Raw genomic sequence first — 60,948 nt, 5'->3', positions numbered from 1 at the left:
AGGCTCTGAATGGAATCCCTAGGGAGAAAGACCACAAAATTGCTTTGTCCTAGACAAAGGTACAAAAATGTTCCTACTCACGTGGGACCCACTGTTGAGACACTGTAAGTAAAGAGGTTACTGTCTGCTGGGAACAAAGACTTCTAAAGTGTGCCAGAGAAAAATAGGGCTGAGAACCAAGGCCTTAAGGTCAATTCTCATGCTTTGCCTGGCTAAAGGTGATCAGTATTCTAATAACTGAGGCATTTTTTTAAACCAAGTTTCAGAATATCATTGATTTGATTCTTATAACTGGTGATGGTCTTCAAAACTGGAAGGATTTGAATCAAATATTAAGGACTTCATTTCTGATTTTGTGAGTAATTACCAGGAATTCCTGATTCTATCTCTGGCAAGTCATCTAATAGAGCCCAGGTTTGTGAAAGGGTGTTGGCTTGGTATCATGGACTGAAAGAGCATAAGAAACTCATCCTAGGGGCGCCTGGGTGGCTCAGTCGGTTAAGTGCCTGACTCTTGACTTCGGCTCAGGTCATAATCTCAGGGTTATGATCTCAGGTCTTGAGATCAAGCCCCAAGTCTGGCTCTGCACTTAGCGGGGTGTCTGCTTCTATCCCTCTCCCTCTGCCCCTCCCCCTGCCCAGGCACGCACTCTTTCTCTCTCTAAATAAATAATAAATCTTAAAAAAAAAAGGAAACTCATCCTAATAGTCCCCAGAATACATGGCTTAACATTGACATTAAATAAATAGATGTGGATACCTGATCAAATGATTCAGTGTAGTTTAGCCCTATTCTCCCTTTTAAATATAACATAACTTGCTTTAGATAAGCAAGCATTTTATGACAAGCTGAGTTCAATTAGGCCCTTAGGTTGCTGGGGAAATTCTCCATGAAAAAGGTAATTTTATATAATAGCTGTACTAATGACCTAGAGTCCTATGACCCATTCCATAGCCGAGCAGTTGAAGGACAAATAAGCTGGATGCGTTGATCCCCTTCCAAGGGAAATGGCAAGCCAAATCTAGAGTCTGGTGCCCTAACTTATAGAGCTTTCTCTACCACATCGTTTGTCAGCTAAGTGCTAGAAACTCTTTTGAATGCTTTGCACTCTTATTTCACTTGCTTCTCACAGCATTTCATGATCAAGGAGCACAGGGGTGATTAAACAACTCTTCCAAGGCTACTTGGCTAGAAAATGGAGATGATGGGATTCAAAGCTATGCAGTCTGCTTAAGTCCTGATCCTGGTGGAATGGGAATCATATTCTTCATGAAATCATTTTTTTCGATATTTTTGTCCAACTCAGATGGTCAATGATCTCATTATTATAACAATGAGGCATCGCCATTTAGGATCTGAGAATGGAGGCTCCTGGCATTTTCATACCTAAGTGTTAGCTACCTTGTCTGGAAAATCTTCTCCAGCTTTAAAAGTAATTAGATGAGGACCTCAGGTTCTTCAAATCTTAACAGGGGTTGGAGAAAGTGGGGATATGTGTGCCATATCAGGATAAAATAAGTTTCAGGATTGTTCTGGAGAAGACATGTCCTCACCAGGATCATGTTCCTGTTGTCCCACGGGCGGGAAAGATAATGGCTCTGGGCGAGAACCAGAGCAGTGGTGTGACTGAGTTCATCTTGGCAGGTTTCCCGAATCTCAACAGCACAAAAGCAGAACTGTTTTCTGTCTTCCTTCTTGTCTATCTGCTGACTCTAACAGGCAACGTGCTGATTGTTGGGGTGGTAGGAGCTGATACTCGCCTGCAGACTCCCATGTACTTCTTTCTGGGTAACCTGTCCTGCCTAGAGATCTTGCTCACTTCCGTCATCATTCCCAAGATGCTGAGCAATTTCCTCTCAAGGCAACACACTATTTCCTTTGCTGCCTGTATTACTCAATTCTATTTCTACTTCTTTCTTGGGGCCTCTGAGTTCCTGCTGTTGGCTGTCATGTCTGTGGATCGCTACCCGGCCATCTGTCACCCTCTGCACTACCCCTTGCTCATGAAGGGCACTGTGTGCTCTCGGGTGGTCTTGGCCTGCTGGATGGGGGGACTTTTCCCTGTGCTTGGCCCCACAGTCGCTGTGGCCTTACTTCCTTTCTGTGAACAGGATGCTGTGGTACAGCACTTCTTCCGTGACAGTGGCCCACTGCTCCGCCTGGCATGCACCGACACCAAGAAGTTGGAGAAAACTGACTTTGTACTGGCCTCTCTTGTCATTGTATCCTCACTGATGATTACTGCTGTGTCCTATGGCCACATGGTTCTGGTTGTCCTGCGCATCCCCTCTGTTTCAGGCCGTCAGAAGGCCTTCTCTACCTGTACCTCCCACTTGATAGTGGTGACTCTCTTCTATGGAAGTGCCATTTTTCTCTATGTGCGACCATCACAGAGTGGCTTTGTGGATACTAACTGGGCAGTGACCGTGGTAACAACATTTGTGACACCACTGCTGAATCCATTCATTTATGCCTTAAGCAATGAGCGCATCAAGGAAGCTTTGAAAGATATGTTTAGGAAGGTGGGAGCAGGCTTTTTGGGGGATCTTCTACTTGCTAAGAGTTTCAATAGGAAGACAGTGAAGTGAAAGTGAAGGGAGTGTAATAACCAGTCTTGAGTCCAAGTCTTCTCTCTCTTTCCTATGGTCATCATGGACATCACCAAATGGCCAAATTTTGGAACCACGAAAGAACTTCAAAGTCATCAAGGCTGCCCTTCTCTTTCAAGCAAAATTCCTTGAATCTATATCATCTATAAAGCCATATTATTATTATTGATACATCATAATCAATACTATTATTACATCATAAGATCCTCCAATCTGTGAGATCTTAACCTAAGAGTCCATAGTCACCAAGGAGTCTAAGGATGGGCTTCAGAAAACTTATTGCCTAACTAGAATTTAAATAAAATTTGAAGGTTAAAAAAAAAAGAAAATTTATAAGCCCCATTAGTATGTAAATTTTATGTGTTTGACCTTATATGCATTTGTCTGGGAAGAGGATCCACAGGGTTTTTTTGTGGTTTTTTTTTTTTTTTTTTTAAGATTTTATTTATTTATTTGACAGAAAGAGACACAGCAAGAGAGGGAACACAAGCAGGGGGAGTGGGAGAGGGAGAAACAGGCTTCCCGCCAACCAGGGAGCCCCAGTGTAGGGCTCAATCCCAGGACCCTGGGATCATGACCTGAGACAAAGGCAGACACTTAACAACTGAGCCACCCAAGTGCCCCAAAGATCCACAGTTTTAATCCAATTCTTTGAGAGATCTATTTGTGACCTTTGCCAAAAGTTAAAAACTGATTAAAGTTCTCAGTAGAGTCTTTCAGTTGTTTATGAAAATCAAGAATCTTAAGAAAAATGTCCTTATAATCTTAAAAATAAATAAAAATTTTAAAATGGATTATCTGTGTATTTTTATATACACTTCATCAAAGACATTGCATTTACTGTCAGGTGGAAATGAGGTAAAGCAAATTGAATAAGGGACTTATTCACTTCTCCACAGTAATCCCAGGTGTCTTTGCAAAAGCAGATCCAAGAGAAAATTCACAAATAAGAGCATTTAATGTGGTTTTCTAATTTGTACTGTATTACAAAGATGAATTAAAGACATCAATCATTTTTTCACTGGATTACGTCCCTTTCATTTGTCCACTTTTTACATTCTTATATCTGTTGTGTTCAATTTTGTTTTGTTTTTAGTAAAATTGGAATTGGGACAAGGACCTTTAATATCAAAGAATTACGAATGCCAGCTGTTGTTGTACCAACCAGGAACCAGACTTTGTGGTACGTTTTATGTTCCTCACTGAATTTGAAAGGGAGTGAGGATTCCTATTTGTGGTGCCTTTGGACATCTTGGACAAAAATTCATTTATTTGTTCATTCACTTCTTTCCATTTATTTATTCATTTGTTCAGCAAAGGTCTGTGAAGCATCTTTGTTGGATACTCTGATATATGCTAAGATGAACAAGAAATGGTTCCTCACCTCAAGCAGCCTTGATTTTAGAGAGGAAGACTGAGAGATAAATAATAATTCAAAGGAATAGGGATGACAAGGGGGTTTACAAAACAACATTGGAAATCACATGAAAATTGATTTACCCTCTCTAGTATTTTCTTGTTAGAGAAGTTTTCAGAGGCTATCACCCATTAAATGGGGATTGATCCCATGTTAGAGTCTGTTTGTATACATAGAGACAATGCTTATATATATACAAGTACGGAAAGCACATCAACCTCAAAATACTGCTGCAAAATTGGCAAGCTGAGTATTAGCATGCAGAGAGACGGCCATAAAGCTTCAGCGGGCACTGGAAATAGTAACGCTTTCATCAAATTCTATTAATAATACACACACACACTAAATATTTCAATCCCCAAAATATTTCTGAGTGAAAACTAAAGGAATGGAAGGAATGACCAGTGGTTTGAAAGGGAAAAAGAATTCTTCTGGGGTGACCTAGGAGTGCTGCCCAAAAAGTTAAAAACTCCCTACTTTCACAGAGCCTAAAAATCTGAAGCCAATCCCAGACACTGGCCAAGGAGAAGAATTCATATAACAGTTTATAATATTTTTGGAAAGAACCACTGCCATATTTTGGCAATAAAGCACACTAAACTATCTATTTTCAAAATTATTTATTTGTGGGAAATTACTTGGGACTCAATTCAATAAAAGTTTATCGAGTACCATGTTCTGAGAAATAAGTTGGTAAGGAGAGATACACACGCATGGTCCCTGCTGCCAAGGAACTCACAGACTATATAAATATAGATGTTATAATATATAATAAAATTCTATTAATTCTATTAATTCTATTAATATATAATATATAGTTATATTAATATATAAAATAAAATAAAGATTATATATGTATATATATATATGACTGTAGGTCAAAATATAATAAGACCACTGTAAAATTTAAAAGTGGGTCTGACAAAATGACATTTTTACTAATAGAGCATAAGAGCAAATATTAGGTAATTGAATGTGATTAGGAATGGAAATATCACAATAAAAATTGTACTAGGAAGCAATCTGCAATTTTCTTTTTTCTTTCCTTTTTTTTTTTTTGCAATTTTATTTTTTCAATCTTATTTTACAAGTTCCTGTTCCATAAGGAATTGTTTACTCTTCATCTGAATGTCAGCAGCACTTCACACAACTGATCTCGGACTCTTATTTAAAATAGTTTTGTTCTTTGGTTCCCTGGGACTGCATTTGCCTGGTTTTCTCGCCACATTTCCAGCTACTTTGTTCTGTTTTGCAGGTGTATCCTCTTCAATAAAGCTGTTAAATATTAGCTAATTGTAAAGTTATTCCTAGAATTCACAAATTAAGAGGAAGCTGAAAATAAGAATGCGTTTCAAACACCTAGAACAGAGCCTGGTCCATAGGATGTGCCCAGGAAATATTTGTTGAATGAATTAAAGACTCATGAACAGATGATAGTCACTGCCCTGAGAGAGATGCTAAACTCAAGTAACCAGCAGTTTGAGTGTTAGTACTCATTCCCACATTAGGCTTATTCCAGTGACTATTCGAAGCTGAACCTCTCACATACAGCTAGAACACTTAGAGGGTTATTATCAGTGAAACATCAGATGAGAAAAAAATTTCCCTTGCAGCAATCAACACATTTGTCTGCTTCTAGGAAAAAGTCATCTTTGAGAATTCTTAACTGAAGCTCTGCCTTCATACACAAAATTTGTGTCATCTGGGGTTATCAGAGGGGAGTGGGCTGGGGGGTGGGTGAAATAGGTGATGGGGATTAAGGAGGGCACTTGTGATGAGCAATGGGTGATGTATGGAATTGTTGAATCACTGTATTGTAAATCTGAAACTACTATAACACTATAGGTTAACTGTATTAGAATTAAAATAAAAACTTAATAAAAAATAAGTATTATGAAAAAACTTTACAAATATTTGTCTCATCTGGGAAACTGCAAGCTAATACATTAATATAAGCATTATTCTCAGTTAATAACACCCATGGGCAGAATGAATACAACATCCTCCCTACACTTTCTGCTTTAAATGCTGGTAAAGGCTGTCAACAGCCCCTGAGGAATCAAATCAGCGGTCAGAGCAAGTGACTGCCATGAGGCTTTCTTTTCCAGTTCCTCCACTCACTGGATTCCATTCTCAACTTTTTACACACTGGTGATCACCAGAGCCTGTCCTTAAATTCTTTCTCTGTGAATGCTCTTTCCTGTGCATTCTTCTCCAAACCAACGTTAACCACCACCTTGTGGGTTTTTTTTTTTTTTTTAATTGTAGTTGACGCACAATGTTCCATTAGTTTCAGGTGTACAACATAGTGATTCAATAAGTCTATACTGTGCTCACCGCAAGTGTAGCTCCCACCTGCCACCATGCATACAATTACTGTGGTTTTAATTCTTAAAATTCCTTTCTTTAGTTTGAATCTTTCTCCTGAACCCCAGGACTTTATATCCAGCTTCCTACTGTGCATCTCCCAGTAGCAAACACATCCCCGCGTCAAAGCCCAGGCTACATATATCACATTTCTGGCAGGACCGCTAACGGAGAGGCAGGGCATCCTGGCAGATTCTACCCTCTCTTTTCCCTCTTTCCAATCACCAATCACCAAACCCTTGATTCTTGCCTGGCCACATAACCTTTCCAAGATAGGAACCTCGGAAAGGACAAATATGATCGTGTCAGTCAGAAATCCAGTCAAAGATTCCCCTTGTACAAGCAGTTTCGGAAGATAAGCCAACTTGAAGGCCTATCATTTGAGCAGTTCACAGGTTTGGGCTACTTCTACAAACCGGAAGCAACCACTCTGTAAGGTTTCAGGTAGACACCTCACACTTAGCTGGAAAGCCGGCTGGTTTTCCAGCTAAGCAATCAAAGAGCACTAAGGGGTCTGGTGGATTCTTGTTAAAAATGGCAAGACCACTTGATATCACTACGTTGTATTGAGTCTTGGAAAATACTCAACTGGGCTCTCTTTGCATGGAATGGATGTCTGCGCCTTTGGAGCGCAAGGGTCCCCAGGCTGCAACTTTGCATTATTCGGAAGACTGCCGGGGCACTTGTGACTGTGGGCTAGATGGTGTCCGGAACCAAGAGCGCAGTGGCGCTCCTCACCGGGCGGGGCTCCCAGGCGGGGGCTAGATTCCGCACCGCGAAGCGATCTCTGCTGTGGACCCCAGCCTCAGGAAGAGGATTCTGGCCCGGCATTGTGATCCTAACACACCTCCAGGTACCACTCTGTTCCGTGTGAAATGCCCCTAGCGAGAAGTGCACTAGCTTTTTCCCCCGCGAAATGCCTGGGTAAGAATCGCCGGAGCAAGCTATTCCTGACAAAAGAGCCTGTCAAAGCCAAACTGGGGCACCCCGATCTCATGAAGCCCTTGGCTCGCGGTAGCATCTTCGTTGTCCTTGTACTGGTCCACAGAAGGTCCAACTTGCCTGGAAGCTGATCTCGAAACAGGTCCAGGCTGGGACGGGCCTCAACCTAGGTGGATTTAGGCTTGGATGGTGTTGGCTTTATTTGGCTCTAAAGGGGAGGCGGAGGGAAAAACAAAAAAACAAAAAACCAAAAATAAAAAACACTGGGCTCGTCCGGGATTTGAACCCGGGACCTCTCGCACCCAAAGCGAGAATCATACCACTAGACCAACGAGCCAGCCGTGAAGGTGGGCTTTTCTCTTTTGGAATATTCATTCATCCTATTAGCTGCATCATACTGTTTTTGACTCTGCTCATAAGCCCAGAGGTTTCCTCCAGACCTCAAGAACATCAGTGTGCGCATTCGGAAGAACCTGAGCCACACCGTTCCAGAGGTAGGAATGTTCATGAAGAAGCTCAGGCTGAGCTGCCAGTCTGTCCGTGGACCCTCCCCAGGTGGGGTCTGGCTGCTTACAGGGTTAGGAACAGAACCACCGCAGGCGTCTGGGGGCGTAAGGATATAGGAACAATAAGAACCACCGACGTCAGTAAGAGGCAAACAAAGGTTACCTCCAGGATGAGCGGAAGAACTCGACACGATGGGCCCCATGAAGGTCAAATCCTAGAACCACTGCCTTAGTCCGCTCGGCTGTCTCTCTCTCAACCCTTGCATGTATGCTTTGGCTGTTTCCTTTCAGCCTTACATAATAAACTTTGTGCTTTAGGTCTAGATTTAAGGTACCCTTTATGGGCGGGCAGAAGGTGACCTCGGGGAAGAGTTGCCCGCTTCCCATACCCTCTTTCAAAGAAGGCGGACCTGCCGCTTCTCTATCACCCAGAAGGTGGCGGGTAGAAAGGGAAGGGAGGACGTTGTCCTTACTCTGCAGGGCTTTCTGCTTGGGGAACGAAGTTCTTGGGCTCTGGCTTGTCTGCCTTGGTCACATTGTCTACCCTGTGCCTAACACGTTCCTGGCACAGGGCGTAAACTCAGTAAACAGTTATTGAATCTCCTGAACCAGGCACCAGACTCCTGGGCGGGCTACCAGAGGAGAGAAAAGGAGAAGAGGAGCGCTCCCTTTCTAATCTTCCTACGAGTGGCCACTTTCTATCTGTTCTGGACTTCAGGCTGGGCATTTACAACCAGAGAAGAAGCTGCCTCTCGCACTCCGAGTTGTTAGCAGAGAGCGTTAAAGGACCGAGGAAAGGGTTCGCTCTCTTTTAGCCAGCGTCTGCTTCAGGAAACCTGGAGGGATCTCAGGCCCGGCGCCTCTGTGGCCGAGCCTGATTCCGGGGAAAGGCTTGGGGAGCGGGGGAGGGAGATCTGGATGCCTTCGGGTCCTCACTGCCCCTGCGGCCAAATTCTGAGGGCCCGAGGGGTACGAACTGTGCTTAGAGAAAGCCACCTCCCTTTAAAAAACAAAACAGAAAACAACCCCAAACGTTATCTATAAGAGCTGGAGCAGTTCGTTTTACGAATCCGAGCAGACTGGAGACAGCGAGGCTGCTGCCAGGTCTTCCATTCCGTCTCTTCTGTAAGGCACTCTCACCCTACCCCACTTGACCCCAGGCCTCCCTCCCCTCGAGGCCATGCTGTGCGCGAGCTCAGGGACTTGTCGGGATTGAGGCTGAGGAGCACGTACCAGTGCTCTTGGAGAAGACTTCCATCCTAATTTAGGCCTAGTCAAGAACATGTTTCTTCCTCACTCGCTTGTTTGAAGGTACTTCCTTCAAAACAAATTCCTTTCAAGTTTGAATTGTTTGAATTGTCTGTTAAACTTCAGATGTAAAAGCCAGTTGGCTGCCGTTTTTTTAAAACAAGGGATTCAACCGTAAAAACGAGCCTTGGGTCGGCTCCATAGCTCAGGGGTTAGAGCACTGGTCTTGTAAACCAGGGGTCGCGAGTTCAAATCTCGCTGGAGCCTTAAGTGGGTTGGTTCTTTTCCCACAACGTCATTCTCCGTTTTCGTCCACTTATTGAAACGGACTTGGAGAAAAAAAGTACTGTGTAATCTTTCTGGGAAAATCGGATCCTGGAGATCCAGGACGGAAGATCATAGGACAGAAGATCAGGGAATCTGGGCTCCTGTGATCCCGAGGAAAAAGTGAGGTGTCTGTACCTTTCAGTAAGCGGGAGAGGAGCCAGATTACTCAAGTCTCTGCTAGAAGACACAGTGGGTCGGCAGGAGTCGACACCTCCGTATTTGCGGAACAGGGAACGTAGGCCCATTGGTAGCCATGACCCCGGCGGCGTGCAGTCCTGCGCACCCCCCAAGTGCAGCCAGCCCGGCGCCGGGTTTCTCCTGCGCCTCTGCAGCGACCGGTTCTCGGGTTAATCGGGCCGCGCAGTGCAGACGCTAGGCAGATGCGCCCCCATCGGGCTTCTGCTCTGCTTCCATGCTCACTTTCTCGGACTCAGAGACCGCGTCCGACGCCCCAGGCTACTCCCTGGGATTCGATTTGTTATAGGTAAGACTCTCCGGGGACTCGGTGGGCTTCAATCTTAGTCTGAACCTCAAATGCAAAGAGGCCAGACGTCTCACTAGCTGCTCCTACATCCACAAAAATCTACACTAAGGGAGCGGTGTCGCACCCGTCGATAGCTCAGCTGGTAGAGCGGAGGGCTGTAGAGGGAAGCAGCTGCTGTCGCCCTTAGGTCGCTGGTTCGGCTCCGGAGCGAAGGACGTGCGTCGCATTTTGACGATGTCTCCTACTCAACTTCCGGAAAGTTGTATCCTCCCAACCGGATCACCTGAAACATTTACTATGATTCTATTTTCAGGCAACAAGAGAGCACTTTCCATCGGCCAAGAAACTTAACTTCACTTAATCGTCTTTGTGATCATGCAGTAGATGTGCTTCGGTTTACTCGGTTTACTGGGAAATGTGAACCAATGGCTTTCGTATTAGATTTGCATCTGTTACCTCCTAATCTTTGGGACCAGTTTACGTTGATTAAATATTGGGGTGACATCCCTCAACCTCACCAGATACCTACACTTTTTCATAACTGCGAATAATGTATACTAGAGAAATCAGAGGTTAAGGAGAAACACATTAGAAAGTCTGCCCTTGGAAAGGATAAATACACAATAGAAAATAAGCAATGCAAAAGCCTAAATATGCATATGGAGCTGTTCCTCTATTAATAAGAAAGAAATGCTAATTTAAACGAGAGGATATTGGATATTGTTTCATCACCAAATTAGAAAACGTTGGTTAATATTTAATACTGACCAGGGTGTAGTAAGAATGACATTCTTGTAGAATGTCACTAGTTTCTGGAGGGCACTGAGCATTATAAATCAGGAACCTTAAAAAAGACAGTGTTTGGTCAAGTATTCTATTCTACTTCTATAAGTTTATCATTTATACATGAGAAAAGGAGATATGGCAAAATATAGTTATTTGTGGGTGATTTGTATTCTTCATAGTTTTGGGGTTTTTTCCCAAAACATATCACATGTATACATCACATTAATTAAGAAAAACAGTGTTTTAACCTTACAAAATGAAGTTTAAACATATTCTTTGCCATTGTGGAAGACATTTTGGCAGTTTCTTACAAAACTAAACACACTCTTATCATGCAATCCAGGAATCACGTTCCTAGGTAACTACCTCAATGAGTTGAAAAGTATATCCACACAAAAACCACAATAAACTGTAGTACATTGATACAAATGGAATATTTATTCAGCACTAGGAAGAAATGAGACATCAAGCCATGAAATGATATGGAGAAACTTTAAATGCATATTACTAAGTGCAAAAAGCCAATCTGAAAAGGCTACATACTGTATGATTCCAAATATATGACATTCTGGAAAATGCAAAATTATGGAGACAGTAAAAAGATCAGTGGTTGCCAATGGTTAAAGGGAGGGAGGGATGCATTGGCAGAGCACAATTTTTAGGGCAGTGAAACTATTCTGTATGATACTAGAGTGTAATGGTGGATATATGTCATTATACAGGTGTCAAAACCTATTGAGTGCCTAGTACAAAGAGTAAATCCTAATGTAAACTATGGACTTGAATTGATAATGATATATAATTGTTGGTTCATTCACTGTAACAAATGTATCTCACTAGTGCAGGAGGTTGATGGGAAGGAGGCTGTGCGATGGGTAGGGAGGAGAGAAGGTATGTAGGAACTCTGTATTTTCTTACCCAATTTTGCTGTAAACCTAAAACTGTTAGTCTTGGTCAGTTCAGTGGCTATAACAAAAATATCATTGTAGCTTATGCCAAAAATGTATTGCTCACAGTTCTGGAGACTGGGAAATCCAAGATCCAGGTGCCGACAGATTTGGTGTCTGCCAAAGCCCCGCTTATTGGCTTGTAGACAGCTGCCTTGTCGCTGTATCCTCACATGGCTAAGAGAGAAATCTCTCCATTTCTGAGAAAAATATGGTCTCTTTTGTGAAAACCTCGGGTGCCCAAGATTTTCTTGGTAAGAGGTGGGTGAAAAGGAAGGGAACATCAAAGAGGAGTCATCAAAGTGAAATGAAGGGGGCCTGGGAGAACACGGAAGAGGATTTTGAATGAGGAGGGGGAAAGTCATAAAAAGTGGTTCTGGAAAATAGACCTTGGTTCTTGCAGAGTCCTAGTTCCCTCCTCCATTTATTTCACTCATTCCTCTTGACACTCCTGGGAAATTCTCTACTTTCTCCAGGGGAGCTGCCTGCTCAAATCCAGGAGTAGGACTGTAACAGGGGCTGTAAATGGCTGAAAAGTGCAGTGGAACAGCCCTTCTAGGAGGACACCACTCAGCAGTCCCTGAGTGTATCCTCTCCTCTTTCACACGCTGGATCAGGCTCTGCACAGGTATTGCGGTCGAGTGGTTTAGAGACCTGGACAATCTCCAAGATAAGTAGATTCACTTGGAAGGGACTGGGGAGTGGCTAAGCCAACACCATTCACAGCACACACTCCCTGGGCCCCATGCAAGGAGTCAGCCAAGAATCAGCTTGGAAGTGTTTTGGAATCACAAACCTGCAAAGTCAAATTCAAAATAGCTGTTTACCTACCCAACACCACCCCATGAAGCAATGATGCCCGAGTGAGAGCTTGAAGCCTGGGAAGTATTGGCTTTCTCATTCATTCATCATATTCAATTACAAAAGTAATGTAACTGAAATTAAAACCAAAATCGGGTCTGTGCAGGTTATTTCTCAGAGTATAGAGCTGCAGCTCCTAAATGAGTGTCAGCGGCGGGATGATGGGGGGCGGGGGGGTGGGGGTGCGCAGGCAATTTCTGGGAAGTCTTCCTGACCAGATGATGCCTAAGCCATGTCATAAGAATGAATCTGTGTGAGTGTGGATTTTAGAAGAGGAAGACCAAAAACGTTCCCGACTGAGGGAACCCAAAAGCAGTGCAAAAGCCTAGACAAGAGGAAGGTCCAGTGCAAATACTAAGCCTGGGAGGGAATATCAGAAGAGCGGGAGTATCTCAAGCAGTAAACCAAGGGGGTTTGACGTGCAAACAGAGAAATCAGTGTCCGCTAGAAACTTTCCAAGGGGGAAGAGGAATTTCAAATAGTTACTGGTACATAGTCTTCTTCAAACTCCCTTCTAACAAAGAACAGTATTTGGGATTTGCAGCTAGATTAAAATGCAGTAATGGCAGCGGTGGGATTCGAACCCACGCCTCCGAAGAGACTGGAGCCTAAATCCAGCGCCTTAGACCGCTCGGCCACACTACCATTTACCACAGAAGTTTTTTTCCGCCTCTAAGTTATTTACCCATCCCAGCGTGGGGGGCTCAAAATTTGAATTTTTTTCTTCATGGTTAGTAGGGTTCCCCGCAGCGTTTTCATTCATCCCTAGGGATCTGAGCAAACACAGGAAAGGAGGAATCATCGTATTCTCACACGCCTGAGAAGTGAGCCACAAGGTAGTTAACGATTATCAGTGTGAATGTCCTTGGAAGATTTCTACCTTTTCTTTAACCTAGGCAATAAGACACAGAAAAAAAAAAATCCCGCCAGCGACTTATTACAGGTAATTAGAGAAGACTGAATAAAGAGCTCCTTGCTGTGGAGACCTTAGTCCGTGGCTGAGTCTCTGCCCGAATGAGGTCGGAGTTCAGATCCAGCAGGAGGCGTCCTTTCGCTCACAGATCTGGCCAGCCTGCCACCGCGTTCCAGGGGAACTCCTTGGTCCCCTCGTCCTGCAGGTTCAGTCAGAATGGAGAGACTGGGTCTTGTTGCGGCCTTCTTGGTCAGTAACCATCGCACTGCTGTAGTTCCCGAACCATTTCCCTTAGGGACAAAAGTTGACCCCTCCCCCCTCCAAGGGATGTTGCATTCCAGGAGCGTCCCCAGCCCAGAAACGGATGGGTTCCGGGCTTCCCTTGGGTCCAGACGCCACTAGCTCCATGCGATTTCTTTTGGAAGGAGCAGAGGGAAAGCTAGGAAAAAGTTTCATGAGTGATACCTGCGGTCTCCTGACCCGAAGTGGGATCTCGTACCTGTCCGTGAACTCTACTCGGCTCAAAGCCCTGGATTCTCTCTTATCTATATTCTTTTTTTGCTGTTTCTGGTTGGCCATTTCCGGGTCTCTGGAACCAGAAATTCTCCCAGGAGTCTAGTTTCCAAACTCTTGAAGTTTCCAAACCCTTGAGGCCCCTCCTCCCCCTCTCCCATCTCCTGCCTCTCCTTGCCTGAGGGCTCTCTGAGGTCTTTCCCCAAGTCCTGGTGGCCTGAGGGTCGGGGGCCTGGGGGTGCGCGGAGAGAGAAAAAGTTGTTCTTCACTGGCTCTTCACGGGGCGAAGGTCCTGCTAGCTCCCGTCCTCGCTGCCACGGGAGGGGGCGACGAACAGAAAAGAAGTTCTAGAAAAGCTGCTTGGAAATAGGGCGCAGGGAGCATCTGGTGGCTGTAGACCGACGCGCGGAAGTGGGGCCAGGAGAAGGCTGGCGCCCAGCGAAGGAAAGGGCCTGGACCGACCCGGGTCGGAGGCGGGGTCTTCTTGGGCAACGCATCAGCACCCCATCCCCGCCAGGCTCGCCGCCTGCTGGGCCATACACCCTGCACCTTGCCACCTCCACCCCTACCGCACCCGACCCCTCCTTGCAGACAACATATTAAGTGCTTCCTTTTTGCCTTCTGCTTTCCTCTCTCTAGTTCTAGTTCATGGGCACTCTGAGCAACCTGGGCAGACATGGGTGTCCACCCTTAGGCTCCAACCAAGTTCTTCTTCTTTCCAGAAGCTTCCAGAGTCAGGAGCCAGGCGCAGGCTTGGAGGCTGCCAGCAAGGAAGGCGAGTGGGCACCATCCAGTCTATTGGAATGGTCAAGGGTGTGGCTTCTGCGCCCTACACCCTGGAGGCGTAGGGATTCAAATAACTGTAGCCAGCCCTTTTGGCTGAAGGGTACGACTTCTAAGAAATTTCACTTTCTGTTTCAGAATCCGCAGAAAAAAGCGAGTGTGAGCTAACTGCCTTCAGCAGTATACAAAAGTCTCTGTCACTTTGGAAAGACTGATGTGGGAAGACTGGCGTTAATCTCAAGTTGGAGAGAACCTAGAAGTTATGTGTAACCACCTCAGTAAGATAAGGAAGCATCAGTCCGAAAGGGAGAAAAAAACCTGGGGCTTTTTATTACTTGAAAGAAGTGGGGGAGGAAATGGGAAGGGAGAGAACAAATATTTAAAATATCGGTGGAGGGGGCCTGGCTGGCTTAGTGGGTGCAGCATGCGACCCCTGATGTCAGGGTGGTGAGTTCAAGCCCCAGGCTGGGCATGGAGCCTACTTAAAGGAATAATAAAAAAAATTTTTAATTAAAATATCAGTTGAACTATTATCCCTTCTGCTCAGCCAGATGAGAAACTCAGAGTCTATGGATAGGTCTTGGGAAGGTCTTACTGACACTTTTGATGAGCTCTCCAGTTGTGATTGCATACGTGTGTCTGTGTATGTTAGGGCACATACACATTTGAATAAACCACAGTAACTATGTTTTAACCTAAAACAACAGCAACAACAGAGATTCTCAGAAGATGGAAGTGACCTTCTTGATAGGGCCATAAAAAGAACCAGTCAACTGGAAAGAACCTGGTCATTACAGCAGATCTCCCTTTGATCCTGGGATGCTGCATGTTCGGCATCCAAACCGGCAAGTCTGAAAGCATTTTCTAATCAGGAGAGAAAGTACTGCACTCTCCTTACCTGGCTGAAGTTCCTTTACTACCCCGTGTGCATGGCTTCCCTGATTCAATCACTGCCTAGTGCTTGAGGACTCCTGCTTACCTTGAACTCACTGGATCCTTCAGTGGAGGGAGGAGCCTTGGTCTATTCCCCTCAAGAAATGGATCCTATGTTGGACTATACACTTCAAATAAGAAATGCTCAGAGACTCACAAGCCAGGTGTCTCAGCTTTCCCAGTGGGGTACCAACTTTGCCACCCACTTTATTGTCCTGTATCTGAAGCAAGTAGATAAGCACCCTTTTGGAAAGATGCCTGATACAGATAAATGCGATGTTTGGCACATGGTTATCCCTTCCCTCTTCAGCACAGAATGTTCGTATTCTAGGCTCTAGCATTCTGCAATACTGCTGGAGAGTCTAACCTTGAATTTTCTGCCATCCTTACCTTGCTGGTAGTCCAGATGATGAAAATTTATATACAAGCAGGAAATTCAAGACCCTGGTACTCATAGTGTGGTCCAGGCACCAGCAGCAACAACATCTCCTGGTAACTTCTTAGAAATGCAGGATCTCAGGCCTCTTGAACTGGAGTCTTGACTAGCTCCTCAAAGGTTAGAAAATTTTGAGAAGTACTTTATGTTCCAATCTGTGTATCAAATGCTGTATGCTCAATTTTAGGGCATTTGAAACTTCCCACCAGAATCCTTCTGGATCAGTAGAAGACTTGCATTACACTGCAATGTAAAGTTCTTTCCCTAGCTCCAATAGAGAGCCATCCAGGTATTGGCCTGTGGCCCCCTTTTGCATGTGCTGTAAATATCTTGCTAAAATTAAATACTAGGGGGGCCTGGGTGGCTCAGTCGTTAAGTGTCTGCCTTCCGCTCAGATCATGATCCCAGCGTCCTGCGATCAAGCCCCGCATGGGGCTCCCTGCTCAGCGAGAGGCCTGCTTCTCCCTCCACTCCCCCCTGCTTGTGTTCCCTCTCTGATTCTCCCTCTCCCACTCCCCCTGCTTGTGTTCCCTCTCTTGCTGTCTCTCTCTCTGTCAAATAAATAAATAAAAATCTTTAAATAAGATAAATTAAATTAAATACTAGCAAATAATATGTTCCTTTCAATGAATGTAGCAGATAGTCCTTTCAGCATTTATTGAGACCTTACTTAAATATTTAGTTCCTTTATGGTCTCACATGTTAATTACATCATTCATCACAGTAATGCAAAGTACTGTGATATGTTTATACTTGCAAGTTTTCTAAAGTAAATGTTCAAAGGAAAAGGAGAGGAGGGTAATCACTTCCCTCATTTTCAACAGGAAGAATCAAGCCTCTTATTTTTAATTTGTATTTTCCCCTTACAGTGTTCATCAGCTCAGGAAACCAGCCTATTATCTTTAAGTCAGACCTATAGGAACTCAGACCACTATCTCTAGTAACAATCCAGGAAGCCAAGCAATAATCCTGTAATAATCAGTCCCAAGTGGCCAAGATTTGATTAGTAACTGACAGCTTTCCTAATACTTTCCTTGCTTCCAACTTAGGACCAACCAGGGAAAGCCAAATATGCTCCCCTAACCGATCACAAAGGACACCTTGCTTCTAGATAGACTGTCTACAGCTTCCCCATGCCAACAGCCTCCAATCAAGGCATACCTGAAGCCTTCCTTTTTTTCCACTATAAAGCTTTCTCACTTTTCCGTCTGCCTTTGAGTCTCTGCCAAAACTCAAGTGATGACAGCTGACTTCCTTGGGATAGCAAGCTCTGAACAAATAGCCTTTGCTTGTTGTCATTTAGTTGGTCTTCATTTATTTCCACTCTAGAGTTTAAATTTTGCAAAATAAAAAGTTGAGGGAAAATGGAAGAAATACAGACAAATAAAGAAAAAAGTAATTAAAAACAATCCTAAGATCACTAGTAGGGGTCAAGTTAGAAGTCAAGAACTTCTAACTGGCCAGAGCACTCTGAAACATGCCTTTTTGATGTTGTTCTCTGGAACAGGCTAGTGGAATGTACTCTTGGAACCCCCTGAGTCAGGCCAACCCTAGTGAGCTGAGGGCAGCTGCATGGCTGGAAGAATGAGAAAGATTGATGTAAGGTCCTGAGACAAACTTCAGGGGTAGGAAATAGACCGTATGTAGATAGGGTCTATTGGGCAAAAGTTTATTTTTCCTGTGAGAAGTTTATTTATCTCTGTGAAGGAGAGACCAAAAAAACCGCATCATGCCCATGGGTGTTGCCCTGGCTTCTCCTCCTGGAATGCTCCTTTGAGCATTTTAAATTCCTTTTAGATGTGTGACTAGCAGTCTACGGTTATATGGAAGAAATCAGTCCATACGGGGAATAGAAGTGAGCTTGCTGAGTTGTGGCAGGATGAGGATGGGGAAACAGAGCATAGGCAAAGGTAAGAGGAGCCAAGAATGCAACAGGAGAATAAGAGAGGAGGAGAAACAGCGAGCAGGGAGGGGAAGAGAAAGCTGTTGGGGAGACAGTTTTGACGGGTTAGCAATTTTGCCTAAGGCCAGTGTCTCTGAATAAAAGGACAATAATAAAGATGGTAATAACAGTGATGAGAGTAATGAGCCCTCATTTCCAAAACAAGGATCCTTCCTCTCTGCAAGGTTAAATAACTGACCCAGGTGTTTTCTAACCACTACACTACATACTCAGTGTCTACACACACCAACACAACACTCCACCTATGAGTCAACATTTGTTTTGGTTTCATTTTCCTGCCCCAGAGAAAAAGTCAAGCACCCTGCCAGTTCCTTAAGAATTATGACACCTGTCTTTAGGTCCAAAGGGATGACCATGCTGATTACCTTGGAGGTTTCCACCAGTAAAATGCTTTGTGTGGGCAAATGGGTTACAGCAACCGATTCTGGATTCTCCAGAGCAGAGCAGTCAGTTCAAAGCCTTTTTTTTTTTTTTGTAAGATTTTATTTATTTGTCGGGGGCGGGGGGGGGGGGGAGCAAAGCCTTGCAGTTCTCTTGCAGATGAGGATATTGTCGGGTAGAGAAAGACTGAGGTTTGAGCACCATGGGAGCATTGGGAGGAGCAGCGCTTGTCCCACAGAAGAGCCTATCACCGTCCTGGCCCTGAACAGTTGGATATGTTCATCTTATCTTAGGACAACATTGTGAGGCCTCTCCATGACTCATCCCTGAACCAAGAATATCTGCCACAAATGCCTGATTTTACCTATCTAGAGATTTGTCTTCCTCAAAAATCTGTAAGTTCGGCAGCAGCATGTTTTATACTGACAGTGAAAATTAAAGGACACAATGGTTGCCAGGTGAACGGCATGCGGTATCTGTCCCTATCGGATGGGGGCCCCCACGTGTGGCGCGATGATGATCTGGTGGAAGTCAGTGGTGCCTGAGATGAAAGAATTCACTTGAAGCAGAACAAAGGAGATAGAAGTTTATCGAATACACCTTAAGACAGCCGCAGGTAGGAGAGCAAAGGACAGACAGCAAGGAGGGAGTGGTGGGCGGCTGTATTTAAAGGGGGAAGGTGAAAAGGTATGCGGAATGTATGGAATTTTCCCTTTTTTGGTAACTGTGCCTGGTTGTAAGTAGCCCATTGGTCAGTGAGGGCTTATGGATATTCTGATGTGGGTCACCTAATGGGCTTGTCTGTATTCAGCCAGGGGTTATCAGGGGCCCTTTTACCTTGATCAAGTTTCCATTGCTCAAGCCTGCTGCCCGAAAGCAACCTCTACGCTGTGGAGACCCAGGGCCCTGGGGCCTCAACCCAGCCAGAACCAAAGAAGCTGTGGAAGGTTCTTGGTCTTGTCATGAGAAATCATTCAAGGACAGACATACAACACAGCAGATGAGCGAGCAGCACAAGCGGGAAAGTTTATTCAGGCAAAAAACCCACTCTTGAGATACGAGCGCAGGCGAGCTCAAGAGTGAGATCAAGAGAGAGCACTGCATCCCTGGGGTTTGGGTTTCTATGTTTTACCTGCAGTTGTTAACTAGGGGGAGGAATATTCATTATTTGGGGTGAGGAGCAGGGTTTCCCACTTGTTCTTTCTAACTGGGTCAGGGGTTTCCTGTCTTGGCCTCCACCCTCTTGGGCCCCCGTGGTTTGGTGCCCCTGCTTGTGGAGTGCCCCCTGCCGGGACAGGCCTCTGACTTTGATAGGTGGCCATGACTTCGTCTTTGCCGACTTCCCAACTATTCTGTTAGAGCCTAACTAACTGCCTACTCTAACACAAAGAATCACAGGCTTACAGATTTCTTATAAACTTTATGATCGTGGACAAATGAAAACATTAAAAAATAGTGGGTGCAAGAGCAGGTGGGCAGAGAGTCTAAATCTTACTAAACAGAATTAGTTCACTCCTTGGGGTTGCATGAATGAGCACTTTTTTCCCCAATGTTCTCATCTATGATTGTATTTGCAGTAAGAAAAAAGTACAAGATCTTTCTTAATTAATTTTTAGTTCCTGTTTACTAGCTTATATAAACAAGGTTTTCAAAAAGTGAAAATCCTTTTTAAAAAATTATATTATTTTCATACCAAAGATGTGTATAAATCTGTATATGTCTTTAAGGAAGGATTAAACTCTTTCTCCCCAATACCCTTTTTTCCTACTTGATCCTACCCCTCAACCTTTGTGAGGGAGGCGTTAATTCCAAAATACAAAGTTCAGGTTTGGGCTCTGGATTCAGAAAGGACAAAACCGTGGTAAATCTCTTTTCACCTTCCCCAGATTTTACCACAATAGCAAGTGAACGGAGTGCATAATCTGTCCATCAGACACTCTGTCTCTGCACCTCTTATTTCTCAGGTGGGTCTCCCGTGTGCCCACATGTCTGGAATTCCTGTATCTGCATCCTTTCTGGGCACCAGAGGCACGGGAGGCAAGAGACGACAAGAGAGCCTGGTAGTGGCTGTTCTCGAAACGGAGTCTTTTAGAAGCGTTGACAGAACATGAAGAAAATCTAATTTTGTGGGAGAATATCTTGGATTTTTGCTCGGGTCAAACAAAATTCTATTTAATGCTTCGGGATGCTGGCTTTACTATATGCTTGTATAAGATGAGAGGTAGAGAAGCACTAAGGAGAAAGAGGCTCCATAGCTCAGGGGTTAGAGCACTGGTCTTGTAAACCAGGGGTCGCGAGTTCAAATCTCGCTGGGGCCTGTGGTCCTTTTTTCTCCGAATCTCGTTCCAGACGCCTGAGGAGATAAGCCGGCAGGACTCTCAGAGGGAGGGTTCCAAGGCCGCAGAAGCTCCCGGGCCTTCCGCCGCGCCTGCGGAGACGTTCAGGCAGTGCCTGATCTACTTCCCCTGCTGCTCTCGGGTTCTGGGTCCACCGTAGCAGCTGATAAAGGACTTCTGTAGCGTGAGGCTTAGGCTTTCTGGGTAAACAAGCACGCATTCCTTCCGACAGAAGGCACTCGAATACAGTTTTTCTGGAAACGCCTAGCGACGGGAACGAGCCTTGGGGGAGAGTTAAAAGCTGCCTACAGGGTGGCTCGTTGGTCTAGGGGTATGATTCTCGCTTAGGGTGCGAGAGGTCCCGGGTTCAAATCCCGGACGAGCCCTGCTTTTTGCCTCGACTCTGCTTTAGAAAGTTGCAACGGAAAGCTCCCTCACCGATGTGAAATAGCAAAGTAGACACAGCCGCGAGCTGGCCTTTGATTTCTGCCTGACCAAGTGTTTGCTCACTCTTCCTGGGTCGACCGGCGGGCGGGCGGGTCGGAGGGCGGATCATTCTACCACCTCTGAGCGCCTCCGTCGCGAAATGGGAATGGTAAGGCTTTGCCGTCCCCTGCCTGACTCCAGGGATCTCGGTCAGTCACGTAAAATAGTGTATGGGAAATTTCTTGGAAACTTTATATCGTGCCAAATATACGGAGCTGTTTTCTTTCCTGCGAAGGAACTGGGGCTGATGCATGCTGACACTGTCACCGTTCTACAAATGTATGATGCGTTAGCCTTTAAAAAGAATTTTTAGGTGTGGTCACATAGCAGTGTCTTTCTTTTTTTCTTTTCCTTCCTTCCTCCCTCCCTCCCTTTCTCTTCCCTTCCTCCCCCCGCCCCCTCCTTCTTACTCATTCTGTTCTGGCTACACTGGCCTTCTGACCGTTTCTCAAATACATGGCCCTTGTTTCCTGTTCTGGACCTTTCACTTGCTGTTTCCTCTTCTTGGAATATAATTTCCTCAGATATTTGTTTAACTTCCTCTTTAATTCCTCCTGTGCTCAAATGTCACCTCTTTAGAGACAACTTCCTTGATCATCCTTTCCAGAATAACCCCCAATTGTCACTATTCCCTATATTATTTTCTTCACAGCACTTACGTTTGTTTCTTTTTTTTCTTCTTTTTCTTCTTTTTTCCCCCTATTAGGATTTAAGCTCCAGAAGGCCAAAGATTTTATTATGCTTGTGGCTGTGCCCTAAGCACTTAGCACTGTGTATGGTATGTAGTGGGTGATCAATGTGTGAATGAATGAATGAATGAATGTTGCCATATTCCTGGACATACCTGCTGGCCTCCAGAAGCCACAATTAAACAACATTTATCTCTGGCTTCTGTAGACTCATATTAAAATCTTCCCAAAGGATAGGAACAATGGCTATGGGCTTAAATTAAAAATGGAAAGCCTAACTTGATCATCTCTCCACTTGGGCCCAGGTACCCAATTCAGGCTTCTTTTCAGAAACTACCAAATTGCTTATCTGCAGACATGAGAATTACAAATGTCTGTATTGATAAATAACAAGACTTTCATATAGACTTCTTTGCTCCCTGAGGCTTTCTGGAGACAAAGTTTGATCTTTTCTCATCTAATCTGTAGTGGAGTTTCAACCCAGATGAGAGAAAAGAAAGGGTAGGTCCTGTAGTCTTAAATGTGGCAAAATATGTATTTAAGTAACGGAAACACTTAACATTTTTTGACCACCAGACTCTGCGCTAAGCACCTTATGTGTATGAACTAATTTTCATGAACTTTCCGCGAGGTACGCAGTATAATCATCTCCATTTTACATGTCAGGAAGCTGAGGCACAGAGAACATAAGCCACCTGCCCAAGGCCACACAGCTAGTAATGTGAGAACTGCAGCTCTGGTTTTCTAAGTGCAGAGCTGGCCCCTCAGCATCCTCCCCACATCACTGCATTGCCTTCCTTAGAGGGCATTTCTCTTCCGCTTGATGATGTCTTACAATGTTGCAAGACTGTTTTGCGATGGTATGGCTTACTCCTCCAGTTTGGTCAGTGGGCTTCCCTTGTGAGCAGGCAATATGTTTTAGTCATCTTTTTTGTACTCCTCAACGGTTGAACAGTGTCAATAACAAAACAAGAGATCAAACCTTGCTCTTTGGTTAAGTGAAGAAAGACAAAGCAAAGGTTATAGGTTGATGATATTAAAGGACTAGTACTTTACCTCTGGGAAACCATGGGTTCAAAGGCATCATCATAATCTTGCGATGGTATTAGGGTCTTTAATAAGAACTCTGATATTTGAAAGGCTAAAAAATATGAGAAATTGCGAAACAGTGCATACCCAGAGTCCCACCAACTATAGAAAGCGGTTGGGCGCGAAAGGAAGGCGGAAATTCACTGCTCTAACGTGGCTACACTAAGGCAATCCTCGCTGTCTGTTATAAACGGTTTCAAAAAAACCAGATGGCAGCGGTGGGATTCGAACCCACGCCCCCGAAGAGACTGGAGCCTTAATCCAGCGCCTTAGACCGCTCGGCCACGCTACCTGCCGAGCACACACGCCGAAGCACATTCTCTACCCTTCCCCTCTTCCCGGCTCCCCGCCCTCCACCCCATGCTTCACCTATTTGCAGTTTGCCCGGGTTCTTGCTTCTTTTTTTGCATTCCTTCCTGCTTGGTTTGGCTTTTTTCTTTCACGCCGCAGTATTTGAGATTGGTGGAAAGAGCCGTACCGCACGGCCCGTCCCGAGACAGGACAACCTCCGCGAGGTCTAGGTGTTCGGAGCGCCTGCCCGAGGCCGGGCACAGGCGGGTCCCCCGGGAGAGTCGGGGCCCTCTCCGGTCTCGCGGGGCCCCCCCACGGAGGGCGTCACGCGGTGGGAGCTGTCGCTCCGCCGCCGATGCCGAGTCCGGGGCCGGCCGGAGACGCCCGAGGCTGGCCGAGCCCAGGAGCCGTCAGCGGGCTGCCGAGGCCGGGAGGAGCCTCCCCACCGCCCCGCTCTCCCGCCGGCCGCGGGCAGCCCTCCCCGCGAGGCGCGTCCTCCCCTCTGCACGCCCCCGGGGCCTCCCCGCAGCCCGTGACCGTCCCTGAGGCGATGGCCTCCCACCACTGCCGCAGCGTCTCTGGCTCCCTCCCGAGCGAAAACGTGCGGGAATTATTCTCGTTGATGCGGGGGTGTTTGCCGAAACAGATCTGTAGTCTAGGGACACCGCCTTCCGGAATTGGGGCGAGGGAGCCTGCAGTGATTGGTTCATCCACTAGGCGTCACCCCATGCCCACAGTTGCAAAAAGGAGCCTTTTCAGCCAACTGTGGACGTGGCTAAAATTTTCTTTACTAAACTTTGGAAATGGGAAGATGGTTATGCGTGGCTCGTTGGTCTAGGGGTATGATTCTCGCTTAGGGTGCGAGAGGTCCCGGGTTCAAATCCCGGACGAGCCCTGCTTTTCTCCTCTTGTCACCATCAGACTTCAGGGAGCCCCTTGTGTAATGTTACTGAATGGACACCAGTGTATGCTCCACTAGTTCAGATTTATATACTAAATCTTCAGACAAGTGCTCTTGGTGTTACAAAATCAGGATAAATACCAGATGTTATTACGTATAATTTATATAGCATTTGTTTTACAAAATCACTATTTCTAAAATCGACCATCATTTCTCTTCTGCAGTTTTTGTTGTTATCCAAAAATCGTTCATTCAGGACTGGGCGAGGGGTGTTTTATATCAGTAATTTTGCATAACCCTCAGTTTTCCTCCACTGCAATCATGGGGGCCCTTCTTTGGGTGCTAGGACCTCCGAGGGTCAGCAAATGTGGCAAGCTGTCTTGTCACATAAAGCCTGGGCTCCCTCCCTCCTTCAGGCCTAACGTTCCGGGGCCCTTGTGCCCGCGGGCGTGGGGGAGTCTCAGGGGCTGTAGCACGTGGGATGAACTTCTAACCAGGATGCTCAGGCCTGCCGGCATATTAGACTCACCTGTGGAGCTTTTTAATCATTCACTGGTTTGGGGTCCAACCTCAAACCAATTAAATTGGATTTTGTGAGGATAGGCCCTTGGCATGGTTATTTCTTAGAAGCCCCCCAGCTCTAATTAGGGTTGGTCTGGGAGCTACAGCCCTCACACAGTGGCTGACCAGGCCGCAGCTGGCCACTGTGCCCAGGACCCCAGTGACTCTAGGTATCCTGCATCCCATCCACCCTCCTCAGAATCACCCCCTTCCAGCTGGGACTTCATCTGGATAAGTTTAGTTCTGGGTGTAACCACGTGCCAAACTTAGTTTCTCTGTGACCCTCCTTTCTTTCCCAGGCCACAGAAACGGAGTGCTAAGAGCACGAAACTCCACCAAGAGGTGGCCCAGTGGGTCAGCATGCTCGGTTTGAGGGTGGAACTGGTGGAAATGTGCCTGGCTTTCAGTCCTTATAGAAAGGACTAGACCCTAGCATCACGCCTTCCCCCCACTCCCTAACTGCCAGGTATTCAGCGCTCACATCCTCCTATTTCAGTTAGATGGAGGCCCTCACTCACCTGACGCGTGAGAGCTAGAAACCACAGGTATTTTTCACCTCACTCTTAGCTATGCTGTTGAGTATTTAACTTCTGGTACCTCTTCAATATTTGGAGGAACTGCAAAATGATCTTGGAATCATCCATTAGCCCTCTCTCACAACCCACATTCAATCCTTTACCCTACGATGTTGGCTGCACAGTTAGAATCTTTCCAGAATCCAAACACTTATCACCTGCGCCACCCCCACCCTAGCCTAAGCTGCCACCGTCTCTCACCTGTGCTGTTGCAGTGCCCCCCCCCGCGCCACCCCCCCCCCCCCCCGCTTTCAGGTCTCTGGCTGGCCCTTGTGCCCCTTCAGGCCATTCTCAACAGAACAGACAGAACAATCTTGTTGAAACCTAGGTCAGAGCTGGTCATTTCTCTGCTTAAAACCTTCTGTGCATCTTCATTTAATTCAGCGTAAAATCAAGGCTCCTTGTCATGGCTTTAAAAATCTCTACGTGATTTTGCTGCTTCTTGGACTCCCCTCACCTCACTGACCTCATCTCCTACAGCTTACTCCTTCCAGGTGGCAGCATTCCAACGACATTAGCCCCTAGTGCGCCTCAGAAATTCCCACCTCAGGGCCTTTGCACATGCCCTTCTCTCTGTCTTGAGTCTTATCTCCCTCCTGCCTGCATGGCTCAGTTCTTCATTGCTTTTAAGACCCCCCACACAGATGTTATTACCTACCAGAGAGGACTTCTCTGACCACCCACATGAGATAGCACCCACCTCTTTGCTCTCTGTCTGCCTTTCCCTAAGTTCCCTCTTTGCACATATCACCACCTGACTTTGGCTGCTGCTGTTGTTGCTTTTCTTAATTCTCCCTCTCCCACCGCCAGAATGGCAGCTCCATGAGAATAGGGTTTTTTACTGCTGACGTCTCAGAGGCTGAAACAGTTCTTAGCACCTGATACTTGATAAATATTTGGTTAATGCATTGTATGAATTGTTTTAAATCACAAAGTTATACAGGCTGGTAAGGAACGCCTGATCCTGTTGCACCGGGGGAGGTAGGAGCAGGGAGGTACTGGGGGCTTGAATGGAGAGAGGGCTCCTGCAGTGGGGGGAATGTGCCATCTTTGGGAAAGGCTGAGGGTGGGGGCGTGCCTGGAATATATTCTGTGGCAGCTCTCCTTTTGGGCCACAGTATGCCCTATCAATGTTTTAAAGAAGCCTTGAAAGGCTCTTCCAGCTGGACATACAGGAAGGCATAAAATAGGCTCCGGGGAGCTGTGAAGTGGGTACCAGTGCCATTGATTTCCTGTTGCAAACCTGCTCCAGGCAGAGCGGCTTAAATACAGGGCTCCTTTAGGCTTTGATCACTTTCAGCCAATTCTGAACCAGATGGTATTTGGGGGTTACACTCTAAGGTGTCAAATCAGATACTTGATTTGATAAGATGAAGAACAAAAGTCCACAACAGGGACATGAGAGAGGAAGAGGCAAACTAAGGTTAAGGAAAGAGTTGTACAACCAACGGGACTTCATCAACCTCATTTGACCATCGTTTGTGATGAGGGATCACTGTGAATATGAGTCCTAAGGAAATATTGCTGGCATGCTAGGAGGATTTATGGAACAGAGGGTGAGAACCTCTGCTGGTCACAAAACATGCGTGGACAGGCAGTGTCTGCTCTCTGGAGCCATGAATGCAAGCTGGAATCTGTCTGCCCCCTTGTATAACAGGTACTGTCATGGGTCTTCCTTTTAGGGGTCTTAAAGGAGAGACAGTAGATTAAAGCTAATTTCTGGGGACCCCCACTACTTTTTGCTGATCCTTCTGTGTGCATGATATGAAGGTGGAACTTATAGGGAAGAGAGCTGTGTTATCATCCAGGGAGATGGTGCTCATGCAGTTAAGCTGAACTATTCATTTTTTTTTAAGTAGGCTCCACACTGGGTGCAGCCAAAGTCGGGCTTGAATTCACAACCCTGAGATCAGGACCTCAGCTGAGATCAAGAGTTGGAGACCTAACCAACTGAGCCACCCAAGTGCCTCTAAGCTGAATTATTTATTTATTTTTAAAGATTTTATTTATTTATTTGACAGAAAGAGACACAGCGAGAGAAGGAACACAAGCAGGGGGAGTGGGAGAGGGAGAAGCAGGCTTCCCGCTGAGCAGGGAGCCCGATGCGGGGCTCGATCCCAGGACCCTGGGATCATGACCTGAGCCGAAAGCAGACGCTTAACGACTGAGCCACCCAGGCGCCCCTAAGCTGAATTATTTATTAAGGTGGATGGCATCTCTTGGATCTGGAGGGAAATCAGAAAATTGAGCCAGCACTGCTAGTAAAACTTTGGAGTTGGTCTTTAACAGCTGAAGTGAGCTGTTCAGAGAGAGAATCTTAGATTTGAGGCTTGAATAGTAATTAGAGGTGAACCAACATTTTTCCTTCCTTTCATTGATCTTTCTGACCTTATGTCTGTGTGGTGCTAGAGGGTCCTACCCAAAGTATCAGAAAAGGTGACTGAGTTTTACAAATAGCTTTTTGATGCTAGCATTAAAAGAGCAAAATCTTTTAGGTCATTCACTCTTGCCTTCTTCTACTCAATCAATATTTACTAAACATTTATTGAACGAACATTGTCAAACATCTATTATATTCCAGGTACTGTGCTTGGAACAGAGATTACTGCGGGGAACCAGACAGATGTGGTTTCTACCCTAATGAAACAACCAGATAATTTTAGAAACCGGGAAATATAATTAATTTATTGTGCTAGTGATAAGGGCCACAACAAAAAAATACAGAGTAGTATGCAAGCAAAACAGAGCCTGTTCACTTACTCTGGGGTTTCTGGGAAGGCTTGTCTGAGGAAAGGAGGGACCCACAGGATTTAACCAGGCAGAATGGGGACAGGGAGTGGAGTCAGGAACATTCCATGATGAGAGAACTAGATGTTAAGAACCTTGAGTTGGGGGGCGCCTGGGTGGCTCTGTCGTTAAGCTTCGGCCTTCGGCTCAGGTCATGATCCCACGGTCCTGGGATCGAGCCCCGCATCAGGCTCCCTGCTCGGTGGGAAGCCTGCTTCTCCCTCTCCCACTCCCCCTGCTTGTCGTTCCCTCTCTCGCTGTGTCTCTCTCTGTCAAATAAATAAATAAAAAATCTTAAAAAAAAAAAAAAATTAAGGGGCGCCTGGGTGGCTCAGATGGTTAAGCGTCTGCCTTTGGTTCAGGTCATGATCCCGGGGTCCTGGGATAGAGCCCCGCATGGGGCTCCCTGCTCAGCGGGTGGCCTGCTTCTCCCCCTCTCTCTGCTTCTCCCCCTGCTCATATTCTCTCTCTCTCTGTATCTCTGTGTCTCGAATGAATAAATTTTAAAAAATTAAAAAATTTAAAAAATTTTAAAAAAAGAACCTTGAGTTGGAAGGAAGCTTGGTGAGTTTAGGGAACTGAAAGGAGGAGTGTATGGAGGGATAGAGAGAGACAGACAGAGAGACACAGAGAGAGTGGTTTGAGGTGAGGCTCTCTACAAGGTCTGGTAGGCAGAGGTCAGGACGGTGGTCATTATTTTAAGACTACGAAAAGCTGACACATTTTTGGTGGGGATGGGGGTGCACACCACAGGCCCAGAACCAGATTTGTGTTTTAAAAAGATTACTGTGGTATAACAAGGTTGACAAAAAGCCATGGGGGAGCCCCGTCTCAGCTTCTAAGAAGCGCAGAGTCCTCCTGCAGCAGGAAATGCTATGGCTGGATGGCTTTTACCAGCTCTAAAATTATCCGTTGTTTTCACCGCGTGTATTCCAGTTCCCAGCCACTATTAAAGGAGGTCGTGAGAGCCACGGAATTAAGCTCAGGGCCACAGAGCTAGTTAGTGGCAGAACCAGGGTCAAGACAGGAACCTAGCTTTCGGGCTCCCAGGCCCTGTTCACAACTTGGGGCTTTTCACTGTGAGGCTGAGATTGAGAAGGGAGCTGGTTTATTTGTTTGTGTTTTTAAATGAATCTGATTCTTTAGGGCCTCAATGATTATGTGGGGTCAGGGGACAATCATTCCTCTTCTTTCAGGGAATCTTATCTGATTTTCAGGGGAGCTGGAACTGGCCCGGAGAGGAGAGCAGAGCCTGGGAGTGTATGAAAGATCTGACTGTCCTTGGAGGTGCTCTGGGGAAGGCTGGGTTAATGGTCCTTCCTCAATGAGCATTCAAAGGAAGCTGCTGGGGGGCTCAGCCTGGGGACACACATGAGAAGCCAGATATGCTAAGATCAAAGCATTCTCAGAAGTGGAAATCTGAATGGACAGGGGGCCTACCGAGTAGCTGTTAAAAAGGCAGGCTTAGATGGAACACTATATCAAAAACTGATGATGGGGCGCCTGGGTGGCTCAGTTGGTTAAGCGACTGCCTTCGGCTCAGGTCATGATCCTGGAGTCCCGGGATCGAGTCTCGCATCGGGCTCCCTGCTCAGCAGGGAGTCTGCTTCTCCCTCTGACCCTCCTCCCTCTCATGCTCTCTGTCTCTCATTCTCTCTCAAATAAATAAATAAAATCTTAAAAAAAAAAAAAACAACTGATGATGTAATGTATGGTGACTAACATAATAAAATAAAATAATAAAATTAAAAAAAGAAAAAGAAAAGAAAGAAAGACAGGCTTAGGCAACCTCCCCTTCAACCTGACCTCTCCTGGGCCATGGCCCGGTGGCAGTCATTTCAGAGATACACATAAAGTTACAAAACACAACAAAAAAGGCTTCCTTTGACCCCAAGGGAGAACAGGACCTCCCCTGTTCACAACTTGGGGCTTTTCACTGTGAGGCTCAGATTGAGAGCCTCTGATCTGATTCTGAACACGGCCTGCCCAAGTCAGGAGCAGCTTGTTCTTGGACACACACCAGCTCTAGTCTGATGCTGTCACCTGGACAAAGCCAGTGGGAGGGCAGTTGGCAGGTGGCCCAGGGGCTTAGAAGGGTATCTCCTGAATCCTGCAGGTAACAGCTTGTCTAGGGGCCTGCTCTGCAGTTGCCAAAGGTAGCCGGCAAACCCCTCAAGAATAGGGGTGCTTCATGCTTCTTGCCCCCCCCTTTTGGGTAATAGTAAGTGTTCTTGATTTGGGCAGGTGTGTGTCCCTTTGAGCAAAATGTCAATTTCCTAAGCCATTTCACAGGGTTACTCCATGTCCACCACATTCCTGAATCAGAGCTCCACCTCCCCACTTCTGGGCCTGGTGGCCAGGAGCCAGCCCCCCGTTTCCCCACTGCTCACCCTGACTCCAGGCTGAGAGGTGGAGACCACATCTCTACTCCCTCTGTGTGTGTGGGAAAATAGAAGTCATAGCCAGAAAACTGTCATCTGAAGAGAATAGCCATCGGGGTCATTTAAATTTAGCTCAGAAACTCAGTTTGTGACAGCAGAAAGGGAACTTTACGGAGTCAAATTCTTCCTTTATTCTTTTCTCCTACCTCCACTTGAGAAATGAAGGAACTCAGACTCAGAGGTGACACGACTTTCCCAAGATCACACAGCTAGTCCGTGGCAGAGGAAGAAGAGGATCCCAAGTCTTTTCACTTGTTCGTCTGTTGACCAACACCAGACAGAACGGCAAGCTGTGGAATAAATGTGTGTTTATTTGGGTCTTAGGGATGGCCATCTGGAAGGCACCGAGTGGACCAAAAGCGTGCTCTGCTGAGACAAGGGAGGTTAGGGTATTTAAAGAGGAAAGAGAGAATTTACAGGAGTTGTTTTTCATGAAATGTGATTGGAGCTAGCGGCAATAATGCTGAGCTATTAGAATGTGACTTGAGAATCACAGGCAATGGTTGCAAAAGACTGTTTGTGGCCTTGTGGCCAAGGCGTGTGGCTGCTTTTCAGGATGTTGTTTGCACGGGGCCTGAGGTTCGGGTTCCACTTGCGTGAAGACGCACTTCAGGCTTCCTTCCCCAACAGCGCCGGGCTCCATTTTCCAGCCCCTTCACCTGTCTGACTCCATCTTAAGAGTTTTCTTTCACACACCCACTCTGCAAACACTTTTTGATCACCTGTGAAGTACCGGGCAGTGTGCTAGAGGGAACAGGTTCATTGTTCTGAATCTCCAGAAGCCCACAGCATGTGGGAAAGAAGGCCAAATAAACCTTTTGCAGCCCCACACAGCAATCACTAAGCCTAAATTACGTACAAGAAGCATGCAGAAGGGTTTCTCAAGGAGACTCAAGGAGGAGATGGAGGTGGGTTAATTTAAAGAAAGATTCCTGGAGGAGTTGGTAAGGCCCCGTGCCCTTTGCACTGCACTTAGAGACATTTCCTGATACAGGGGCTTACTTTGGCTGCCTGAGAGTTTGTGGGAGCCAGCATGGATTTCCTCACAGGTGAGGCCCACTTTCAAGATTAGAAAGAAACCTATCGGGGTGCCTGGGTGGCTCAGTTGGTTAAGCATTGGTTAACTCACTCATTCACTGACTCTTGGTTTCAGCTCAGGTCATGATCTCAGGGTCATGAGATTGAGCCCCTTGTCCAGCTCCGGGATTGGTGCGAAGTCTGCTTGAGATTCTCTCCCTCTTCCTCTGCCCCTCCCCACCCCCTTAATAAATACATAAAAGACAGAAAGAAAGAAAGAAAGAAAGAAAGAAAGAAAGGAAGAAAGAAAGAAAGAAAGAAAGAAAGAAAGAAAGAAAGAAAGAAAGAAAGAAAGAAAGAAAGAAAGGAAGGAAGAAAGAAAGAAAGAAAAGGAAAAAAGAAACCGGGGCACCTGGATGGCTCAGTCGTTTGGGGTCCGTCTTCTTAGGCTCAGGTCATGATCTCTGGGTCCTGGGATCGAGCTTTGCATCAGGCTTTCTGCTAAGCAGGAGTCTGCTTCTCTTTCTCTCCCTCTGCCCCTCCCCATCGCTCATTCTCCCTCCCTCTCTCTCTCTCTCTCTCAAATAAGTGGATAAAATCTTTAAAAAAAAGAAAGCAAAAAAGCAAGCAAGCTATCATCTGACTGTTCTCCACACTAGGGTAGGAGGTGAAAATGGTTTGGGAGGGCTCCTTAGTGGAAATGAATAGGGAGAAAAGAAATCAGATCCCAATTTAGAAGTACTTTCAACCTTTTAACCTTCAGGGAGGGGCTAGAAGGTGGCAGCTGGGTGATAGAGAAGTGGGCACGAATGGTGGGGGAGGAAAGCCCCTTCTGCCCTAAGTGACCTTCCTCAATGCAAGCCATTCCCAGCTCCTCACTGCCAGCCCCCACCCCCACCTGGCCCTGCTGCCAACCCACAGGCACATTGGCACTTCTCCTGCACTCCTGCCTGGCCCTGGAACCTCCCTCCCTGGTGGACCCACACCACCCCAGTTCACCTCAATGATCCCCTATGAAATGACTTCCAGACTTGCTGAAAGAGCACAGGTAATTGAGCACCACAACTAAGGAACACAGACCAATCCTCCCTCCTCCAAGGTTCGTTTGGGGGCAGGTCCTCCCCCTGTCCAGGGAGGGAGATACTCCAAGGAGCTGCTTTAGTCGTGTGACATGAGGCAAGTGCATACCCTTTGTCTGGGTACTGAGTATTCCATATTATAATGTAAAAGTCAGTTTTATTGTGGAATGGGTGAAACTCTTTAGAAATTATGCTGTTTACCAATTCGGAGCTCATCTATTGTGGTGACCCTTAAACATCCGCGTGCGTTATAATCACCAGAGATGGCCTACTGATTACAAATGCAGATTCCAGGGCCTCACCTCCAGAGACTTTGATTCAGTAGGTCTGGGGTAAGGCCCAGGTTTCTGTATTTTTAATTAGAAGCCAAGAAACTCTGATGCATTTCACTTAGAAGCCACCTCCCTCCACCACATATATACATATGTATTTTTTTAATCTGTGAGAGCCAGGCAGTGGCAGGCCAAGGAGTGGTTAAGGGCCGGTGATGAGGTCATTAACCCTCCCCCAATACACTCTGCAACGACTGTCCTTTCCCTTTCTATTATTGGGGCAATTCATGCTTCCTCAGCTTTTGGAGAAGCACTCAGAAAATGCATCTTCAAGAAGAGTGCCCCTAGCGCCTCCTTGTGGCACGATCGCCGTCTCCTGCATCCTCCACGGAAATTCTGTAGTCACCACTAGAGGGGGCGGGAGCCCCAGGATTTGAGGAAAAGGAGCTATAAACCAGGGGATAATAAGGGGACTAAGCAAACCCCATATCAGAATGACCAAGGAAAGGGACATTCAAAGGGAGTTCTAGTGAAGGTCTGCTGATGGTTGCTGGAAGTAGTCCATGGGAGTTAGTGTTAAGATTTTTCTCTCAACCCCATATCCTTGTGTTTTGCGGGCGTTAGAGAACATAGGGCGGGCCTGTATCCAGGCTTTGGGAGGAGGGTGAAGCAGCCAGATGCTGAAGCCCCACGGGGAGAAGCACTTATGAGAAGCCAGGGATGAATAGCAAGGAAGTCTGGAAGATCAGTTTTGGACAAGAAATTTAAAAAGCACTCCTCAGAGAGCTTCTAAAACATTTTGGGAAGGGAACTAAAATTATAGTAGCAGTGAGGGATGCGGTTTGGATTTTTCTTTTTTTTTTTAGAAAGGGGGGAGGGGCAGAGGGAGAGAGAGAACCTCAAGCAGGCTCCACACCCAGCGCAGAGCCCAACACAGGGCTCGATCTCACAACCCTGAGATCATGACCTGAGCCGAAATCAAGAGTTGGATGCTTAACCAACTGAGCCACCCAGGTGCCCTTGGAATATTTTTATATGAATATTAAAGGAAGGACAATCCCCCAAATCTAACAAATTGGGACTATTTAAGTTAGGTTCCCTTTGTTTATTGTTTCCTGGGTTCCCACTCAGATGCCATCTGTGGCTCCTAGTCCTTGCATCATTTCCCAAACTGATGTTCCATGGAACCCTGTTCCTTTGGATGTTAATAGTGTTAACCAGTTAATAGTCAAATGAAGCTCCATGCTCAAATCAGTTTGTAAAATTCTGAATAAAATGAAATTAGTCAAGCTTCTCAGAATCTCATGCTTTGTGAATCTTGTGATTCTCCAAGGGAAGGAATCTTAATAAACAATGTTTCTGAAACTTATGATCAGGACACTTTTTTCCTTGAAGCGCACTCATTAACATTTTCCAGAACAGTGTTTGCCCGAAGGCAAGTAGGAAAAGTGCTGCTAGTTGTCCCCCACTGTTTATTCTCCCCTTCTTCCTTAGTCATAGGGCACCAGAATTTGAGCCAGGCACAGGCTCACCCAGAATACACCCATCGTTTGCCACTGTCCCTTGCAGTTGGATGTGACCAGGTGGCCAGGTTATTGCCAATGAGACGTAAGGGGAGATGGTGTGGGAAACTGGGGGATGTGTCCTTAGAAGGCAGTGCCATGCCCCTTGGTGCCTTGCTTCCCCCTGGTGGCGGGATGCCGACATGACAGCTAGAGCTAGCGCAGCCGTCTGGACCGGGACAGAGAAGCCAGGCGCTGGGGCTGAAGTCCAGCAGCTTGGAGCACCTCGCCAATCCCGGGCTAACTACCCCGGGCTCTCTTTTACATGAGAAATAAACTTCCTTCTCGTTCAGACTACTGTCGCTGCGTGTTTTCTGTCATTAGCTGCCATTGGGGAGCTAATAACCTCTTTAGGTTTGCTTTTTTTTCGTTTTTCAAAACCAGTTGTGTATTAGGATATATGGATAGCCTGGGAATTTGTACAAAAGCCAACAAAAATAATAAAGGATATTAAGAAAGATACTTGGAGTAAGGTGAGGGCTCTTCCTATTAAGAGCTTTTAGGATCAAAAGATATATTCTAACAATAAATATGCTAATTATAATAAATTAGGTTATTTGAAAGTATTCTTCTAAAGTTTCTGTACATAGAGTCTATATAAGGGAAATGTTTTTCCCTTGGTTGATGCTGTTGGCCATTACAGGGCCCATAGTGAGAAGCAGCAAGAACAGTATGCCTTCCAGATTCTCGGGACCCCTAGCTAGGGAGGAAAAGGAAACTTAATAATGGCGTAAGTTGAATTTCTCCCCAGCTTAGTATGATAGAAGAATTAGAATTAATTTCAATTTGACATAGAAGCAATTAAGAAATGTAAATTTCTTGCCCATGTTTGTAGAGTAAGATTCATACCCACTAGGTAGCAAAATATTTACTTACAGTACTTCACTGATTTTTTTTAAGTGACTGGATGATCAGGAAGGGTCTTTATTTGGTCACAAGGTGATTGATGGGAAGGTAGGGGGCATGGGGAGAGCCGGTGGAATCCGGGAGACCTTGTGAGCTAACCCATAGCGCAGGGGAGGCTCTCCGGGCAGGGATGGAGAGAGTTGGGGAGTTAAAAAGGAACTTTTGGGAGTTTTACATCAGGTGGAGATTTTAAAACTAGCTTTGCAGGGTGCCTGGGTGGCTCAGTCGGGTCCTGGGATCGAGCCCCACATCAGGCTCCCTGCTCAGCAGCAGGGAATCTGCTTCTCCCTCTCCCTGTCTCCCCCCACCCCCGCTTGTGCTCTCTCCCTCTCTCTCTCTCCTTAATAAAAAATAAAATCTTTTATTTATTTATTTATTTGAGAGAGATAGCGAGAGAGAACACAGGTGGGGAGGAGAGGGAGAAGCACCCGCTGAGCAGGGAGCCAGACGTGGGGCTCAATCCCAGGCCCCTGGGATCATGACCTGAGCCGAAGGCAGATGCTTAATGACTGAGCCACCCAGGTGCCCCAATAAATAAAATCTTTAAAAAAATTAATAAATAAAACTAATTTTGCATTATTGTTTGTGTGAGAACTTATACTCTATATCCAAGAAAACTTCACTGGTATCTATTACTTACTTAACCTTTGTGGGATTGGATTTGCCTCCGGAGATTTAGCAAAGTGGTGAGCCCTGTGTTCTGCTTATCTACTGCTGCTTTACAATCACCTTAAAATGGTGACCAAAAATAGTAACAATTATGGGGATCCTTAATCTGGAGGCTGACTGAGCTCAGCTGGGCAGTTCTTGAGGTTTTTGCCTGTTTTTATTCACATGGTGGCTGGAGCTGGTTGGTTGCATAGGTTTTGCCACTCAGCAGTCCGGCTCCTGGGCTAAGAAGACTCGAGCATCAGGGAACTGGAATGGGTGGGGCAATCTGGGCACCTCTTGCTATCCATAGGGCATCTCCAGGTGGTGGCCTCAACATTGCCAGACTTCACACACGGCGGCTGAAGGCACCCAGAGCAAACACCCCAAGAGAGCCACGGCCGGGCAGAAGCTGTGTGTGTGACCTAGTCTCAGAAGTCACATAGGATCCCTTGCACTATATACTACATTAGTGGGAGCAGACCCAGAGGCTCCCCCAGGTTCTCAGGAAAGGACATGGAGGCTACCTCTTAATAGGGGAGTGTCAAGATTCTGGAGGAGAATGTAGAATGGAAAATATTTTGTGGCCATTTTTGGAAAATGCCACCTGCTACATTGCCTTAAGTTGAGCACGGCATCAGGCAATTGCAGAAGCCTCCCAAGTGTGGCCAAGCACATCCATAGGACGCGAACAACCTCCGCAGTTTCCTGTAGGAGAGCCGAAACCGGCGAGCTCTGGGAGCATTTCTCTCTACCCATGCGTCCTCTCCATGTGGGGGTCTCAACATAGCGGAACCCCATATGTGCCGGCTGGAGGCCCCCAGAGTTAAGTGTTCCCTTCCTCTGCTATCACCCGGTGCTGGAGCTGGGTAGCCAACCTGCAGGGCAGCTTATTCATTTGACGAAATGAGTAATTAGGGGAATTGCTAATGATCGTTTACAGCCTGACATGCATTTTAGTTTCCAGTGGCTATGTGGCTCCTGTAGCCCCCCGTGCACTGTCCTAAGGCTCAGCAAAGGGGGGTCGGGGTGCGCGGAGGAGCTTCAGGACAAGCCAGGCGTCTGAAAACAGACCCAGTTTCTCCCTCCCTTTCCTTCCTTTCCTTCTTCCTCTTTTTCCGTCTTCCTCCCCCTCCTCCTCCTCCCCTCAGCCCCTTCTTCCTTCTCCTCTCCTCCCCCTCCTCATCTCACTCCCTCCCTTCCCCCCCAACTCTTTCCTTTCCTCTTCTTCCTCCTCCTGCCACCTTCCCTCCATCCTTCCTACTTTCCTTCCTCCCTCATTTCCCTTTTCAGACACATGGAACTGAGTATGTCCTAGTCCCTTTACAGCCCATGCTAGGCCTCTCTTTTGTTTTATTCAGTTTTATTATTTCCCCTTTTATTCCTTGTGCCTGCTTCTATTTCTCTCACCCTCCTAGGCACCTATGCTAGAGTATTTAATCCATGTTCTTCCATCCTATTTAGATATTGTGTATCCTTGGAAAATTTTTTGTCTTATCTTGGAGGATATATGTTTTAAATTTAAATAAATTGGAAAGAATTTTCATTCGGTTTCTTACCGTTTTTCACACAGCACCCTGTTTTCGAGTTCTAGCCATGTTGTTAATTTAATTTGTAAATCTAGTGCATTATTTAAAACTGCTTTAGACTATTTTATTTTATGCATCCAGCGCTTCTTTACTCATCCATTCCCTTCAACGGGGACACTTAAGTTTCCTCCAGCCCTGTTCTGCCACCAGTCACGCCGTGATGAACAGATGTACTCCATCTGAAAGAACTCACAAGGGCTCAAGGTATATCCTTTTTTTTTTTTAAGATTTATTTATTTATTGACAGAGAGAGAGAGACAGCGAGAGGGAACACAAGCAGGGGGAGTGGGAGAGGGAGAAGCAGGCTTCCCACCAAGCAGGAGCCCGATGCAGAACTTGATCCCAGGACCCTGGGATCATGACCTGAGCCAAAGGCAGATGTTTAACGACTGAGCCACCCAGGCGCCCCAGGTATATCCATTCTTAATTTCACCAAATACTTCCAGATTATTTTCCTGTATCACCACACCGATTTTCATGCCCACTAACATTTTTGCCAGCGCTTGATGTAAGATTTTCTAATTTTTGATAATCTGATGGTTATAAACTGATATCTCTTGGTTATCTTAATTTCCATTTATTTGAATACTAATGAAGTTGAGCATTGTTCATCACCCATTTTGGCTTCTCTTCTCAAATTGGCTTTTCATCGTTTTTGATAGTTTTTTCTCTTCTGAAGTTTTTTTTTTTTTAAGATTTTATTTATTTATTTGACAGAGAGAGAGAAGAGTACAAGCAGGGGGAACAGAGGGAGAGGGAGACGGGGCGAGAGGGAGAAGCAGACTCCCCTGCTGAGCAAGCAGCCTTATGTGGGCTTGATCCCAGGACCCTGAGATCATGACCTGAGCTGAAGGCAGATGCTTAACGACTGAGCCACCCATGTGCCCCCAAAGTTTCCTTTTTATTGCTGACAGGAGTGAGTCCCTTATATCTAGATGTTAACTCTTAATTGGTTTTAGGTATTACAAGTGTTTTCTCCCAGGCTGCCAGCACTATTGAACATTTGAACCCAGTCTCAGCTCAATTTCTGCAGGGTAATTCTCTGAAATGTATAGACAGGTCCAGCTGCCACAGTTGAAGATAACTTTTATAACAAACATTGCCTTCAGGTTTGTAAATTTAACATATCATCTGTAATTCAGCTACTTGGAAGTCTCAGCAGGATATATTGAACATATTACAATATGTATATATATTTCTCCTTATACAGTGGAAATGTTTCTGCAGATAGTGTGCAAATCAAAATTTGTTCACTAGGAACAATTAATTAAGCATTTACATCTTGGTGGCACGAGGCAACACGTATCCCAAACAGGACAGTTTGAATTCTGAAAGGATGCCAATTATGCACATTTGGGGAAAGTAAATAATAACCTCCTGGTTGTTCATTTTCATGCTCTGGGATTATGCTTTTGTTGTTATATAGAAAGAGATCTGTTCTTTGAAGCCTTTTCCAGGAGTTTCCACCCCAAAATCGTGTTCTTCTTACCAGCTAGAAAGACACCGATGTGTATAGAGGAGACTATGTAGCTGTCTCTCCAAAAGAGAAATCATTTCAGGGCAAGAAGTAGTAAAATTAAGTCCATTTTCCCATTTCTATATCAAATGACCAGGAGATGAAAGCAACAAAAAGTCTTCTATTTTCTCAATGCCTTATACCACTGTCTTTCACCAAACCCTCTTCAGCTCCTTCCCCATGTCAGTTTCCCAAGAATATCATAGGCCAGTGGTTCCCAAAATTTGCTCCATTTAGAATCACTGGAGGAGCTTTTACTAATCTCAGACTCAGGTCACAGCCAACACCAATTAAAGCAGAATGTTTCAAGGTGGCACTGAGAAATGCCCAGGGGATTCCAATGTTCAGCAGGGTTTGGGAACCATTGCCATACTCCCCCAGCAGCCCAGGGCTTTATCAAGACTAATGTTAATGTCAGGGAATTGTTTCTGTCCTGTCCTGGACACCCTGTGGGAATGACACTTGCTAGAACTTGGCGTTCAAGTGTGAAGTATTGAGAGGGTGAGACTTGTTACTCTCACCATCTCCTCTCTCCACCTGAAGCTCTGCAACTCATCTCTTCTTTAATGAAATGGGGGTAATAGCTATTTCACAGGGTTGTAGTAAGGACTGACTGCAAAGCTGAAAAACATGATACCGTGTCTGACACACATCAGGATTTTTTAAAATAATTTTTATTGTTATGTTAATCACCATACATTACATCATTAGTTTTTGATGTAGTGTTCCATGATTCATTGTTTGACACATCAGGGTTTTAATAAACGTTTGGGAAAGTCCACGCTTGTTTAATGAGGACACATTCGGGACCTGCCTTATGCAACTCTCACTCAGAAGGTAACTTGCCCTCCTTCCCTATGGCACCCAAGCACACTCCCCACAGGCTCCTCCCTTTCTGCTCTTTATACTTTGGCCCTCCCCACACTCAACTGACTCCCTACCGGTTATTGTCAAGGAAGAGCTAGACACAAAGGACTTTCTCAGATCCATGATCACAAGGATATGTTACCTCTGAGAGCTACAGCAAAAACAAAAGGTGAGAGGAGCTAGCCTAGTAGGAGAGATCAGGAAGAACTGGGAAGAACAAAATTAGTAGACAGTGCTGAAAACATGTGAAATTGGTTGGAATTAGTGTTGAGACAATTATGGGAAAGGAAGTCATTCGGCAATAGGAAAAAAACAATCAGGCATGGGTACTTTTGAGCATCCTTCTACATGTTCGGCTCTGTGGTAAGCACTCTCGGATGGATTCAGGAGAAATAGGAGCTCTCAAGGAGCTTGCAGAAGCAAAACAAATACAACACAATGGAATGAACAGAGAACAGTTCAAAGCCAAACTCGGAGAGCTGAAATAGTCCGAAAGGGCTTTCTTGAGGAGCTGTACCTCTAGATGGAGCTTGCAGGGTCACATGAGATTTTACTTATTTATTTTTTAAAGATTTTATTTATTTATCTGACAGAGAGCACAAGCAGGGGGAGCGGGAGAGAGAGAAGCAGGCTCTCCACTGAGCAGGGAGCCTGATGCGATTCGGCGCTCGATCCCAGGACCCTGGGATCAGGACCTGAGCCGAAGGCAGATGCTTAACTGACTGAGCCACCCAGGCACCCCTCACATGAGATTTTAATTAGCTGAAAGAAGGATGTAAAATATCCCAAGGGTGGGGGAGCAAATCAGGGGCTGGGGCTGGAGGAATCTGAATACCTTCGGCTAGGTCCCATCTCTTCTTACTCTATAGGAGTTAGAGCAGAAGATGTGAAGGGAATCCTACCCCTGATGATCCTAATGGTGATCATTTTCCTGCTGCTTCTGTTCTGGGAGAACGAGCTGAATGAGGAAGGAGAGGTCTTAACCATGGAGCAGTTGCATGTGGACTACCCTCAGAGTGACATTCCCGTAAGGTACTGCAACCATATGGTCTTACAAAGAGTCATCAGGGGACCTGACAACACCTGCAAGAAGGAGCATGTTTTCATCCACGAGAGGCCTCGAAATATCAATAGGGTCTGCACCTCTTCCAAGAGGAGGATTTGTCAGAACCATTCTTCCATTTTATGTTTCCAGAGTCTGACCAAGTTCAAAATGACAGTGTGTCAGCTCATTGGAGGCACCAGATATCCTGCCTGCAGGTACCGAGTGTCCTCCATGAAGGGGTTCATTGTTGTCACTTGTGATGATATGGGACCAGTTAGTCTCCAGAAATATGTTGAATAAGTTGAGACCAGTGTCTGAAATCTTCTCCTTCCTCTCTCAGGGGTACTCGCTCTCCCTGAGGCACACCTGAACAGTGGACCTAGGGTAATGCCTTGAGCGAACTGGGTAGCAACTAGTAATTCGTTTATCCTTCCAATACTGCTGAGCTGGAATCTTTTTATTCTGCTTTAATAAAAAAAAAAAAAAAAAAAAAAAAAACCCTCTACTGAATTAAATCATAAACTCTGCATGTGTTTTAATTTCTTGTCCCTTTTCCTTGGGTCATTTGTTGAGAGCCAAAAGTGAATCTGAGGCAGAACTGGGATTAGGGTAAAGTGAGCAAGGCACTCACTTCAGGTTCAAAATTTAAGGGGCACCCAAAATCCCAGTAATCTAGATACACAAATTTAAAAAAAAAAAATCAAAATTAATGCAAAAATCTCTGATGAATAAAATATCTAAGTTTTAAGTCAAGACCTAAACAACCCAGTCTGACAGGGTTGGATTTAGGGTATCGGTGAATTGTGCTGGTACACGGTCAGATCCTATCATATGACATTTTGATATTTCTTGATCAGAGATTATTTTGCATTAAATTAAGATTTTTAACTATTGCATTAGAATATTTATCTTGATTACTGGGCTTTTTAGCACCCCCCTTAAGTTTTGTACCTGGAATGAGTGTGTCCTCTCATCCCGTTGTACTCCCAGACTTGATCCCGGTGTCAAGGCACTTGGAGTAGTCGATTAGGGTCTTTTCTAAAGATGGCACATATAATTCCAACTGCATCCTTTCCCGTGCAGGAGCTGCCTCTGTGTCTTGAAAGAAAGGGAAAGGGAGATCGGAAGGATTGCCTGACTGGTCAGAAACCATGTCCCTTAAAGACCAGGGAGAGAAACGAATCAGGATTTCCAGGATGGGATTGATACCCTCAGAGCTCATTGTCCCTCCTCTTGCATCCCCGGAAGGAACAGAGAACTTGCATCCAGACTCCTAACTCCTTTCCCCTTTTAGATCTTACAGCTGAGCTGGTTGTTTAGCTCTCCCACATCCAGTTGTGGGCAGGACGTCTTTAGAGTTAGAAGGCGAGGGGAGAGAACGAAGAGAAGGAGAGGCTCCTCATTTCGCGGATTTGATTAAGTCTGTTCTCTGAGCATTAGTCCCCCCATCTGGGAAGTGAGGGGCTTGGACTAGCTAGTCTTTGAGGTTACTCCACAATTCCATTTCTCCTTATTGGAGGGGGGGTTAGTACAGGGGAGTATTGAGAAATAAGAGGTAATTGGCAGCTGAGCGCCAGATTATGGGGTCACTAATTCTGAGCTATGACATTTCCATCCTGTGAGCGCCAGAAACACAGTGAGCTAGAGCGGGGAAAGGCAATGCACAAGCTTTAGAGGGCCCTTTCTGTTCTTATCTTTTCAGTTGAGAGACTTCAACTATTGCATTATTTATTTGGACTTAGTTCAAGGTCAGATAAAAAAAAAGGAGGTACACCTATGCTAGTTGTTAACTGTCTTTTGCAAGCATCAAATTCTAGCTGATTGATTCGATTCACAGAGGGAGGACACTTACAATTGCGAGTAAAGTACACTTTGCAGCCTTGTAAGTAGGCAAGGCTTGCTCATGACCCATTTCTCCAGGGGAGTCCCACTTCGCTGTTATCTTCCTGGACATTTGGATGTCACCCAGAAAGCAGAGTCCTCAGATGCTGAGCAGGATCAAGTGGTCCCTAGCATATCACCTGTAGCCCCATCATTTCTTGGGCAAAATTTTAAAGTAGCTGAAATGTGTCTTTAAGGTCCCTGTTTCTATGTTCTGAATTCTGATTCCTTTTCCTCTAGGCTTTACTGGCTCTTTTTTCCTTCCCACTGCTTCTGCTTTTTCTTCCCTCTTTCTAAGTAGAAACAAAAATCTTGCAGATAAATGCATTCCCACTAAGGTGTGAGTAACTGAGACTCTCCAGTGGAATCTATTCTGGGAATATTTTCATTCAATTGGGATCAAGATCCAATTCAAATGAATTGCGGTGTTTAGACATTTGTAGTTCGAGAGGGTATTTATTTTTAAATGGGCACCTAGCAGTCCAAATCAAATTCAGGTAGTTGTGAATTCTGTGCACTTGAAAAAAGATGTTTCAGAAAAATAGTTTCAGTGCAGAATCTCTGCACTGTTCTTCCTTTTCATTCTTCTCTGCATTGTCTTTCTGTTTTTCTATTTCACCTCACTACTGATGTCGACAGTAGAGGATATTTAGGAAAAAATCTAAATCCTTCTTCCCTACTCCCTTCAACTTGCAGCAAGTCTATGCTCAAGCCACACATGTGAATACATCCACTTAATTCCTAATCATCTATCAATAATCAATCAACCCAATTATTAAGGCTTATATATTCTTAATACTGGGTCTTTGCTCTAATTTCACACACAGAACATTTTTAAATTAAATATAATAAAAAATACAAGTCCACGTGTGTTCATGTCAAATGAGTGTTATAAGAAGTGAATATATAGAATTATCAAATCAATATGTCGCACATCTGAAACTAACATAACATTTCCTGTCAATCATACTTAAATAATAATAAAAAAAAGAAATGAGTGATAAGAAGATCAGGGAAGTGAACAATGGATTTGGTAGACTTAAGTAGTGAAAAATGTGTTAAAGAAAGAATATGATCTGAAATGGGCTTTGAAGGATTTCAAGAGGCAGAAATAAGAGTAGGCTTCCAAGAAAGGACCAAACATGGAGAGACAGAACAGGGTGTATTCAGAGAAGGGTGGGTCACGCTGATTTGACTAGAGCAGGTTTGTGTACTAAAATAATGCTAGAGAGGCTTGAGAAGCAGGTGGAGATTAGATCAAGAAGAGCCTTTGACCAAGTGGCCTCAGGGGATTAGATTACCTCCAGCAGGCAGTGGGGATACTTCAAGGTTTTTGAAATAGTGTCATTACAAGTGCTGTTTTTAGAAAAGTAGTGTATCCAAGGAATTGGAGGGGCAAGGAGCAGTGGTTAGGAGGTAAGAGTGGTAATGCAGGAGATATAAGGGAAAGAGGCTCTTAGAGGTGGGAGCGAATGAAATTCTTTCAAGAACAAGGGAAAGAATGATCACCCTAAATAACCACTCTTTCTGAGATTTTCATTATGAATTTCCCAGCACTGATCTCAAGTAAAGGGTTTTCTACACTAATCAAGCCATGTTATGTTGTTAACAAATGTTGAGAAACAAGCATATATGCTGTTCGGTGTTTGATTCTGTACAGACCAGCCTGAAGGAATTTTCATACTTAAAAAAGAGGGAGAAAAGAATTACATATACTAGCCAACTTGAAAAATAAAAAAAGAACATATAAAATGTAGTGCGATGTAATCTATGCTGTAGGGTTTCAAAAAAGCTAAAAACAAATCACTCTGGGTTAAAGTATAAACAGGGAAGATTCCACAGAAGAAGAAACAGTGATGCTGCCCACGTCAGAGATTCTGGCGGCCAAAGGCACACTTTATGAACTTCTCCGAGCATCCTCGATTCCACGTTGTCCCCTCCTTCTGTCTCATGCAATTCTACCTACCCCTTTCTTGCCCCTCCTTCCCTCAGCTAGACCAATAACAGAAACTTCCAGGAAACAAATACAGTTTCATTTCTTGCCCCGTAACAAGCTGGATTCTTTCTCAGCAGGATCTACTTGCCAAAGGAACTGGTAAAGAGAAATTCCATGACTGAGAATGGGTGGGAAAAGAAATGAGAGATGCTTTTAAATGGCTGCCATGTGCCAGGTACTGTGTGAGGCTGTAGGAGACCCGGCAGTAGTAAAGAATGTGTTGGGTGAGATTATTATGACCACGGTGTGGATTACAGACCCTTCCAGTGAGATTATAGACAAGGGGAAAAGGGAGAGAGATGACTACTTGGTTTGGGGCACTTTAAACCCATTCCCTTATATAAGTCTCACCTTTCCTTTTTTCACATGGGGGAAACCTAGGTTGAAGGAGTAAATTGTTTCTGAGAGGGTAGGCAGGGATTCGAAGCTTGGTCTACAGATTCCAGAGCTGATTATCTCTTCATGCCATCATCCTTCCATTGAAGGAGCCCGAGTTTACATGTCGGAGTCAATCCTGGACTAACTGCCATAAGGAAAAGAGAACGATCTCATTAACATTCTCTTTATTTTCATCTTTTACTTTTTTTTTTTATTTCTACTGCAGAAGAGATTACCCTAGATCTGAGATGGAGACCTTCTCTCTGCTGCTACTCAGCCTGGGTTTGGTTCTTGCAGGAGCTTCAGAAAGCATAATGGAGATAATTAAAGAAGAATTTTCAGGGGGAGAGATGCAATATGACATGGCAAACAGTGACCAAGAAAGACAGACCATTGAGGTATTAATGAACTTGACTCTGTTATATAAAAATACCAGCCTCAGTCTGTCCAAGGATATTCTGTCTTCCTCATTACTGACATTCAGAAGATTACATCATAGCTTCGCCAAAGGAAACAGACCAGGTAATGACAAAGAGTATTGCAATGACATAGTGGTCTGGAGAAAAGTTTCAGAAGCTAATGGGTCATGCAAGTTAAGCTATAACTTCATCCATGGTTCCAAGGAAGTGATTCACGGCGCCCCCGAAGCCTCCAGCTGCAAGTGTGGACAGAATCTTGGCATAAGCTGCTCTAGGAGCCCAGCCCTGGACACCACTATGTGCCAGCTCACTACGGGCAGACAATTCCCCAGGTGCCAATACCACAGTGATACTTCACTAAAGAAAATATTGGCAGTGCTGACAGGTCATTCTCTGATGAGCTGGTTAGTTAGTGGCTCTAAGTTGTAAATCCCACGGGGCTTTGAGACCAGAGTCTATCTAAAGAAGGACATACTTATTCTCATTCTTGTTTATTTCCTTCTATGATCCGTATCTACACTTTCAGCACTATAGTAAACTCTTGATTATCTATACTAACTGGAGGAATAAAAAAATCCCAAATTGTGGAGAATTCAATTAAAATTTATAATTAATCCTGGAGTACAGATACTCTCTCTCTCTCTCTCTCATACACACACACACACACACACACACACACACACACACTTTCTCTGAACTAAACTGAATTCCATCCTAGCTCAGCTATAAAGCCAAGAGGTAGAGTCCACCCAAATTGACAAAATTAAGGAGGAAAGGCCCAAAACCAATATTGAGAATTGAAAGTTAATTGTACTGCCACCGAGACTCTTCAGAGAAATAGTGAATGAGCATCGGGAATATTATTATCACTGTTTCTTTTCAAATTAAGTGTGTGCATTGATGCACGCAAATGTGAGCACCCACCCATGTAACCAGGTATCTCCCTGTCCTCCAGAAGATGCCAGAGGAAAAAGATGCTTTTTGCTTAGCTGCTGCCCTCAGCCAGCAGCTCCGGCCCTCTGCAATCTCCATTCCTCCAGCCTCTATATGCCAGGTTGTTACAGATGGAGTAATAAAGCTCTTACTGCCAGTTTTACTCAACCTAGTCTTGATTTCCTGAGGGATGGCAAGCCACGGAAGAATGGAGCAAGTAGAAAGATGCAAATGGGACATCCATACCAAGTGCTGAGCAGGCTTAGTCTTCAATCTTGTTTATGATGTTGTATTGGATTTTTTTCACTACCAATTGTTTATTTATAAGTTTTTATGGTTCAACACTCTACACAAAGTATGGGCAATGATCTCGTTCACTAAAGTGTGCCTACATTTTCCTGCTCCCTCATCTTACATCCTCCCTCCATCCTGAGACCACTCGTTTTTAATGTCCTGATTTCAAATACAGGCGTGTAAACAAATGTTACATCACTGTAACACTTTTCTTACTGTGCCTCACTCTTTAGACATCAATTTTCCTAATGTTGTTCACATTTTGTACAGAATCCTCATTGTATTAAAACTTCGAAACTCTGACAATCAACCAGTATGTGGCATTAAGGGCAGATACTTTTGTATCTTTTAGCTGGGTTTTCCTTGTCAGTATGGTGGCTGCTTAAATTAACAGTCACTATGGGCTTGGCCAAATAGGTGTGTAGTCAGCACTCCATTTTCTCTTGGCAGCCAGAAGAGAGGGTGATAGAGGGAATTGCCTGGGGCCCAAAGTTTTCTTCTCTGTAAGGGGAGAACCTGGGCCCTGGAAGGGAAATACAGTCACTGGGTTCCATTCTAGGGATAGTTCTATGTAGTAAGACTGGTGCTACCACCCACTCACCAAACATGGAATAGGCTCTGTCATTAGCAGAGCAGTCCAGCGGGTCTCCTCTGGTTCAGACTTGGTTCAAATTTGAGTAACTTCTTTCCTACAGTGGTAGAGTCCTACTATAGAGTCCAGCTCTGGGTGATGGGCATGTCGGCCCCAGAGACAATTACTATTCAAACTCCAGCAGAGTTTTTTGGTAATATGTAAGAAAAAGCAAATCCAGCCTCATTCAGAATTTAGTACAGATTTCTTCCTTCACCAGGAGAGAAAAGCAAAAACCCAGAATAGATACCTCTTTCTAGGCCAGGAACATCCTCTAAAGAGTCTTAATTAAGACCAAACCTTTCCACTTCTCTAAAGGAATCAGGTGCTCCCAGGATCTATCGAATCATCATACTATGAAGTCTGAAAGATGTCAAATATGGGGGTGCCATCGAGAGTCAGGGCTCCTGAGTACTAGCATTTCCCACCCTCGAAGCCTGTCACCTCTTTGACATAATGTGCATCCTAAGATCCTTCATGATGACAATAGGCAAAGGATTTCAGATATTAAAGCATTAAGTCTTCATAATGTCCCTTCTCTGTTCCCAAACCATAGAGGGTTAGAGGGCTTTTTTTTTTTCTTGTAACTTTACACCTAAATTTCTCAGGCTGGCTTTCAAAGCCGTTCATGACCCATTCTCCTCTTACCTAGCCTGACCCCAGCACTGCCCAGGCTCTGTTGCTTAGAGGCTGCTGTCTTCACAACCCACAGAACTTGCGTCCTTGTCTTCACTCTGTTGGTGGGCTGGTCCCGACAGACTAGGAAGTCTTCCCTTTCCCATTCTATCACCTCACTCTGCTCGATCACACAAGCCCCCTGAGTAGGAAAGGCCCAACAAGTGTCTCTTGCACTTGCTAGAAAGTTACCTGAGAGTAGATATGTGTCATCTCCCTGTAGTGGCAAAGAAACATTAAAGAGGATGAAATGAGGGGATAAAAGAGACAGATCTAATCACAAGGCCCATGGGAGGGAGGGTCGATAAAGAGAGAACATTGGGAATGTAGTGATAGAGAGGTTTGAGAAAGGGATACCAAGGGTGTTATTTAGTATAAGAGAAGTGCCCTTCTTGCTTCTAACCATTCCCTCTGCTTTTCCAACATAAAAGTGCACTAAATTCCCTTTAACCAAAAATTCTAAAGCGAAACAAGTCCCTGGCTCCAAGGGCCCAGGATGGCGCTGAAGTAAGGAGAGCCTTCGTGACATCACAGGTAAGTTCTCATATGCTTTACTGACTCATCATGCTCCCCCAGCCCCCGAGTCATTCCACATGACTAGGATTCAATTTCCTTATCTACACAATGTGGAGGTCGGATTTGATCTGGGTTCTTAGACTTGGGTATGCATCAGAATCATTTCAGGTTGCCCACCCCCAAACACCCTCCTTGGTCTCAAGTCGAAGGGGTCCAGTGAGGTACGGGGCTTCCCAGCGAGACTTCTTTTCCCAGGCTCTCGGAGCTGACATGATGCATTCCACTTGGGCATCCTGCTCTTGTGACATTGGACTGGCCTCCTCTGTGATTTTTTTTTCTTCTTCCCAACAGCTAGATCCCAAAATGGACATGGGTGTGACTCAACTGTAATCACTCAGATGATAATAGTGTTCGAGGAATGGGCTGAACAGCAAAAGGGAAGGAAGGCGCGTGCCTGATTACCTGTGAGAGGCAGAGTTATCTTGCCTATCTGGACTGCTTAATTTGGGACTATTATATGAGAGAGAAATAAATATGTATATTTTTAAATGCACTGTATTTTGAGATTTTGTTCTGTTAGCTGAGCTCTACCCTACAAATTTACTAGCTTTAGGAACTATTATTTAATACAAATCCCTGGGTCCCAGTGCAAGAGATTTGGGTTCAATAGCTCAGAGATTGCATGTGGGATTTTTCAAGTGTGAGGTCTGCTGATGTGGTTTGAAGTTTGAACCCCACTAGATTAGATGAACTTTCTTTCTCGTTATAGAACATTCTTTTTTTTTTTTTTAATATTTTATTTATTTATTTGACAGAGAGAGACACAGTGAGAGCGGGAACACAAGCAGGGGGAGTGGGAGAGGGAGAAGCAGGCTTCCTGCGGAGCAGGGAGCCCGATGCGGGGCTCAATCCCAGGACCCTGGGACCATGACCTGAGCTGAAGGCAGACGCTTAATGACTGAGCCACCCAGGCGCCCCTCGTTATAGAACATTCTAATTCTACTCCCACAGAGAGAAAAAATGTTGCTTCCTATGTATTCAGAGCTTTTGAGGACAGCACTAGGGCAAAACAAGTCAGTTTAACTCAAAGAGCATCCACCTCATACACAGTGTCCCAGAACTTGCAAGGCAGTATTTTGCTGCCCTGAAACTCCCTGGCCATGGGATACACCTCAGAGCAAACACATCTGCACTCTAACAGCAACTCATGTTTCCAAAAACACAAGAGTAGCCCACACGTTAGAAGAAGGGTCACACACATGAAATGCATCGTTTTCACTCCAGCAACTAGAGAACTGGCAGGTTGTGGATAAGATGGCTGTTTTAAATCCCCAAACCTTCCTGTTTATTAATATGTTAAACTTTTTCAAGATCACATATGATAATTACCACAGGGATGATTCATAGGTAATAACAATAATTAATAACAATAATTGAGTGCTTATAAAGTGCCAGGCGCTGGTCTAAAATGTATATAATTGCTTTTGTATTCTCAGAACAACCTCCATGAGATAGGTTATTATCATCCCACTTCAGTGAAGAAGAAAATGAAGCACAAAGACTTTAGATAATGTAGGGGCGCCTGGGTGGCTCAGTCGTTAAGCGTCTGCCTTCAGCTCAGGTCATGATCCCAGGGTCCTGGGATCCAGTCCCGCATTGGGCTCCTTGTTCAGCGGGAAGGCTGCTTCTCCCTCTCCCACTCCCCCTGCTTGTGTTCCCTCTCTCTCTGTGTCTCTCTCTGTCAAATAAATAAATGAAAAATCTTAAAAAAAAAAAAAAAAAGACTTTAGATAAGGTACAAAGTCACACACACAGTAAGTGGTCCCCCGGGAACAAACAAGGATGGTCTGATTCCATAGGCCACGATTTTCGCCATTCATCTTTATTTCCTAGGAGAAAGCAAACTTGCCCATAACTATACAGAAAGATAATGGTGGCATGCTCCTGAATAAAAACGCTTCCTCACCTGATTGTTTTGAGAATTATCATTACTCTCTTCATTATGATTAGATCAGGGCTCTGTGTTAAATACAATTGAAGAAAAGCATTTGCAATGTGTATATGGCTGACAAAGGGCTGCTGTCTTTCATATATAAAGAGAGCTGTCTGTTTAATAAGATAAAGATGAATACACTTACAGAAAAATAAGCCAGGAACACAGACAGAAAATTAACAAAAGAAGAAATAAATAGCCATTGAACATTTGGAGATTTTCCCCCCTTTCTACTAAAGGTAATATAAATAAAAACAATGTGATATCAATTTTGACCTGCCCAATCAGCAGAAATACAATTTAAAATAATAACATAGTGGTGGTATAGGTACAGGAAAGGGGAAATTCTCATGCACTCCTCCTGGGAGAACAAATTAGTACATTTGCTGTCTCTCTGGAAAACAACATGAACTAAGCCCCATTCTAGTTTTCAGATTCTCTGCACATTTGATTTCTTTATTTTACTGATGATACTCCGCCCTCCTCTCATACATCCTTTAGGTAAGAGACTCAACTCAGTCAATTCTGGCCCTTATGACTTTGAGACTTAGGATCTCGCTGGGGGCCTGGGTAGGCCCTGGGGCTTGTCCTGCATATGGTCAAAGAACAGGGCTTGGCTGGCGGAGCCCAAGGCATGAAAGCTCCAGGCTATGTCGCTTGGTTTGCTCTCCTCGCTCTCCGCAGTTCAGGCTGTACTAAGAACTCCACGTTCTCCTTTCCGGGAACATGAGCTGAGCCCTCAGGCCCAACCCACCGAACACCCCTCCTGGCCACAGGAGGCAGGGTCCCTCAGAGGAAGAATAGGCAGGAATAGGGATGTGGGAGCAAGGCCGGAAGGATGGACTTTTAAGAGATGCCCCTTCTGACACCTTTCCCCTTCTATCCCTTTCTCACCCAATGTCCGTCTTTTCTCTTGCCCAGATTGTGCCCCCAACACACATCTCGCTTTTGCACCCTATCGTGGCCTCTGCTTTCTCTTTTCCTTTCAGGCTTTGCACCACTTGACTTTATGTGTTCTTCTCTGTGGGTTTTGCATTCAGACTCACTGATCAGGTGTAGAGTGACAAGTCGGACAGGTTTCTGGGGTCAGGCCACCCAGAAGACTTTCACTTAGAGGCCACTATTCAACCTGTCATGGTTTCATCACCTGTTAATTCAGGGCTCCTGGAACATACGGCTCTGAGTTGGCCAGGTGGAAAAGGACAAGAACAGCATGAATTGCTGGACTCACCCTGGGTACACATCAAGCCCTTCTAGTGGGTGCCTCTGCTAGTCTGCTCCCTGATCTGCTGAACTCTCCCTTGTCTTCCTTTAGAAAACTCTGGAATTGCTCAGGTGTCTTTATGAAAATCATACTCATTTTAACTATTTTAATGAACTGCTTCCTTTTGTGCTTCATTAGCAGACGATACGACTGTGGCTATGAACACCGCTCAATGTGTAGCAAATTTTATGGACATAAATTGGTTTTTATCACAGTTCAAAAATCATGTTCATCTTTTTGTTATTATTTTGTCATTTTATTTCTCATGTCAGGGAGTCACCTGTCCACAAATTATAAAAGCTGAAAGGTGGGGCACCTGGGTCGCTCAGTCGGTTAAGCGACCAACTCTTGATTTTGGCTCAGGTCATGATCTCAGGGTCGTGAGATCAAGCCCCGAGTCGTGCTTCATGCTCAGTGTGGTCTCTCCCACTCCCTCTGACCCCCACCCCCCGTTTGCGCACATTCTCTAAATAAATAAATAAATAAATAAATAAATAAATAAATAAATAAATAAAATCTAGAAAAGAAAAGCTGAAAGGCATCTTTGTGTAGGTTCAGAATGGTTGAATAAGCATTTGGACCTAGTGGAGAGAAATGTAATGAGATTACAGTGACGTGGCCTGTTGAGGGGGCAGAGTAATTAGAGTGGTTAAAGAGCAGAAGATGTTTATAGGCAAGCAATTGAGAGACTTCCATATGTAAGGCATTGTACCAGCTACTGCGAGGAAAAAGCATAAATAAATGTACCCTCACTATGTAAGGTATTGGATACAGGACAATAGAAGAATATCTTTTTTTTTTTTTAATTTTATTTATTTATTTGACAGAGAGAGCGAGAGAGCACAAGCAGGGGGAGCAGTAGAAGGAGAGGGAGAAGCAGGCTTCCTGCTGAGCAAGCAGCCCGATGCGGGGCTCGATCCCAGGACCCTGGGATCATGCACTGAGCCGAAGGCAGACGCTTAACCATCTGAGCCACCCAGGCACCCCAGTAGAAGAATATCTTAAGAGAGAGAGACATACATATCTCTTTTGTCTGGAGTGATTAGTGTAGGTACCTGTAAAAGAATAAAATTTGGAACTTGATAGATGATCCATTCAAATAGCTAAGATCTGAACAGAAGAAGAAAAAGGTCCTAGGAATGGGAACAAACACATAAGGAGTAAGTGGGAAGATCGCTGTAGCAGACGAGTACTGGATCCTTTGAGTATTAGAATAAATAATTTGTATGCTGTTTTCCCTACAGGATTGTGGTTGCCTGAATAGCAGTTCCCAAAGATGTCCAGGTCCTAATCCCTAGAACCGGCAGATGTTACTTTATGTGGCAAAAGAGACTTTGCAGATATGATTAAGTTAAGGAGCTTGAGATGATTATCTGGGTTGGTCCTGAGGGCAATAATAAGTGCTCCCATAAGAGGAGTGTGGCCATTTGACTACAACAGAAGACAATGTGACTGCAACAGGATAATTGCAGAGCATTTACCTTACCTTACAGTTGGGCAAAATCATCTAACACAAAGCCAAATCTTTTTCTTTGATCAGCCTCCAAATTCCTCAAACTCACTACAATTCTTGTCTTTATATGGTGATCCCAAAGTCTGCCCAAGTCTTTGTTTTTTTCTCCCTGTTAACAAAATTCTAAAGGTGTGGCAAACGATCAGCCAATCACCACTAAGACTTGTTATATGACTTCATATTTTAATTTTTTAAAACAGCTTTATTGAGATGTAATTGACATATGATAAACGGAATGTATTTAAATCATCTAATTTCCTAAATTTTGACATAGGTCTACGCCCATTAAATCATATCCAACATTTACCAAATTTCATGTCCTTTAGTTATTCCTTCCTCTCACCTGTCCCCACCCTCCATCCCCCAGCAACCATTGATCTTTTTTCTTTTCATTATAGATTAATTTCTGTTTTTTAGAGTTTTATAGAAATGGAATCATACACTATGTACGATGCTTTGTTTGGCTTCTTTAACTCAATTTAGTTATTTTGAGGTTCATCGGTATTGTTGTGTGTATCATAGATAGATAGATAGATAGATAGATGCATTGCATTTAATACGGATGTATAGTGTTTATCAGTTTTCTCTTCAATACTGCTTTAACAGAATCCCATAAATTTTGCTATGCTGTGTTTTTGTTTTCAACAGTATTCAGATCAAAATATTTTCTAATTTCCATTTGATTTCATGTTTGCTCTATGGGTTATTTAGAATTGGTTTATTTAGTTCCCAAATGTTTTGAGATTTTTGAGAGGTCTTTCTCTTATTCATTTCTAATTTCATTCCAATGTCAGAGAATATAGCTTGTTTAACTTGAATCCTTTTGAGTTTATTAAGACTTGTTTTGTGACAGAAAATTTGGTGTATCCTGGTAAATGTTCTGCAGGCACTTGAACAAGTGTGTATTCTGCTTTTGTTGTCCAGAGTATTCTATAAATGTCAGTTGGGGTAAATTGGTTGTTAATGTCATTCAAGTCTTCAGTAGTCTTGCTGATTTCCTGCCTACTTGATCTATCAGTTATTGAGAAGTGGATATCGAAAGCTCAAACTATAATTATGGATTTGTTCACTTCTCCTTATAGTTCTTTTTTTTTTTTTTAAGATTTTATTTATTTATTTGACAGAGAGAGACACAGCGAGAGAGGGAACACAAGCAGGGGGACGGGAGAGGGAGAAGCAGGCTTCCTGCTGAGCAGGGAGCCCGATGTGGGGCTCCATCCCAGGACCCTGGGATCATGACCTGAGCCGAAGGCAGATGCTTAACGAATGAGCCACCCAGGCACCCCTCCTTATAGTTCTTTCTATGTTTGTTTTGTGTAATTTGAGGCCCTAATTTTAGGGCCATAAAAATTTAGAACCATTATGTCTTGTTGTTTAATTGACCCTCTTATCATTCAGAAGTGGCCCCCTTTAGCCTTGGTAATATTCTTTGCTTTGAAATCTACTTTGTCTGGTATTGCTCTAGCACTCCAGCTTTCTTTCAACAAGCAGTAGTATGGTAAATGTTTCGACATCCTTTACTGTTAATCTATTTGAGTCTTCATATAAAGTGTATTTTTTGTAGACGGTGTATATTGAAGCTTGTTTTTTTTTAACCCAGTCTATCACTAGCTTTGAATTGGTATGCTAAGACCATTTATATTTAATGAGATTAATGATATAGGTTAGTTGGAGTCTAACTCTTGCTATTTGTTTTATTTGTCCCTTCTATCCTTTGCTCCCTTTTTCTGATTTGGGGGCCTTCGCTTGATTTATCAAATTTTTTATGATTCCAGTTTTTTCTCTTTGTTGACTTTTTAGCTATAGCTCTTTGTTTTAATTCAGTGGTTGCATTAGGATTTATAGTTTATATCTACGACTTATCATAGCTTACTTTCAATTGATATTGTACTACTTCACTTACAGTAAAAAACCTTACGATAATATACTTACAGTCCTATTGCTATTGTTCGCCATGCATTTTACTTTGAAATACCATATAAATCCCATTATACATTGCTACAAGTTTTGTTTAGTCTGTTTTATTTTATTTAATTTTTTAAAGATTTTATTTATTTGAGAGAGAGCACGCGCCAGTGGGGTAGGGGCAGAGGGGGGCAGAGGAGGAGGGGGACGGACAAGCAGACTCTGGGCTGAGCACAGAGCCTGACTCGGGGCTCGATCTTATGACGCTAAGATCATGACCTGAGCCAAAATCAAGAGTCAGACATTCAATCGACTGAGCCACCCAGGCACCCCTAGTCTGTTTTATTTTAAATAAATTTTAAAAATAAACAAAAATCATATTCATTTGCCCATGGAGCTACCATTTATAGTGTTCTTCATTCTTTTGTGTAGATTCACATCTCCAACTGGTATAATTTTCTCTCTGCCTCTTTGCCTTTCCTTTACAACGTCTTGTAGTGAGAGTTTGCTGGTGATGCATTCTTCAAGCTCTGCAATCTGAAAATGTGTTTATTTTGCCTTAGTGTTTTAAAGATATTTTTGCCAGGTATAGAATTTCTATGTCTAATTTTCTTACTGTGAGTACTTTAATAATGTTTTCCTACTCAATTCTTACTTATATTGTTTCAGATAAGAAATCTAACATCACCCTCGTCTTTGCTTCTCCTGGCATAGCATGTCTTTGTTTCTGAGGCTGCTTCTAAGGTTTTCTTTTCATTATTAGGTGAGTTTTTTTTTTTTTTTCTTTCCAATTTGGTTATGATGTGCCTCGGTATGGTTTCCTTTGTTTTTGTGCTTGGAGTTTGTTGAGCTTTTTTGGATTTGTGAACTTACACTTTCCATCAACTTTTGAAAGTGTTTGGCCACTACTTCTTCTAATTTTTTTTTTCTTTCCCCCTGCTTCTCTTTTTCAGGGACTCAAATTATCCATCTGAGGTCACTTGAATTCACTCTACAGCTTGCTAATGCTCTTTTCACTCTTTGTTTTGTTTTCTTGTTCTGTGTTTCACTTGGATCATTTCTGGAATCTTCAAATTCACTAAACTTTCTTCTGCAATATCTAATCTGCCATTAATCCCATCTGGAGTATTTTTCATCTCACACATTTTAGTTTGTATCTTTATAGGTTGATTTGTGGGGCGCCTGGGTGGCTCAGTCATTAAGCGACTGCCTTCAGCTTGGGTCATGGTCCCAGGGTCCTGGGATCGAGCCCCACATCGGGCTCCCTGCTCAGCAGGAGGCCTTCTTCTCCCTCTCCCACTCCCCCTGCTTGTGTTCCCTCTCTTGGTGTGTTTCTCTCTGTCAAATAAATACATAAAATCTTTAAAAATAAAAAAATAAAAAATAAATCTTGATTTGTTTGTTTGTTTTTTCCTATCATCCGTGAATCTACTTAATTTTTTGTACATAAGAAGTACAGTTATAGTGAAATAAGTCAAGCAGAGAAAGTCAATTATCATACGGTTTCACTTATTTGTGGAACATAAGGAATAGCATGGAGGACATTAGGAGAAGGAAGGGAAAAATGGCGGGGGGAATTGGAGGGAGAGATGAACCATGAGAGACTATGGACTCTGAGAAACAGGGTTTTAGAGGGGAGGGGGGAGGGGGGATTGGTTAGCCCGGTGATGGGTATTAAGGAGGGCACGTACTGCATGGAGCACTGGGTGTTATACGAAAACAATGGATCGTGGATCACCACATCAAAAACTAATGATGTATTGTATGGTGACTAACATAACATAATAAAATAAAATAAAATAATTATATAAAAAAAGAAGAAGTACAGTTATAATGATAGTCTTAATGTCTTTATTCTGTGCCTGTTTGGGGTCAAATTCAATTGAATGATTTTTGTCCTCATTATGGTTTGTGTTTGCCTGCTTCCTTTCATGCTTAGTAATTTTTTTAAAGATTTGATTTATTTATTTGAGAGAGAGAGAGCACAAGCAGGGGGAGAGGCAGAGGGAGAGAGACAAGCAGACTCCCCACTGAGTGGGGAGCCCCAATATAGGGCTCAAACCCAGGAGGACCCTGAGATCATGACCAGAGCCGAAGTCAGATACTTAACTGACTGAGCCACCCAGGTGCCCCTCATGCTTAGTAATTTTTGATTGGATGCCAGATGTTTGAATTTTACCTTGTTGGTTTACCTCGTAAGAATATTTTTGTATTCCTGTAAATCTTCTTGAACTTTTTTCTGGGATACACACAAGCTATTTGGAACCACACTGATCCATTTGATTTGTTAGGTGGGTGCAGAGCAGTCACAGTCTAGGGCTAATTATTCCCCACTACTGAGGCAAGACCTTCCTGAATATTCTATCTAATGCCCCATGAATTTTTACTTTATCCAGCCTGGCTAGTGGGGTTAGGCACTATTTCTTCTGATCCTTTTAAGATTTTTATTTATTTATTTATTTGAGAGAGAGAGCATGAGAGGGGGGAGGGTCAGAGGCAGAAGCAGACTCCCCGCTGAGCTGGGAGCCTGATGCGGGGCTCAATCCCGGGACTCCAGGATCATGACCTGAGCCAAAGGCAGTTACTTAACCAACTGAGCCACCAGGCGCCCATCTTCTGATCCTTTTAGATAGTTATTTCCTCAGCCTTAGGTGGTTTTCTCCCACACACATGATAAACAGTACACTGATGAAAGAGAAATTCTTCATAGCACAAGAAATTGTCATACTTTGGGGTCTTGATGGCTCCAAGGGATGTTAATGGCTTTTGTGTTAAGTTTTAAAAATATGATCTAGAAGGTGAGGCAACAACACTATGTTCCATATCAAGACAATTTGTAACAGCAAGAAAAACTGTGATGTTTCCACTCAACACCCACATACCACAACTGAACTTTCTGTTTTACCAGGACAACTTCCGATACTTTGACTTTCCTAATTAAGTAAGAAAGGCAGAAGACACTTAAAATACTAACAGAGGTAAGTTTTACTGCCACCCTTAAGAGCTGGGGTTTTGGTGCAGATATGTTGGATTTAGAAAAGAAAGTCATTGATCTTTTTATGACCCACAAAAATCACATTTTTCTCTAGATTTTCTCAACCTGACATCATTCTCAGTTTGGTTGTAGAAGTAAAGGTCAGAAGCATAAATACTGCCTCAAAATGTTTATGGAAAGTATAAATGTGAAGGTGGCTAGATTTTTCTTACTGAATTCAACTAAGAGATGCTCTGGGATTTACTCATAAAGGTAAGTCTAATTCTAAGGACTGAGTTTTTATCTTTGCTTAACCACTCAAACTAAGGAACTGACTTTTCCTGATGCTGAAAAAAGTGGAAGTTCACTGATATCAAAATGCAGCAATCTGAGAAATTGGCTCCTAACATTTAAGAACGTGCCCAAGCCAGCTCTTTAAAAAATCCATTTCTTAAGTGACATTTCTTTAGGATTACTTATTTTAAATTCGAAAAATAGACAGCTTTAAAGATAACAATAAGAAATCAACCATTCAGAAATAATAGTTTATTGAGGTTTTGTTTTGGTTCCCTCCCCCCCCACCATGTAATCTATATTTCCATTAATTTGGATCATGTTGTAGATATAATTTAATGTTTTATTTTTCTCCCAGCCATTGGTAATGGACATTTGCTACTCTTGTATTTGGTTTCCATTCCTTTCTTGTGTTGCAGGGAATAACCCTTCTGTCAGCAATTGGAATTCTGCTGGAGTTTTTCTTTCCTTTTTTTTTTTTAAGATTTTATTTATTTACTTGAGAGAGAGTGAGAGAGAGCATGAGTGCAGGAGGAGCAGAGGGAGAGGAAGAAGCAGACTCCCCACTGAGCAGGGAGCCCGACGTGGGGCTCAATCCCAGATGCTTAACTGACTGAGCCACACTGGTGTCCCTCTGGTAGAGGTTTTTTTTTTTTTTTTTTTAACATTTTATTTGTTTATTTGTCAGAGAGAGAGAGAAAGCACAAGCAGGGGGAGCGGCAGGGAGAGGGAGAAGCAGGCTCCCCCGCTGAGCAGGGAGCCTGAAGTGGGACTCGATTCCAGGACCCCGAGATCATGACCCTAGCCAAAGACAGTTAACAGACTGAGCTACCCAGGTGCCCCTCTGGTGGAGTTTCTTTTTTTAAGATTTTATTTATTTATTTGTCAGAGAGAGAGAGCACAAGCAGGGGGAGCGGCAGGGAGAGGGAGAAGCGGACTCCCCCACTGAGCAGGGAGCCTGATGTGGGACTCCATCCCAGGACCCCCAGATCATGACCCAAGCCAAAGACAGACAGTTAACTGACTGAGCCACCCAACCACCCCTCTGCTGGAGTTTTAATTCTGTGATTTTGTTTTTCCTTCTCAAAGGAGGACATGAGTTTCAGGTTGGCCAATCGGAGGACCCCACATTCCTGGATTTATGCATATGACAGGAACAAAACCAATCAGTAAAGTATTTTCTAGATTGAATGGAAGTGGGAGAGCAGGACACTTCCTACTGTGACCCTTAATGTAGGCTATAAAGGTGACAATGATTTTCTCTGCCATTACATGGAGAGACGCTGCATGAGAATGGAGTTAGCATAGAAAACAGTGGAGCAAGAGAGAAAACAAGACTGTAGCGAAGGACTTCATTTCTTCATCCCACTGTGCCTCTTGGACTTGTTTTCTGTGAGTTAATACAGTTCCTCTTATGTTTAAGTTAATTTGTTTGGTACTTCTGTAACTTGTAACCAGACAGTCCTACTAGTATAATATTAAAAATATGTCATATCTTTAAAATTTCATTGATTAATATATATGTAAATTCTGGAAAACAATCCATCCTAAGAATATATAATTCCATGACTATAGAATACTATCTCAAATATTAGCTCTTATCGCAATGGTTATTATTGTTTTTATCATATTTATGAACATATCAGACTCAATTTAACTTTTCCTATAATTTTTGGATATTTATGTTTTCAAATTTCAAATTTTTGTCTCTATTAAATAAAGCTTGCTGTCCATGTTTCCATATAAATTAATAGAATTCTACCTATTAAAACTAGGGGGAAATTATCAGCTTTTTAAAGCTTTGTATTATATTTGCCAACTTTTTCATTCTAATCACAAATGCATGATTGCCCATAATTTTTGGCAATTCGAAAGATACACTTTTAGTTTTTCCTTTTGTGACTGAGGCTATATAACTATTATATGATCAGAATCCACTGATGCCTCGTTGTAAGATCTGTTAAAAATCTTGCATTTTAAAAATGATCTACTTTTAAAAGACAACTTAATAATCTCTCTGAAATATGTATTTGTCTACCTAAGGGGCCTATGACTCATCTCAATCTTTTACTTTGGTAAAAATAGTGGTTAAATACAGAGTCCTGATCAGGGACTCAGGACCTGCATCATAGAAGAAGCTCAGGACCCACAAGTTCTCGCAGGCTCTTCCCTGCCTATAAATCTAAGCTGCCCTAACCCTCCCAAGCAA

The 60,948-nt window shown here is 44.1% G+C and overlaps 3 protein-coding genes and 7 non-coding genes across 10 annotated transcripts; 7 read left to right on the top strand and 3 right to left on the bottom strand.

Annotated features, from left to right (window-relative positions):
- Positions 1 to 1,592: 1,592 nt before the first annotated feature.
- Positions 1,593 to 2,588, top strand: OR6S1 (olfactory receptor family 6 subfamily S member 1). Its single transcript, XM_036118047.2, has one exon. It carries the CDS (start codon positions 1,593 to 1,595, stop codon positions 2,586 to 2,588), a length of 996 nt encoding a protein of 331 aa, XP_035973940.1.
- Positions 2,589 to 7,600: 5,012 nt separating this feature from the next.
- Positions 7,601 to 7,672, bottom strand: TRNAP-UGG (transfer RNA proline (anticodon UGG)). Its single transcript has one exon. It is a non-coding gene; the product is annotated as a tRNA-Pro (tRNA).
- Positions 7,673 to 9,283: 1,611 nt separating this feature from the next.
- On the top strand, positions 9,284 to 9,356 carry TRNAT-UGU (transfer RNA threonine (anticodon UGU)). Its single transcript has one exon. It is a non-coding gene; the product is annotated as a tRNA-Thr (tRNA).
- A 3,701-nt stretch (positions 9,357 to 13,057) lies between these two features.
- TRNAL-UAG (transfer RNA leucine (anticodon UAG)) lies at positions 13,058 to 13,139 on the bottom strand. Its single transcript has one exon. It is a non-coding gene; the product is annotated as a tRNA-Leu (tRNA).
- A 7,522-nt stretch (positions 13,140 to 20,661) lies between these two features.
- On the top strand, positions 20,662 to 20,734 carry TRNAT-UGU (transfer RNA threonine (anticodon UGU)). The gene has a single exon. It is a non-coding gene; the product is annotated as a tRNA-Thr (tRNA).
- A 332-nt stretch (positions 20,735 to 21,066) lies between these two features.
- Positions 21,067 to 21,138, top strand: TRNAP-AGG (transfer RNA proline (anticodon AGG)). The gene has a single exon. It is a non-coding gene; the product is annotated as a tRNA-Pro (tRNA).
- A 2,088-nt stretch (positions 21,139 to 23,226) lies between these two features.
- TRNAL-AAG (transfer RNA leucine (anticodon AAG)) lies at positions 23,227 to 23,308 on the bottom strand. The gene has a single exon. It is a non-coding gene; the product is annotated as a tRNA-Leu (tRNA).
- Positions 23,309 to 24,130: 822 nt separating this feature from the next.
- TRNAP-AGG (transfer RNA proline (anticodon AGG)) lies at positions 24,131 to 24,202 on the top strand. The gene has a single exon. It is a non-coding gene; the product is annotated as a tRNA-Pro (tRNA).
- A 16,706-nt stretch (positions 24,203 to 40,908) lies between these two features.
- RNASE12 (ribonuclease A family member 12 (inactive)) lies at positions 40,909 to 41,373 on the top strand. Its single transcript, XM_036118005.2, has one exon. The coding sequence runs from the start codon at positions 40,936 to 40,938 to the stop codon at positions 41,371 to 41,373; it is 438 nt and encodes a 145-aa protein (XP_035973898.1). The 5' UTR covers positions 40,909 to 40,935.
- A 3,903-nt stretch (positions 41,374 to 45,276) lies between these two features.
- Positions 45,277 to 46,176, top strand: RNASE11 (ribonuclease A family member 11 (inactive)). Its single transcript, XM_036118048.2, has one exon. It carries the CDS (start codon positions 45,577 to 45,579, stop codon positions 46,174 to 46,176), a length of 600 nt encoding a protein of 199 aa, XP_035973941.1. The 5' UTR covers positions 45,277 to 45,576.
- The last annotated feature ends 14,772 nt before the right edge of the window (positions 46,177 to 60,948 follow it).

Source organism: Halichoerus grypus, chromosome 8 (assembly GCF_964656455.1).
Source record: "Halichoerus grypus chromosome 8, mHalGry1.hap1.1, whole genome shotgun sequence".
NCBI lineage: Eukaryota > Metazoa > Chordata > Mammalia > Carnivora > Phocidae > Halichoerus > Halichoerus grypus.
Note: the sequence above shows the minus strand (reverse complement) of the source record. Positions and strands in the feature narration are given on the sequence as shown.

Bases quoted from the DNA above. Each gene is read 5' to 3' on its own strand.
- OR6S1 (XM_036118047.2), top strand. From the start codon at position 1,593: ATGGCTCTGGGCGAGAACCAGAGCAGTGGTGTGACTGAGTTCATCTTG.
- RNASE12 (XM_036118005.2), top strand. From the start codon at position 40,936: ATGATCCTAATGGTGATCATTTTCCTGCTGCTTCTGTTCTGGGAGAAC.
- RNASE11 (XM_036118048.2), top strand. From the start codon at position 45,577: ATGGAGACCTTCTCTCTGCTGCTACTCAGCCTGGGTTTGGTTCTTGCA.